This window comes from Salvelinus alpinus, chromosome 30, assembly GCF_045679555.1.
Source record: "Salvelinus alpinus chromosome 30, SLU_Salpinus.1, whole genome shotgun sequence".
In the NCBI taxonomy this organism is placed as follows: Eukaryota; Metazoa; Chordata; class Actinopteri; order Salmoniformes; family Salmonidae; genus Salvelinus; species Salvelinus alpinus.
In genome coordinates, this window is record NC_092115.1 from 1,867,420 (window position 1) to 1,939,508 (window position 72,089).

Below are 72,089 nucleotides of genomic sequence, written 5' to 3' on the forward strand. Positions count from 1 at the left end.
AGTAGCCTGTAACTTTAAACTGTCTAACCAGGAAGTAGCCTGTAACTTTAAACTGTCTAACCAGGAAGTAGCCTGTAAATTTAAACAGTCTAACCAGGAAGTAGCCTGTAAATTTAAACAATCTAACCAGGAAGTAGCCTGTAACTTTAAACCGTCTAACCAGGAAGTAGCCTGTAACTTTAAACTGTCTAACCAGGAAGTAGCCTGTAACTTTAAACTGTCTAACCAGGAAGTAGCCTGTAAATTTAAACTGTCTAACCAGGAAGTAGCCTGTAACTTTAAACCATCTAACCAGGTCTAGTCAGGAAGTAGCCTGTAACTTTAAACCGTCTAACCAGGAAGTAGCCTGTAACTTTAAACCGTCTAACCAGGAAGTAGCCTGTAACTTTAAACTGTCTAACCAGGAAGTAGCCTGTAACTTTAACCTCACTAGGGTACGTGGGACGCTACCTCGTCAACAGCCAGTGAAACTGCAGGGCGCCAAATTCAAAACAACAGAAATCCCATAATTCAAATTCCTCAAACATACATGTATTTCACACCATTTTAAAGATACACTTGTTGTAAATCCAGCCACAGTGTCCGATTTCAAATAGGCTTTACGACAAAAGCAAACCAAATGATTATGTTAGGTGAGTGCCTATTCACAGAATAACACAGCCATTTTTCCAGCCAAAGAGGAGTCACAAAAAGAAGAAATATAGATCAAATGAATCATTAACCTTTGATGATCTTCATCAGATGACACTCATAGGACTTCATGTTACACAATACATGTATGTTTTGTTCAGTAAAGTTCATATTTATATCCAAAAATATCAGTTTACATTGGCGCGTTATGTTCAGTAGTTCCAAAACATCTGGTGATTTTGCAGAGAGCCACAACAATGTACAGAAATACTCATCATAAATGTTGATGAAAATACAAGTGTTATACATAGAATTTTAGATTCACTTCTCCTTAATGCAACCGCTGTCAGATTTTTTTTTAAACTTTACGAAAAAAGCAAACCATACAATAATCTGAGTACGGCGCTCAGACGACAAATCAAGGGAGAGAGGGAGGGGGAGAGGGGGCCTTTGATGCATGGGATATCACTTAGTCCTCTTCTCTCTGTGTGTTCAGGTGGAGTGTCCTGACTCAGTCCTATTCTCGCTGTGTGTTCAGGTGGAGTGTCCTGACTCAGTCCTATTCTCTCTGTGTGTTCAGGTGGAGTGTCCTGACTCAGTCCTATTCTCTCTGTGTGTTCAGGTGGAGTGTCCCGACTCAGTCCTCTTCTCTCTGTGTGTTCAGGTGGAGTGTCCTCAGGTGGAGTGTCCTGACTCAGGGATGAGAAGGGGGGGGGGGGGGTGAGAGGGAGGGGGAGAGGGGGCCTTTGATGCATGGGATATCACTCAGTCCTCTTCTCTCTGTGTGTTCAGGTGGAGTGTCCCGACTCAGTTCTCTTCTCTCTGTGTGTTCAGGTGGAGTGTCCCGACTCAGTCCTCTTCTCTCTGTGTGTTCAGGTGGAGTGTCCTGACTCAGGGATGAGAAGGGGGGGTGAGAGGGAGGGGGAGAGGGGGCCTTTGATGCATGGGATATCACTCAGTCCTCTTCTCTCTGTGTGTTCAGGTGGAGTGTCCCGACTCAGTTCTCTTCTCTCTGTGTGTTCAGGTGGAGTGTCCCGACTCAGTCCTCTTCTCTCTGTGTGTTCAGGTGGAGTGTCCCGACTCAGTCCTCTTCTCTCTGTGTGTTCAGGTGGAGTGTCCCGACTCAGTCCTCTTCTCTCTGTGTGTTCAGGTGGAGTGTCCCGACTCAGTCCTCTTCTCTCTGTGTGTTCAGGTGGAGTGTCCCGACTCAGTCCTCTTCTCTCTGTGTGTTCAGGTGGAGTGTCCCGACTACCCTGAGGATCTGCAGCATTGGATCAGCTTCATCTCAGCCAGCAGCCAGGCCCTGAGAGCCCAGAGTGGACTAGAGGACAAGACTGGAGCACAGGAAGACAAAGACAAGTGATTGAGTGGTATGCTGTGGTCGACGATATGGGAGCATGAAGGCTCTCTCTGACAGATCTGGGGTGTATTCATTAGTGTCAACTGTAGGAAAACCTTTCCCATTTGAAAATCTGAGTTACTATTGGACAAATGTAGGTAGGTTTGTTCTGTTTGGTTCCTAGTGAATACACCCCAGCTTCATACTGCTGGACGCTCCATCTCTTCCACTCTGACCTCCTGCTGACTACGGCTGCGTTTACACAGGCAGCCCAATTCTGATTTTTTTTTTGCCACTAATTGGTATTTTGACCAGCTGATCTGATTCGTCAAAAAGATCAGATTTGAGCTGCCTGTGTAAACACAGCCTATGAGACTTCACTGGTGTCTTCTCTCTTCTAGGCCCAGTCCCAAATGGATTCTACACCATATGCACTTGTGGAGATCTGAGAGAATTTGATTGGTATAAGCAATACGGTGAAACTTCTACCGAGCCTATCAAAAGGGCAAGTTGGATCCATTTCCATATTGATTGCATCTGACCAATCATCTCACATCTGTGCTAGGACATAGGGTCCATTGTGGGACTGGGCCTAGAGTCAAATAGGACAGACCTGTCCATCGACCCTCTGCTGTCTCCTGGATACTCCTTGTGGCGGGTGGCATGCACACCGGTCTGTTACTACTGCCCATTCAATATAGGAATTGTTTATGTATAGGAAAGAGGTTCATCTATATTTTCTATGTTGTAAAATAAAAATCAATTGATTTGAGTTTTTGTTTGTTTGTTATAGGCCTACTTAATAAAGATCTCCTGATAAAATGGTAACTAAGGTTGATTGTGAAATATAGGGAATAGAAACCTGGTTAAAATGTATTATAGTTTAAGATCTAATCGGGAGAATTTAAAGATTCTCTTAATGCAGACAGTGGGGTCTTTTCTCAACTCCTTGTGTCCTCTCACTTCCTTCTGTGGGAGAGAGAAGGCCAGACTCTCCTCGACCACTCATCGGTTTCTGGGTCACGGAGGAGAGGAGGAGGCAGATGGGACTTTTCCCCAAATGAGAAAAGGTCAGAGTTTTTGTTGTGGTTAAAAATCAGCCAAGCATGTGACATTATTTGGTTCGTGGAGTTCCTCCCAACCTAGTTCAGCTGGGATGTGTACTACCTTGTCAGAGCTTTTGTATCCAGGCCATTGCAGTCATTGTTTTCTCATGTAGACAGAGTCTGCAGACGGGAGCTGAGCTGTAGGATGTCTGGGGAAGATCACTGATTGTATAGCAGAAGAGAATTACAAAGGAATAAAGTGTAGTAACTGTGGAGGAGAACATGACAGGACATCCTTGGAATGCCAAAATCAGGGCAGTGGTATAACCAGTGGTATAACCAGTGGTATAACCAGTGGTATAACGGGAGCCAGTGCTTGACTTGGGCAGGAGTTCATCGGAGCTGAGTACCGGCACCTCAAATGTCCGATTGCTTGAGCTCCTGTTCCTCTTATAGATGTAGCTGCTGTGCCTCTTATAGAGTAGATGTAGCTCCTGTTCCTCTTATAGAATAGATCCTGTTCCTCTTATAGAATAGATCCTGTTCCTCTTTATAGAATAGATCCTGTTCCTCTTTATAGAATAGATCCTGTTCCTCTTATAGAATAGATCCTGTTCCTCTTATAGAATAGATCCTGTTCCTCTTTATAGAATAGATCCTGTTCCTCTTTATAGAATAGATCCTGTTCCTCTTTATAGAATAGATCCTGTTCCTCTTATAGAATAGATCCTGTTCCTCTTATAGAATAGATCCTGTTCCTCTTATAGAATAGATCCTGTTCCTCTTATAGAATAGATCCTGTTCCTCTTATAGAATAGATGTAGCTCCTGCACCTAAATATCAACTCTACCGGCACTGAAAATGATTACTGGAACTCTTTCAGTCCAAGTCAAGCACGTGGAGGAGCTTAAACAGCAACATGCACCGAGGCCTGCGTGTCACCAGCAGGATCCAGACCGAGGCCTGCGTGTCACCAGCAGGATCCAGACCGAGGCCTGCGTGTCACCAGCAGGATCCAGACCGAGGCCTGCGTGTCACCAGCAGGATCCAGACCGAGGCCTGCGTGTCACCAGCAGGATCCAGACCGAGGCCTGCGTGTCACCAGCAGGATCCAGACCGAGGCCTGCGTGTCACCAGCAGGATCCAGACCGAGGCCTGCGTGTCACCAGCAGGATCCAGACCGAGGCCTGCGTGTCACCAGCAGGATCCAGACCGAGGCCTGCGTGTCACCAGCAGGATCCAGACAGGCTTCAAGTGAAAAACGTGGCCTTTGCTGCTTTTATAGCAATGATCAAGTTGGAGGAAAAAAGTCAGCTGAGTTGTTTCTGGGATTAAAAGACGACATGCATTACTGACTTGTGCAGTCCCACCCTCACAGGCCCCAGAGCCTTGTGCAGTCCCACCCTCACAGGCCCCAGAGCCTTGTGCAGTCCCACCCTCACAGGCCCCAGAGCCTTGTGCAGTCCCACCCTCACAGGCCCCAGAGCCTTGTGCAGTCCCACCCTCACAGGCCCCAGAGCCTTGTGCAGTCCCACCCTCACAGGCCCCAGAGCCTTGTGCAGTCCCACCCTCACAGGCCCCAGAGCCTTGTGCAGTCCCACCCTCACAGGCCCCAGAGCCTTGTGCAGTCCCACCCTCACAGGCCCCAGAGCCTGAACAGTGGATTTGAAGTTTAGAATGACTAAAGGAGTGGGACTATATATATTTTAGTAAATTGTTTTGTGTAGATTAATGTTAATTTTCTCGTACCTGTAGTAGAATTTACTTTTCTTTAGTGTTTATTTTTTTCACCCCCGACCAGTTGGTGGCGATAATATACATTTTGCGTGTAGTTCGCCAGCAAACCCGAAGAAGACATTGTTTGGGGCAGGGTGACCGGTTCGAAAGTAAGCACACCGTATATTACCGTTCTCCTAGCAGCAGGATATTATGCTGACAGCACGATAGCGGATTTTTAAAATTCCTCTTCTAAATAAAAGTCCCTGTGGAAAAGAAGCTACATTTGAGAATATCGATATTTTTTTTTCAGTCCAGTGCAGTACAACGTTTTATCACAACATTGCAACCACCTCTGAAAAAGACAGTGGGAAATTTGAAGTATTTTATTATTGTATTATTTATGTTAAGTTTACACAAATACTCATATGTTGAAAGCTATTGGGTAGGCTATATTTAAAGAAATACACTGTTATTAGAATTACTCAATAGTCGGCAAAACTTAAATGGGTCTCTTGTGCTGACAGAGTACTGGTGAGTCCACCCACTCCTTTCACTGCAACGCAGGACGGGGTTTAAGGGATACCTATTGGCTTGTAGAGACAGAACCTTTCCTCAGCTAAAGTGGTCTGGGAAATACTCAGTAGGATCTCTACTAAACAAATATGTATAGTTTTGAAGGGGGGCTGTGCTGCACTATGGTGGGAACCAGAAGCATACAGGAAGTCTGGTAAGACTGAAAGATGCAATGTAATTCATATGATTTTTTCACCTACATATCACTAGAACACAATTTGCCAAGTGACGACTGAAGGTGATTCCTCATGAAACTAAAACAGAACAGGACCGTGATTTGTATTTATTGTTATGAAAATACATTTATGAAATGTAGTTCTGTACACTTAGTTTCTTTTGTTGTTAGTCATTCTAACTATTGATAACTATGTACTTGAACTGTAAATTAACGTGTAAAAACAAAAAGCTGTGAAGTATCTGTAGGTTCAATATATCAGATCACCGGTGAAGTGGAGCAGAGCATGCTGGGCGATCTCCAGCTCAGAGATCAGTGAGAGAAAGCTCCAGCCATCCTTGTGTTTTCCCACCAGTTAGACACGACCAGTGGGCATCCTTGTGTTTTCACCAGTTAGACACGACCAGTGGGCATCCCTTGTGTTTTCACCAGTTAGACACGACCAGTGGGCATCCCTTGTGTTTTCACTAGTTAGACACGGCCAGTGGGCATCCTTGTGTTTTCACCAGTTAGCATTCATTGTGTTAGCCAAGGCCAGTGTGCATCCTTGTGTTTTCCAACCAGTTAGCGTTCATTGTGTTAGCCAAGGCCAGTGGGCGTCCTTGTGTTTTCCCACCAGTTAGCGTTCATTGTGTTAGCCAAGGCCAGTGGGCGTCCTTGTGTTTTCACCAGTTAGACACGGCCAGTGGGCATCCTTGTGTTTTCACCAGTTAGACACGACCAGTGTGCATCCTTGTGTTTTCCCACCAGTTAGCTTTCATTGTGTTAGCCAAGGCCAGTGGGCGTCCTTGTGTTTTCCCACCAGTTAGCATTCATTGTGTTAGCCAAGGCCAGTGGGCGTCCTTGTGTTTTCCCACCAGTTAGCGTTCATTGTGTTAGCCAAGGCCAGTGGGCGTCCTTGTGTTTTCCCACCAGTTAGCGTTCATTGTGTTAGCCAAGGCCAGTGGGCGTCCTTGTGTGTTCCCACCAGTTAGCGTTCATTGTGTTAGCCAAGGCCAGTGGGCGTCCTTGTGTTTTCCCACCAGTTAGCGTTCATTGTGTTAGCCAAGGCCAGTGGGCGTCCTTGTGTTTTCCCACCAGTTAGCTTTCATTGTGTTAGCCAAGGCCAGTGGGCGTCCTTGTGTTTTCCCACCAGTTAGCATTCATTGTGTTAGCCAAGGCCAGTGGACGTCCTTGTGTTTTCCCACCAGTTAGCGTTCATTGTGTTAGCCAAGGCCAGTGGGCGTCCTTGTGTGTTCCCACCAGTTAGCTTTCATTGTGTTAGCCAAGGCCAGTGTGCATCCTTGTGTTTTCACCAGTTAGCTTTCATTGTGTTAGCCAAGGCCAATGTGCATCCTTGTTGATATGTAAGTACATATTTCATATCTTTCAGGTGTTTATGTCTGAAGATGCACTCTGTGAAGATAATGTAATATTTATGGTTATGCTAATTAGTAGTTTATACTGTTCTGGTTTGGACCTGGCTAGCTCTGTTTTGGTTGTCATACCATTTCGGACGTTTAACCCTGTATTTGTACAGGATAATGTCCCCCAGTGCGTTGTGTATATGTCCTGTAATTGTAGAAGTGTATGGTACATCATTATATTGGTATTACATTGTGTTTAACTGTTTAGAGGTATTCCAGTTCGTTGTGCTGTAGTAGCCCTGTACTGAAGATGACGGTGCTTTGTAGTACAGGTGCGACTACACCCCTTCTGATCTGAATTCAGTCACGTTGTATAGCATTACGTCATCAGTCACGTTGTATTGCATTACGTCATCAGTCACGTTGTATTGCATTAAGTCATCAGTCACGTTGTATTGCATTAAGTCATCAGTCACGTTGTATAGCATTAAGTCATCAGTCACGTTGTATAGCATTAAGTCATCAGTCACGTTGTATAGCATTAAGTCATCAGTCACGTTGTATAGCATTAAGTCATCAGTCACGTTGTATAGCATTAAGTCATCAGTCACGTTGTATAGCATTAAGTCATCAGTCACGTTGTATAGCATTAAGTCATCAGTCACGTTGTATAGCATTAAGTCATCAGTCACGTTGTATAGCATTAAGTCATCAGTCACGTTGTATTGCATTAAGTCATCAGTCACGTTGTATTGAGCTGAACGGTCCTGTATAGCATTAAGTCATCAGTCACGTTGTATTGCATTAAGTCATCAGTCACGTTGTATTGCATTAAGTCATCAGTCACGTTGTATTGTGCTGAACGGTCCTGTATAGCATTAAGTCATCAGTCACGTTGTATAGCATTAAGTCATCAGTCACGTTGTATTGCATTAAGTCATCAGTCACGTTGTATTGCATTAAGTCATCAGTCACGTTGTATAGCATTAAGTCATCAGTCACGTTGTATAGCATTAAGTCATCAGTCACGTTGTATTGCATTAAGTCATCAGTCACGTTGTATTGCATTAAGTCATCAGTCACGTTGTATAGCATTAAGTCATCAGTCACGTTGTATTGCATTAAGTCATCAGTCACGTTGTATAGCATTAAGTCATCAGTCACGTTGTATAGCATTAAGTCATCAGTCACGTTGTATAGCATTAAGTCATCAGTCACGTTGTATTGCATTAAGTCATCAGTCACGTTGTATAGCATTAAGTCATCAGTCACGTTGTATTGCATTAAGTCATCAGTCACGTTGTATTGCATTAAGTCATCAGTCACGTTGTATTGCATTAAGTCATCAGTCACGTTGTATAGCATTAAGTCATCAGTCACGTTGTATTGCATTAAGTCATCAGTCACGTTGTATTGCATTAAGTCATCAGTCACGTTGTATTGCATTAAGTCATCAGTCACGTTGTATAGCATTAAGTCATCAGTCACGTTGTATTGCATTAAGTCATCAGTCACGTTGTATTGCATTAAGTCATCAGTCACGTTGTATTGCATTAAGTCATCAGTCACGTTGTATAGCATTAAGTCATCAGTCACGTTGTATTGCATTAAGTCATCAGTCACGTTGTATAGCATTAAGTCATCAGTCACGTTGTATTGCATTAAGTCATCAGTCACGTTGTAGTCGTGCATGTTTTATAAGATGTGAATTGGAGATGGTATTCTGTCAGTCACTAGTGTCTACTGTGTATCTTCATTTCTCTCTACTTACAGACCACACACACACTTTGGTTGAGGCAAGTTGTCAGACCACTAAGTGTCTCAGACCATCTACACTATATACACTGTACCAGACCATCCACACTATATACACTGTACCAGACCATCCACACTATATACACTGTACCAGACCATCTACACTATATACACTGTACCAGACCATCTACACTATATACACTGTACCAAACCATCCACACTACATACACTGTACCAGACCATCTACACTATATACACTGTACCAGACCATCTACACTACATACACTGTACCAGACCATCTACACTACATACACTGTACCAGACCATCTACACTACATACACTGTACCAGACCATCTACACTACATACACTGTACCAGACCATCTACACTACATACACTGTACCAGACCATCTACACTATATACACTGTACCAGACCATCTACACTATATACACTGTACCAGACCATCTACACTATATACACTGTACCAGACCATCCCCACTATATACACTGTACCAGACCATCTACACTATATACACTGTACCAGACCATCCACACTATATACACTGTACCAGACCATCTACACTATATACACTGTACCAGACCATCTACAGTACATACACTGTTCTGTACCAGACCATCCACACTATATACACTGTACCAGACCATCTACACTATATACACTGTACCAGACCATCTACACTATATACACTGTACCAGACCATCTACACTATATACACTGTACCAGACCATCCACACTATATACACTGTACCAGACCATCTACACTATATACACTGTACCAGACCATCTACAGTACATACACTGTTCTGTACCAGACCATCCACACTATATACACTGTACCAGACCATCTACACTATATACACTGTACCAGACCATCTACACTATATACACTGTACCAGACCATCTACACTATACCAGACCATCCACACTATATACACTGTACCAGACCATCCACACTATATACACTGTACCAGACCATCTACACTATATACACTGTACCAGACCATCTACACTATATACACTGTACCAGACCATCCACACTATATACACTGTACCAGACCATCCACACTATATACAATGTACCAGACCATCTACACTATATACACTGTACCAGACCATCTACACTACATACACTGTACCAGACCATCTACACTATATACACTGTACCAGACCATCTACACTATATACACTGTACCAGACCATCTACACTATATACACTGTACCAGACCATCCCCACTACATACACTGTACCAGACCATCTACACTACATACACTGTACCAGACCATCCACACTATATACACTGTACCAGACCATCCCCACTACATACACTGTACCAGACCATCTACACTATATACACTGTACCAGACCATCTACACTATATACACTGTACCAGACCATCCACACTATATACACTGTACCAGACCATCTACACTATATACACTGTACCAGACCATCTACACTATATACACTGTACCAGACCATCCACACTATATACACTGTACCAGACCATCCACACTATATACACTGTACCAGACCATCTACACTATATACACTGTACCAGACCATCCACACTATATACACTGTACCAGACCATCCACACTATATACAATGTACCAGACCATCTACACTATATACACTGTACCAGACCATCTACACTATATACACTGTACCAGACCATCTACACTATATACACTGTACCAGACCATCTACACTACATACACTGTACCAGACCATCCACACTATATACACTGTACCAGACCATCCACACTATATACACTGTACCAGACCATCCCCACTACATACACTGTACCAGACCATCTACACTATATACACTGTACCAGACCATCTACACTATATACACTGTACCAGACCATCTACACTATATACACTGTACCAGACCATCCCCACTATATACACTGTACCAGACCATCCACACTATATACATTGTACCAGACCATCTACACTATATACACTGTACCAGACCATCCCCACTACATACACTGTACCAGACCATCTACACTATATACACTGTACCAGACCATCTACACTATATACACTGTACCAGACCATCCCCACTATATACACTGTACCAGACCATCTACACTACATACACTGTACCAGACCATCCCCACTATATACATTGTACCAGACCATCCCCACTATATACACTGTACCAGACCATCTACACTACATACACTGTACCAGACCATCTACACTATATACACTGTACCAGACCATCTACACTATATACACTGTACCAGACCATCCCCACTATATACACTGTACCAGACCATCTACACTATATACACTGTACCAGACCATCCACACTACATACACTGTACCAGACCATCTACACTATATACACTGTACCAGACCATCTACACTATATACACTGTACCAGACCATCCACACTATATACACTGTACCAGACCATCCACACTATATACACTGTACCAGACAATCTACACTATATACACTGTACCAGACCATCTACACTATATACACTGTACCAGACCATCCACACTATATACACTGTACCAGACCATCTACACTATATACACTGTACCAGACCATCTACACTATATACACTGTACCAAACCATCCACACTACATACACTGTACCAGACCATCTACACTACATACACTGTACCAGACAATCTACACTATATACACTGTACCAGACCATCTACACTATATACACTGTACCAGACCATCTACAGTACATACACTGTTCTGTACCAGACCATCCACACTATATACACTGTACCAGACCATCTACACTATATACACTGTACCAGACCATCCACACTATATACACTGTACCAGACCATCCACACTATATACACTGTACCAGACAATCTACACTATATACACTGTACCAGACCATCTACACTATATACACTGTACCAGACCATCCACACTATATACACTGTACCAGACCATCTACACTATATACACTGTACCAGACCATCTACACTATATACACTGTACCAAACCATCTACACTATATACACTGTACCAGACCATCCCCACTATATACACTGTACCAGACCATCTACACTATATACACTGTACCAAACCATCCACACTACATACACTGTACCAGACCATCTACACTACATACACTGTACCAGACAATCTACACTATATACACTGTACCAGACCATCTACACTATATACACTGTACCAGACCATCTACACTATATACACTGTACCAGACCATCTACACTATATACACTGTACCAGACCATCTACACTATATACACTGTACCAGACCATCCACACTATATACACTGTACCAGACCATCCACACTATATACACTGTACCAGACCATCTACACTATATACACTGTACCAGACCATCCACACTATATACACTGTACCAGACCATCCACACTATATACACTGTACCAGACCATCTACACTATATACACTGTACCAGACCATCTACACTATATACACTGTACCAGACCATCTACACTATATACACTGTACCAGACCATCCACACTATATACACTGTACCAGACCATCCACACTATATACACTGTACCAGACCATCTACACTATATACACTGTACCAGACCATCCACACTATATACACTGTACCAGACCATCTACACTATATACACTGTACCAGACCATCCCCACTATATACACTGTACCAGACCATCTACACTATATACACTGTACCAGACCATCTACACTACATACACTGTACCAGACCATCCCCACTATATACACTGTACCAGACCATCTACACTATATACACTGTACCAGACCATCTACACTACATACACTGTACCAGACCATCTACACTATATACACTGTACCAGACCATCCACACTACATACACTGTACCAGACCATCTACACTATATACACTGTACCAGACCATCTACACTATATACACTGTACCAGACCATCCACACTATATACACTGTACCAGACCATCCACACTATATACACTGTACCAGACAATCTACACTATATACACTGTACCAGACCATCTACACTATATACACTGTACCAGACCATCCACACTATATACACTGTACCAGACCATCTACACTATATACACTGTACCAGACCATCTACACTATATACACTGTACCAAACCATCCACACTACATACACTGTACCAGACCATCTACACTACATACACTGTACCAGACCATCTACACTATATACACTGTACCAGACCATCTACACGACATACACTGTACCAGACCATCTACACTATATACACTGTACCAGACCATCTACACTATATACACTGTACCAGACCATCTACACTATATACACTGTACCAGACCATCTACACTATATACACTGTACCAGACCATCTACACTATATACACTGTACCAGACCATCTACACTATATACACTGTACCAGACCATCTACACTATATACACTGTACCAGACCATCTACACTATATACACTGTACCAGACCATCTACACTATATACACTGTACCAGACCATCTACACTATATACACTGTACCAGACCATCTACACTATATACACTGTACCAGACCATCCACACTATATACACTGTACCAGACCATCTACACTATATACACTGTACCAGACCATCTACACTACATACACTGTACCAGACCATCCACACTATATACACTGTACCAGACCATCTACACTATATACACTGTACCAGACCATCTACACTACATACACTGTTCCAGACCATCTACACTATATACACTGTACCAGACCATCTACACTATATACACTGTACCAGACCATCTACACTACATACACTGTACCAGACCATCTACACTACATACACTGTACCAGACCATCCCCACTATATACACTGTACCAGACCATCTACACTATATACACTGTACCAGACCATCTACACTATATACACTGTACCAGACCATCTACACTATATACACTGTACCAGACCATCTACACTACATACACTGTACCAGACCATCCACACTATATACACTGTACCAGACCATCTACACTACATACATTGTACCAGACCATCTACACTATATACACTGTACCAGACCATCCACACTATATACACTGTACCAGACCATCCACACTATATACACTGTACCAGACCATCTACACTATATACACTGTACCAGACCATCTACACTATATACACTGTACCAGACCCTCCACTGTGCATATTCAGCGTTATTAAAGCACCTCAACTGGAATCCTACCTGTCTGTCACCTGTGCCTCTACCGGCACACGGAAGCGAACACATATAGTAAAACCTGACCTAAAGAATATACAGGCCACCAAGTCCTCCTGTACAGTGATTTGGATAGCCTATGGCACCATAATGCATTGAGTGCAGCTATAGAAGGGGCGGAGAACAAAGTGCTGCTGGTTATGTACGACACAGTCCCCCTCCAAAACTACACATAAGAGAAACCTTACTGATTATTCCCCACCCCATTTTAGCTGAGACAGGTAGAACATTTCTCTACAGCCCACTATTCTCAACATAACGGTGTCAACATTTCCATATTGGTATAAAAAAAGTAAAAAATAAAAAAAATAGTGTATATATATATATATATACTAATTATATTTCATTGTCACAACACAAGTGGCCATAGATTTAAAAAAAAACAATTTTGAATTAGATATACAATGTTTTGAAATGCGGGCTTTTATTTTGTAACATTTCCGCATTACTATACAACCTGACGACATCGTGTGTGCTGCTGGTAGATTACTAGCTCGTCATTTACGGCTTCTTCCACTTCGCAGCACATCCAGATAAACGCTGTAAGTTTACCGGCTTTTCATTATGAAAATTAAAAACATTCTGGTACATGTTAACATCTGTCTAGAAATATATAATACAACTTCATGATAAGATAGGGGAACACAATCCCGACACCACATTTGAGCTAGCTAATTTAGCTAGCTACTGTACGCGTTAGCTACCACAGTTAGCCAGCAGATTACCTGAGGTAGCACGCTAACGTTGTTGGTCTGTACTTGAACGTTATTGAACAAGCTAACGCTAGTAAGCTAGTAATTCAATTACATTTGCTCAGTGTTTGATTTCAAGTTGAATTTGTAGTTTACGCTGCTGATGATTTACAGTGGTTGCCAAAGGAAAGACATGCTTCGCCAAATAATGTTATAAAAAACAAAACATATATAATAATTTCGGGAATCTCTGTTTCATAAATGTCTATCCATTCGAAAGAGGCTGAATGTATCTCACCGGAGAAAGCGAACGAAACAGCGCCCCTCTGTCTCAGTATGTGTAGTGTATCTATCTGATGCTGTCTGGTCAGAAAGAGTATGACATTGAAGACACCCGTAGCATTAAATGCAAGGGAAGCCAGTGAGCATTTTGCCTCCCTTGATGATAAAAAAAACATATAAAATAATAGCCAATCAGCGTTGAGCTAAACTGAGTGAGCTGTGAGTGGTCCTGGCACACCCCAAAAAATGTCAAGGGAAACCGGTTTAGATTTGGACCAATCACAAGCTAAAACTTGAATTGTTGCATCTTGTTGTTTTGTCCTCATGTGGCTGGCTGGATAGCTAGCTAAAAGCCCCTTCCTAAATTAACCATGGATGGAGATGGGGGCTGTGGTTCAAACTCATAAAAGACACACCCTCGCCTTATGCCCTTGGGGGAATCCCTGTCACCATCTTGGAGGGCGGTCCAAATGATTAGCCAAGCAAGGGGAGTTTGCAACGTTAAGCCCCTCAGCCCTGGTTTTTAGTTGAGTTTGCGAGTGTACATTTATGTTCACTTTGCGGCCTGAAACTCACCATAATTCAATTTGTGACGATTGTACATCCGCTAAGAAAAGTCAGCCAAAAATGTAAGCGTTAATATGGAGTCAACATACAAGTATAAGTAAAAACGAATGGAAATAAGTTAGAAATTGTGCTACTAATGCACATGACGGCACAAACACGTTTCGTAAAAGTTATGATTTTGTTTGGTTAGCTTTTGGAAATTGTAGAAATAAAACATTTTCCTTCAGAAGTTCCAGCTATTCGGGCTAATGTTATTTAGCTAATTCATTTGCTAGCTATCATATTGTAGGCGTATATTAATAATGATATATTTAAAGTAGACATGCACTCATAATTGACTGTAGCACATATAAAGCACCCATAAGCTACCTACCGGTGGCTGAAAACAATCATTGCGGGATGAACGAGTGATGAATTTCTGTGCAAGGCGGTGGTCCATTTATAAATAATTAGTTCCTCTCTCGCCCCTTGCCCTGCAAGTGTATACTCGTCAGACGTCACGATACGTCATTAGAAGTGTCCACTTCATTTGAGGGCTGAGGAGATAGGGTGTGTCTTAAGTGTTTGAGCTACAGCCAGGGATTTGTACTTGCCGTTTTACTTAATTCTCTGTACTGGCCAATGATGATAACAGTGATTCTGATCCAACCATTAATTCATACATTATGCCCCTGGCCTGAGAGGAAGGAAGGTCAATATGTAGCTAGATGTAGTATGCTAATGTTAACTAGCTGGCTAATTGTTTCCCATGAAAGAAAGTTAGGTTAGTGAGCAAGCATTTTAGACAGGTAGCTTAGGACAACAAAACTGAAAGGTTGTACTGTATGACAGAGTCGTAGACCGTTTAGACAACATGAAAGATGAGGAGGATGGCATTGGTGTTTCTCTGCAAGTAGGGTCAATGTGTTTTTTGTTTTTTTCTACGCGCACACACAGACACGCAAAAATCAATACCATGGACAGCCACATTATATTTAGCTTACTTTGATTGGACTAAATCATTTTTGGTATCTTTTAGTTGTCACTGTATTAGACTAAGCGGAGGTGATTAGATGTTGAAATGGTGTGGGTTTGTCATGCAATAGAATCCAACTGATGCGTTCTGCCTACAACAAAATCTGTTGCATAGTTTGTTTTGGTGTGTTGCACTGAAAGTAGCTAATATTGCTTTGATTCGATCACAATTCCCACAGTAGAGGGGAATGTTGATAGTGTTAACTAAGGGGGAAAACGAGAAAGTCGAGTGAAGTTCAATTTCGTGCTTCTCTGCGTGGGCTGATGCTTCTCTGTGCAGCAGTACCAGGGAGCTGCGCACCTGCGCACTCGCCACTTACATGCTGACCAGACCGGACACGTCGCGTGCGCGAGCGCCGCAAAATAAATGTAGAAATCCATGTTATTCAATTATTGCACCCACACTGCTCGCGCGCGCCAATGAGCGTCTGCGTTGCCAAGGGCTAAAATAGAACTCCTTTCTATTTGTGACGCAGATCGCGCTGCAAGTCCTGCCTCTCCCATCTCCTCATTGGTTTATAGAAGCAGGTACCCACGTGCCATCTCCTCATTGGTTATACCCACGTGGGTGATTGAAAGATTAACTGTTGCCGGTCGTCGTGGTAATCCTATGAAAGTTTAGATGCCGATCACCATATAAATCCAAAGATGAAAAAGCCTGAAAGGAGGAGAGATGACTAGAAACGATTCGGTTGGCCGTTTTTATGTGTGGATTAATTGTCGGAGTAGAGGTCCTTGTGCATTTCAGGTAAAATAACAACTCAATGTTTATATCCCAGAACAAATTAGCTAGCAACAGCAAGCTAGCTAAATAGGACAAATTAGCTAGCAGGTGCAAGCTAACTAGCTAAATTGCAATACATGTTTAATGCTTTTCGACCTGTCCCAAAATTAATGTAATTGTTTCAGAGTTTGTTTTGATATTTTAACCTGTGTGTCGTGATCGCGTTTGGTGTGGGGGGACAAAATACATTTATGCACGATGGCGCACGCGCGCAGCCGGTTTGGGTTCCGTGTTAGAGGGAACATTCATCGCAACACGTTGTAATATGGCATTATCTTCTGGATTGGCTTTCCCGGTGATTTAACACAGGCTAATGTTGATTTAGCAAATGACCTAGCTAGCTAGCGAGTAGCCCTAATCCCAATAGACGTCATTACATTCTCTCTACTGTTGATTTAGCAAATGACCTAGCTAGCTAGCGAGTAGCCATAATCCCAATAGACGTTCATTACCTCTCTACTGTTGATTTAGCAAATGACCTAGCTAGCTAGCGTGTAGCCATAATCCCAATAGACGTTCATTACCTCTCTACTGTTGATTTAGCAAATGACCTAGCTAGCTAGCGAGTAGCCATAATCCCAATAGACGTTCATTACCTTCTCTCTACTGTTGATTTAGCAAATGACCTAGCTAGCTAGCGAGATGCCCTAATCCCAATAGACGTTCATTACCTTCTCTCTACTGTTGATTTAGCAAATGACCTAGCTAGCTAGCGAGTAGCCATAATCCCAATAGACGTTCATTACCTTCTCTCTACTGTTGATTTAGCAAATGACCTAGCTAGCTAGCGAGTAGCCATAATCCCAATAGACGTTCATTACCTTCTCTCTACTGTTGATTTAGCAAATGACCTAGCTAGCTAGCGAGTAGCCATAATCCCAATAGACGTCATTACCTTCTCTCTACTGTTGATTTAGCAAATGACCTATCTAGCTAGCGTGTAGCCATAATCCCAATAGACGTTCATTACCTCTCTACTGTTGATTTAGCAAATGACCTAGCTAGCTAGCGTGTAGCCATAATCCCAATAGACGTTCATTACCTCTCTACTGTTGATTTAGCAAATGACCTAGCTAGCTAGCGAGTAGCCATAATCCCAATAGACGTTCATTACCTTCTCTCTACTGTTGATTTAGCAAATGACCTAGCTAGCTAGCGAGATGCCCTAATCCCAATAGACGTTCATTACATTCTCTCTACTGTTGATTTAGCAAATGACCTATCTAGCTAGCGAGATGCCCTAATCCCAATAGACGTCATTACATTCTCTCTACTGTTGATTTAGCAAATGAACTAGCTAGCTAGCGAGATGCCCTAATCCCAATAGACGTCATTACCTTCTCTCTACTGTTGATTTAGCAAATGACCTATCTAGCTAGCGAGTAGCCATAATCCCAATAGACGTTCATTACCTCTCTACTGTTGATTTAGCAAATGACCTAGCTAGCTAGCGTGTAGCCATAATCCCAATAGACGTTCATTACCGTCTTTCTACTGTTGATTTAGCAAATGACATGGAGTACCAGTACCTAGTCAATGATAGCTTGGCTATATACACGGGTTACCAGTACCTAGTCAATGATAGCTTGGCTATATACACAGGCTGCACTCTATATGTAAATAATCCACTCTATACATGCCTACCCTTGAAAACATGTTCCCCTCTTTTCCCACTTTCATTTAAACCCCCTGCAAAAACGTAGGTTTCATACATTGTAACATACAGTGCCTTCAGAAAGTATTCAGACCCCTTGACTTTTCTCATTTTGTTATGATACAGCCTTATTTTAAAATGGATTAAAAACAAACAAATCCTCAGCAATCTACACACAATACCCCGTAATGACAAAGTGAAAACAGGTTTTCAGAAGTGTTTGCAAATGTATTAAAAACAAATAACAGATAGCTTGTTTACGTAAGTATTCAGACCCTTTGCTATGAAACTCGAAATTGAGCTCAGGTGCTTCCTGTTTCCATGGATCATCCTTGAGATGTTTCTACAACTTGATTGGAGTCCACCTGTGGTAAATTCAATTGATTGGACATGATTTGGAAAGGCACACACCTGTCTATATAAGGTCCCACAATTGACAGTGCATGTCAGAGCCAAAACCAAGCCATGAGGTCAAATGAATTGTCTGCTGAGCTCCGAGACAGGATTATGTCAAGGCACAGATCTGGGGAAGGGTACCAAAAAGTTTCTGCAACAATGAAGGTCCCCAAGAACACAGTGGCCTCCATCATTCTTAAATGGAATACGTTTGGAACCACCAAGACTCTTCCTAGAGCTGGCTGAACCGACCAAACTGAGCAATCGGGGAGAAGGGCCTTGACCAAGTTAACCAAGAACCCGATGGTTACTCTGACAGAGCTCTAGAGTTCCTTTGTGGAGATGGGAGAACCTTCCAGAAGGACAACCATCTCTGCAGCACTCCACCAATCAGGCATTTATTGTAGAGTGGCCAGACAGAAACCACTCCTCAGTAAAAGGCACATGACAGCCCGCTTGGAGTTTGCCAAAAGGCACCTAAAGACTCAGACCATGAGAAACAAGATTCTCTGGTCTGATGAAACCAAGATTTAACTCTTTGGCCTGAATGCCAAGTGTCACGTCTGGAGGAAACCTGTCACCATCCCTACGGTGAAGCGTGGTGGTGGCAGTATCATGCTGTGGAGATGTTTTTCAGCGGCAGGGACTGGGAGACTAGTCAGGATCGAGACAGAGATGAACTGAGCAAAGTACAGAGAGATCATTGATGAAAACCTGCTCCAGAGCGCTCAGTACCTCAGACTAGGGCGAAGGTTCACCTTCCAACAGGACATCGACTCTAAGCACACAGACAAGACAAAGTAGGAGTGGCTTCAGTACAAGTCTCTGAATGTCCTTCAGTGGTCCAGCCAGAGCCCGGACTTGAACCTGATCAAACATCTCTGGAGAGACCTGAAAATAGCTGTGCAGCGACGCTCCCCATCCAACCTGACAGCTTGAGAAGAATTGGAGAAACTCTCCAAATACAGGTGTGCCAAGCTTGTAGCATCATAACCAACAAGACTCAATGCTGTAATCGCTGCCAAAGGTGCTTCAACAAAGTATTGAGTAAAGGGTCTGAATACTTATGTAGATGTGATATTTCAGTGTTTTATTTTTAATAAATTAGCCAATATGTCTAAACCTGTTTTAGCTTTAACATTATGGGATATTGTTTGTAGATTGAGGGAGAGAGAACTAATCAATTTTAGAATAAGGCTGTAACGTAACAATGTGGGAAAAATCGGGATACTTTCCAATTGCACTGTTTTCAACAGTACAAATACAACATTTCACTGTATTCAACAGTACAAATACAACATTTCACTGTATTCAACAGTACAAATACAACATTTCACTGTATTCAACAGTACAAATACAACATTTCACTGTATTCAACAGTACAAATACAACATTTCACTGTATTCAACAGTACAAATACAACATTTCACTGTATTCAACAGTACAAATACAACATTTCACTGTATTCAACAGTACAAATACAACATTTCACTGTATTCAACAGTACAAATACAACATTTTACTGTATTTGTTCAACAGTGCAAATACAACATTTTACTGTATTTGTTCAACAGTGCAAATACAACATTTTACTGTATTTGTTCAACAGTGCAAATACAACATTTTACTGTATTCGTTCAACAGTGCAAATACAACATTTTACTGTATTTGTTCAACAGTGCAAATACAACATTTTACTGTATTTGTTCAACAGTGCAAATACAACATTTTACTGTATTTGTTCAACAGTGCAAATACAACATTTTACTGTATTTGTTCAACAGTGCAAATACAACATGTCACTGTATTTGTTCAACAGTGCAAATTAAAAATTTCACGACTCTACCTGCAAATTTGGTGATATAAAGACGGCCTCACTTCTACATGTGACCAAATGTACAGTTTAAGCTCTTAAATTATTAATTTGCCACGACCGGCTCCTGCCAGCTCCTCACCAGTCATCTCAAATCTCTCTCCATTTAGGTCATGGAGGCAAGCATTTGTTGAATTAGTTGCCATGACACCCATACCTACGGAAGCCAACGAGGATCAAATTAAGAAATTCGTTTTCCTGCTGGTAGACAGAGATCCTTAGCGGAATGAGAAAATATATTTCTCAGATGGCGGATTTGGAATCATACGTAGATATTGTGATGCGATTCAAGATAAATACATGCTGACACATTAAACCAATAGAAATTACCTGGTATGAGATGCTGCCACCCTCAGTATTGATCTGGTATGAGAAGCTGTCACCCTCAGTATTGATCTGGTATGAGAAGCTGTCACCCTCAGTATTGATCTGGTATGAGAAGCTGTCACCCTCAGTATCGATCTGGTATGAGAAGCTGTCACCCTCAGTATTGATCTGGTATGAGAAGCTGTCACCCTCAGTATCGATCTGGTATGATCCACTATATATACAGCAGTATGAGGACACCCCTTCATACACTATATATACAGCAGTATGTGGACACCCCTTCAACTTAGTGGGTTCGGCTATTTCTGCTACAATCAGATCAGCTAAAATCAAGCACACCACCATGCAATCTCCTGGGACAAACATTGTCAGTAGAATGGCCCGTACTGAAGAGCTCAGTGACTTTCAACGTGGCACCGTCATAGGATACCACCTTTGCAACAAGTCAGTTTGTCAAATTTATGCCCTGCTAGAGCTGCCCCGGTCAACTGAGATTGTCAAGTGGAAATGTCTTGGAGTAACAATGGCTCAGCTGCAAAGTGGTAGGCCACACAAGCTCACAGAACGGAACTTCTTGGGGATCTTACGGCCCATGCCAAATCTTTACAGACTCCTGAGGCTAGCTCCTTAGCGATGTGGACACCAAGGAACTGGAAGCTCTCGACCTGCTCCACTACATCCCCGTCGATGTGAATGGGGGCGTGTTCGGCCTTCCGTTTCCTGTAGTCTACGATAAGCTCCTTTTGACTTGCTGACGTTGAGGGAAATGGTGTTTTCCTGGCACCACACTGCCAGATCTCTGACCATTTCCCTATAGGCTGTCTCGTCTTCATTGGTGATCAGGCCTACCACCGTTGATGGTGTTGGAGTCGTGAGTGACCGCGTGAGTTATGGCGCAGAAAACGTGCCACAATCCAGGGATGGGAGATGGTAGTGTACTCCTAATTATCTTAAAAGAAAAACTCCATTTGTTTAGTTCGGATAATTAGGAGTACACTACCATCCCTGGATTGAGGTACGTTTTCCCTGCTATATCTCGCGCCGCGCCGTTTCTGATCGTGATGTAATGAACGTCTCGTCGGATTCTGGCTAGCTATCTACTTTTACAGGGTAGTGTGTCTGGAAGCTCTTCAACCATCTAGCTGCATTCAGAAGGAAATGCAGAAACAATCGTACTAAGAAATATATTGTTCATTTCATGAAGGGACATTATAACAAGACCAGTGAAACCAGAGGCCTTGTCTTTCCTGCCCTAAAGTGAAACCTGACATGTGAGAGAGAGATACTCCAGAACTGGTCTAGTGTAACACCTGTCTGTCTCTCCCCTCTCTCTCTCCTTCTATTTAACTATTTAAAATCTAAGATCACTAAAGTTCATATTTAATTTAGAGCGATCAACACAATGTTTCGCATATTTGGAGTTTCCGTACAATTTCCAGTGTTCTGTTTCTGACACTTAAGGTGCTGATGGTCACTAGAATTTTATCGTTGTTTCACCCCAATGCTCAATGTTTACAGAACATTTGGTACTGTCTGATTAGGATATAGAGGGCCTGGCTGGTGTCTACAGAACATTTGGTACTGTCTGATTAGGATATAGAGGGCCTGGCTGGTGTCTACAGAACATTTGGTACTGTCTGATTAGGATATAGAGGGCCTGGCTGGTGTCTACAGAACATTTGGTACTGTCTGATTAGGATATAGAGGGCCTGGCTGGTGTCTACAGAACATTTGGTACTGTCTGATTAGGATATAGAGGGCCTGGCTGGTGTCTACAGAACATTTGGTACTGTCTGATTAGGATATAGAGGGCCTGGCTGGTGTTTACAGAACATTTGGTACTGTCTGATTAGGATATAGAGGGCCTGGCTGGTGTTTACAGAACATTTGGTACTGTCTGATTAGGATATAGAGGGCCTGGCTGGTGTTTACAGAACATTTGGTACTGTCTGATTAGGATATAGAGGGCCTGGCTGGTGTTTACAGAACATTTGGTACTGTCTGATTGGGATATATAGGGCCTGGCTGGTGTTTACAGAACATTTGGTACTGTCTGATTAGGATATAGAGGGCCTGGCTGGTGTTTACAGAACATTTGGTACTGTCTGATTGGGATATAGAGGGCCTGGCTGGTGTTTACAGAACATTTGGTACTGTCTGATTAGGATATAGAGGGCCTGGCTGGTGTTTACAGAACATTTGGTACTGTCTGATTAGGATATAGAGGGCCTGGCTGGTGTTTACAGAACATTTGGTACTGTCTGATTAGGATATAGAGGGCCTGGCTGGTGTTTACAGAACATTTGGTACTGTCTGATTAGGATATAAGGGCCTGGCTGGTGTTTACAGAACATTTGGTACTGTCTGATTGGGATATAGAGGGCCTGGCTGGTGTTTACAGAACATTTGGTACTGTCTGATTAGGATATAGAGGGCCTGGCTGGTGTTTACAGAACATTTGGTACTGTCTGATTAGGATATAGAGGGCCTGGCTGGTGTTTACAGAACATTTGGTACTGTCTGATTAGGATATAGAGGGCCTGGCTGGTGTTTACAGAACATTTGGTACTGTCTGATTAGGATATAGAGGGCCTGGCTGGTGTTTACAGAACATTTGGTACTGTCTGATTAGGATATAAGGGCCTGGCTGGTGTTTACAGAACATTTGGTACTGTCTGATTAGGATATAAGGGCCTGGCTGGTGTTTACAGAACATTTGGTACTGTCTGATTAGGATATAGAGGGCCTGGCTGGTGTTTACAGAACATTTGGTACTGTCTGATTAGGATATAAGGGCCTGGCTGGTGTTTACAGAACATTTGGTACTGTCTGATTAGGATATAAGGGCCTGGCTGGTGTTTACAGAACATTTGGTACTGTCTGATTAGGATATAAGGGCCTGGCTGGTGTTTACAGAACATTTGGTACTGTCTGATTAGGATATAAGGGCCTGGCTGGTGTTTACAGAACATTTGGTACTGTCTGATTAGGATATAAGGGCCTGGCTGGTGTTTACAGAACATTTGGTACTGTCTGATTAGGATATAGAGGGCCTGGCTGGTGTTTACAGAACATTTGGTACTGTCTGATTAGGATATAGAGGGCCTGTCTCAAAAAAGCCAGTTAGTGTATTTTCTCTGTTTCCGTGCTGGCGGTGTCTCCCTGTTGCAACTTGTCATAAACCAGTTAGATTTTTTTGTTGACTTTATCTGTGACTTCTCCTCTGTTCACCCTGGAAATTCAAACCCTTTGTCGCTCTCTCTCTCCTCCAGAGAGATGTTGCTGTGTGCTCTCGGGGGCCTGCTGCTGCTCTTCTCCTGTCTGGATGTGTGGTACTTCCTGCGGGGTGTGGTGGTGGTGGTGCAGGCCTGGTTCCAACCCCCGGTCTGGGACGTCCTGGCAGAGCAGAGTGTTGCTGGGAGGGTCCTACCTCATGACCTGGACTATATGGGTCACATGAATAACGCCAGATACCTGCGGGAGTGTGACTTCGCCAGGTTAGACGAACACACTCACATAGGCCTGTTTTACTGTGATACTTTTCTTTAAAAACATATATTTAAGTGTTTTGTATGTTTTATAGAGAGAGCGGTGAAAGGCACATTACCAGTCGACAGTTTGGACACACCTACTCATTCAAGGGTTTTTCTATATTTTTACTATTTTCTACATTGTAGAATAATATTGAAGACATCAAAACTATGAAATAACACACATGGAATCATGTAATAACAAAAAAAAGTGTTAAACAAATTAAAATATGTTTTATTCTTCAAAGTAGCCACCCTTTGCCTTGATGACAGCTTTACACACTCTTGGCATTCTCTCAACCAGCATCATAAGGAATGCTTTTCCAACAGTCTTGAAGGAGTTCCCACATATGCTGAGCACTTGTTGGCTGCTTTTCCTTCACTCTGCAGTCCAACTCATCCAAAACCATCTCAACTGGGTTGAGGTCTGGTGATTGTGGAGGCCAGGTCATCTAATGCAGCACTCCATCACTCTCCTTCTTGGTCAAGTAGCCCTTACACAGGCTGGAGGTGTGTTGGGTCATTGTCCTGTTGAAAAACAAATGATAGTCCCACTAAACCCAAACCAGATGGGATGGCGTATTGCTGCAGAATGCTGTAGTAGCCATGCTGATTAAGTGTGCCTTGAATCCCAAATAAATCACTGACTGTGTCACCAGCAAAGCACCATCACACCTCCTCCTCCATGCTTCACGGTGAGAACCACACATGCGTAGATCATCCGTTCACCTACTCTGCGTCTCACAAAGACACGGCGGTTGGAACCAGAAATCTCAAATTTGGACTCATCAGACCAAAGGACAGATTTCCACCGGTCTAATGTCCATTGCCCGTGTTTCTTGGCCCAAGCAAGTCTCTTCTTCTTATTGGTGTCCTTTAGTATCTGGACCCTCTCTTTCAAAAATTATCCGCCGCCATTGTTGCAACCCCATATAACTAGCCTATTCGACCCCTTTTGTATCAGCCGAGATTTCTAAAGATTGGAAAGCTGCCATGGTCATCCCCCTCTTCAAAGGGGGAGACACTCTAGACCCACTGTTACAGACCTATATCCATCCTGCCCTGCCTTTCTAAAGTCTTCGAAAGCCAAGTCAACAAACAGATCACTGACCATTTCGAATCCCACCGTACCTTCTCCGCTGTGCAATCCGGTTTCCGAGCTGGTCACAGGTGCACCTCAGTTTTGCTCAACTTACTAAACGATATCATAACCGCCATCGATAAAAGACAGTACTGTGCAGCCGGCTTCATCGACCTGGCCAAGGCTTTCAACTTTGTCAATCGCCGCTTTCTTATCGGCAGGCTCAACAGCCTTGGTTTCTCAAATGACTGCCTCGCCTGGTTCACCAACTACTTCTCAGACAGAGTTCAGTGTGTCAAATCGGAGGGCCTGTTGTCCGGACCTCTGGCAGTCTCTATGGGGGTGCCACAGGGTTAAATTCTCGGGCCGACTCTTTTCTCTGTATATGTCAATGATGTCGCTCTTGCTGCTGGTGATTCTCTGATCCACCTCTACGCAGACGACACCATTCTGTATACATCTGGACTTCTTTGGACACTGTGTTAACAAACCTCCAAACAAGCTTCAATGCCATACAACACTCCTTCCGTGGCCTCCAACTGCTCTTAAATGCAAGTAAAACTAAGTGCATGCTCTTCAACCGACCGCTACCAGCACCCTCCCACCCGTCCAGCATCACTACTCTGGACGGTTCTGACTTAGAATATGTGGATAACTACAAATAACGAGGTTTCTGGCTAGACTGTAAACTCTCCTTCCAGAATCACATTAAGCATCTCCAATCCAAAATTAAATCTAGAATTGGCTTCCTATTTCGCAACAATGCCTCCTTCACTCATGCTGCCAAACATACCCGTGTAAAACGGACTATCCCAAAGATCCTCGACTTCGGCAATGTCATTTACAAAATGGCCTCCAACACTCTACTTAGCAAACTGGATGCAGTCTATCACAGTGACATCCTTTTTGTCACCAAAGCCCCATATACTACCCACCACTGCGACCTGTATGCTCTCGTCGGCTGGCCCTTGCTACATATTCGTCGCCAGACCCACTGGCTCCAGGTCATCTATAAGTCTTTGCTAGGTAAAGCTCCGCCTTATCTTAGCTCACTGGTCATCCCTAAAGCCAACACCTACTTTGGCCTCCTTTCCTTCCAGTTCTTTGCTGCCAATGACTGGAACGAATTGCAAAAATCGCTGAAGTTGAAGACTTATATTTCCTTCACTAACTTTAAACATCAGCTGTTTGACCAGCTAACCGATCGCTGCAGCTGTACACAGCCCATCTGTAAATAGCCCATCCAATCTACCTACCTCATCCCCATATTGTTTTTATTTACTTTGCTGCTCTTTTGCACCCCAGTATTTCTACTTGGACATCATCTGCACATCTATCATTCCGGTGTTCATTTGCTAAATTGTAATTACTTTGTTACTATTGGCCTATTTATTGCCTTTCCTCCGTACTCCATTTGCACATGCTGTATATAGATTTTTCTACAATATTATTGACTGTATGTTTGTTTATTCCGTGTAACTCTGTGTTGTTGTTTTTGTCGCACTGCTTTGCTTTATCTTGGCCAGGTCGCAAGTTGTAAATGAGAACTTGTTCTCAACTGGTTAAATAAATGTGAAATAAATAAAAATGAATAGTAGTGGTTTCTTTGTAGTAATTTGACCATGAAGGATTCACACAGTTCTGAACAGTTGGTGTTGAGAGATGTCTGTTACTTGAACTCTGAAGCATTTATTTGGGCTGAAATCTGAAGTGCATTAACTGTAATGAACTTATCCTCTGCAGCAGAGGTAACTCTGGGTCTTCCTTTCCTGTGGTGGTCCTCATGAAAGCCAGTTTCATCATAGCGCTTCGTGGTTTTTGTGACGGCACTTGAAGAAACTTAAAAAGTTCTTGAAATGTTCCAATTGACTGACCTTCATGTCTTAAAGTAATGATGGACTGTCGTTTCTCTTTGCTTATTTGAGCTGTTCTTGCCATAATATGAACTTGGTATTTTACCAAAGAGGGCTATCTTCTGTATAACACCACCAACCTTGTCACAACACATCTGATTGGCTCAAACACATTAAGAAGGAAAGAAATTCCACAAATTAACTTTTAACAAGGCACACCTGTTAATTGAAATGCATTCCAGGTGACTACCTCGTGATGCTGGTTGAGAGAATGCCAAAAGTGTTTAAAGCTGTCATCAAGGCAAAGGGTGGCTACTTGGAAGAATAAAATATATTTTAATTTGTTTACACTTTTTTGGTTACTACATGATTCCATATGTGTTATTTCATAGTTTTGATGTCTTCACTATTATTCTACAAAGTAGAAAATATTAACAATAAAGAAAAACCCTTGAATGAGTAGATGTGTCCAAACTTTTGACTGGTACTGTATATATACAGAACGTATTCAGACCCCTTGACTTTTTCACATTTTGTTACGTTACAGCCTTATTCTATAATGGATTCAATTAATTGTTTTCCTCATCAATTTACACACAATACCCCATAATGACAAAGTTAAAACAGGTTTATAGACATTTTTGCAGGATTGACTATACAGTGCATTCGGAAAGTGTTTTGACCCCTTGGCTTTTTCAAAAACAAAGTACGTTACAGCCTTATTCTAAAATTGATTAAATTGTTATTTTCCCTCATCAATCTACACACAATATCCCATAATGGCAAAGCAAAAACAGGTCTTTAGACATTTTTGCAAATGTATAATAATAAATAAAAAAACGGAAATATCACATTTACATAAGTACTCAGTACTTTGTTGAAGTACCTTTGGCAGAGTTTACAGCCTCAAGTCTTACTGGGTATGACGCTACAAGCTTGGCACACCTGTATTTGGGGAGTTTCTCCCATTCTTCTCTGCAGATCCTCTCAAGCTCTGTCAGGTTGGATGGGGTTGGATGGGGAGCATCGCTGCACAGCTATTTTAATGTCTCTCCAGAGATGTTCGATCGGGTTCAAGTTCGGGCTCTGGCTGGGCCACTCAAGGACATTCAGAGACTTGTCCCAAAGCCACTCCTGCGTTGTCTTGTCTGTGTGCTTAGGGTTGTTGTCCTGTTGGAAGGTGAACCTTCACCCCAGTCTGAGGTCCTGAGCGCTCTAGGGCAGGTTTTCATCAAGGATCTCTCTGTACTTTGCTCCGTTCATCTTTCCCTCGATCCTGACTAGTTTCCCAGTCCCTGCCTCTGAAAAACATCCCCACAGCATGATGCTGCCACCACCATGCTTCACCGGAGGGATGGTGCCAGGTGTCTTCCAGACGTGACGCTTGGCATTCAGGCCAAAGCGTTAAGTCTTGGTTTCATCAGACCAGAGAATCTTGTTTCTCATGGTCTGAGAGTCCTTTATGTGACTCCTGGTAAACTCCAAGCGGGCTGTCGTGCTTTTTACTGAGGAGTGGCTTCCGTCTGGCCACTACCATAAAGGCCTGATTGGTGAAGTGCTGCAGAGATGGTTGTTCTTCTGGAAGATTCTCCCATCTCCACAGAGGAACTCTGGAGCTCAGTTTGCCCAGGCGGCCAGCTCTAGTAAGAGTCTTGGTGGTTCGAAACTTCTTCCATTTGAGAATGATGGAGACCACTGTGCTCATGGGGACCTTCAATGCTGCAGATATTTTTTGGTACCCTTCCCCAGATCTGTGCCTCGACACAATCCTGTCTCGGAGCTCTACGGACAATTCCAATTCCTCATGGCTTGGTTTTTGCTCTGACATGTACTGTCAACTGTGGGACCTTTATATAGACAGGTGTGTGCCTTTCCAAATCATGTCCAATCAACTGAATTTACCACAGGTGGACTCCAATCAAGTTGTAGAAACATCTCAAGGATGATCAATGGAAACAGGATGCACCTGAGCTCAATTTAGAGTCTCAAAGCAAAGGGTCTGAATACTTATGTAAATAAGATATTTCTGTGTATTTTTTATAAAATATATATCTTTCCTTGGTGTTTACAGTTAATATTGGTGAGTTAGGATGCGGATATTTGGTATTTTAAGGTATTTGAGATATTTCTGGATTGAATGGGATCCTATGGGCAAACGGCATGACACACTATATCTATACGTTTCAAAATAGGTGAGATACGGACCAAAAACTGCCTTAGGATATTATTAACAACAGTATAGGTAAGATTGAAAATGAGGGATATCCTCCTTTCAGTGGTAACACTGCTCTTTGCTGAAACACAAACTGACAATTGTGACTTAAAGTAAAATAACTGTTTATTACATGCCATATTTGTTGACAAACCCTACTTAATCAAAAAACTGTTTTATTTTAAAGAAATCTATCCAGTATGTTTTAAGACGTGGTCTTAGTAAATACATAAAGTTACTAGCACTGCATACCGATTGACTATACATTAGAATGAGCTTATTTTCATTACTGAAACGGACCTAAAAAGGACGTGGTAATGCAAAATGTGTGTTTCTTTTAATGAGGCTCATTCAGTCAAATAAAAGGAGACCTGCCAATAGGAAATCAGTAAACAGTTGACCACATCACTGAAGCCCATTCAAGCCTCCATGTTGGTAAGGTAATAGTTCTCTGGCTTTTTCCCCATTCATGCCTCCATGTTGGTAAGGTAATAGTTCTCTGGCTTTTTCCCAATTTAGCTTTTTTCCCATTTCGGTAATGAGATGGCCAAGTGAGTTAAAGGGGGTGTTTTGAGAATAAGCTCCTCATTTGGAAAGGTTAACTTGACCTGAGGGACCTACTCTAGACCAGGTTTCCCAGAGTGACCCTGGGCAGGTGAGTCCTGAGAATACATCTAGAATCACACACTTTCTTCTTTGGGTTCATGGAGGACGGTCAATGTCTCATTTGGGTCACGGGAGGACGGTCAATGTCTCATTTGGGTCACGGGAGGACGGTCAATGTCTCATTTGGGTCACGGGAGGACGGTCAATGTCTCATTTGGGTCACGGGAGGACGGTCAATGTCTCATTTCACGGGAGGACGGTCAATGTCTCATTTCACGGGAGGACGGTCAATGTCTCATTTCACGGGAGGATGGTCAATGTCTCATTTGGGTCACGGGAGGATGGTCAATGTCTCATTTGGGTCACGGGAGGACGGTCAATGTTTCGGGTCTGGAGCTGAAATAGTTTAAGATCCCCTGCTGTAGATGATGCATCCTGGGTGTGTTTTTATGTAATAAACGTATTTTAATGTCAACTTAACCTAGTATACCATTTTTATAATTTATGGACAAACTAAAGCAACATATTTTGTGTTGTATTCAAGTAAGTTAGGTTTTTTGTAAAGTCAAATTGTATAAAATAGCTCCTTTTGAATCCGGATACATTTCGGGAAAGGAGAATTTGTGGTGAAAAATGTAAAAACAAAAAAATCATCTGGCAAATGTATTTAAATGACTCTTCCCCTACACCTAGACATCTTAGTTCTCAGAATGACAGTTGATTTTTGCAGATGCATCATGGTTTTGTAACTCAATTTGCTACAGACATTTTAAAACTGGGTTTGGTGAGAATCACTCAGATGGACGTAAGGCATTAGGTAATGTCTGTACTGGTTCCCTATCCTCCTCCAGGTTCCACTACTACATGCGGAACGGGATCTTTAAGGCCCTACGGACCCTGAAGGCCACCATGGTGGTGGGGGCCTCCACTATTCGCTACCGACGCTCGCTGGCCTTCGGGGAAGCATTTGACTTGCGCACTCGCATCGTGGCATGGGACGACAAGTCGTTCTTCGTGGAGCAGCGGTTTGTCTCCCAGGGCGACGGGTTCATCTCCGCGGTGATGCTATGCAGACAGAACGTTCTCCGTAGCAACCCTGAGAGCATCCTACAGCTGCTCTGCAAGAGGAAGGTAGGAGAGGAATGGATGAGAGGAGGGAAGAGAGGGTGTGGAGAGGAGGGGGGGCATGAGAGGAAGGGGGGAGAGGGAGTGGAACAGAGGGGGGAGGGATGAGGGAGTGGAGAGGGGGCCTTTGATGCATGGGATATCACTCAGTCTTCTTCTCTCTGTGTGTTCAGGTGGAGTGTCCCGACTACCCTGAGGATCTGCAGCATTGGATCAGCTTCATCTCAGCCAGCAGCCAGGCCCTGAGAGCCCAGAGTGGACTAGAGGACAAGACTGGAGCACAGGAAGACAAAGACAAGTGATTGACACATTCCCTGAGTAGCTCTAACGTTACACATCGTTGTAGCCCAGCCCCAAGCACACCTGATTCAACTCATCTGCTTATCATTCAGCTGTTGATTAGTTGAATCAGGTGAGGGCCTAGAACTGACATGACTGACAGCTCCCTGCGAATACAGGAACTAAACTGACATGACTGACAGCTCCCTGCGAATACAGGGCCTAGAACTGACATGACTGACGGCTCCCTGCGAATACAGGAACTAAACTGACATGACTGACAGCTCCCTGCGAATACAGGGCCTAGAACTGACATGACTGACAGCTCCCTCAGAATACAGGAACTAAACTGACATGACTGACAGCTCCCTGCGAATACAGGAACTAAACTGACATGACTGACAGCTCCCTGCGAATACAGGGCCTAGAACTGACATGACTGACGGCTCCCTGCGAATACAGGAACTAAACTGACATGACTGACTGCTCCCTCCGAATACAGGAACTAAACTGACATGACTGACAGCTCCCTGCGAATACAGGAACTAAACTGACATGACTGACAGCTCCCTCCGAATACAGGAACTAAACTGACATGACTGACAGCTCCCTGCGAATACAGGAACTAAACTGACATGACTGACAGCTCCCTCAGAATACAGGAACTAAACTGACATGACTGACAGCTCCCTGCGAATACAGGAACTAAACTGACATGACTGACAGCTCCCTGCGAATACAGGGCCTAGAACTGACATGACTGACGGCTCCCTGCGAATACAGGAACTAAACTGACATGACTGACGGCTCCCTCCGAATACAGGAACTAAACTGACATGACTGACGGCTCCCTGCGAATACAGGAACTAAACTGACATGACTGACAGCTCCCTCCGAATACAGGAACTAAACTGACATGACTGACAGCTCCCTGCGAATACAGGAACTAAACTGACATGACTGACGGCTCCCTCCGAATACAGGAACTAAACTGACATGACTGACGGCTCCCTCAGAATACAGGAACTAAACTGACATGACTGACAGCTCCCTGCGAATACAGGAACTAAACTGACATGACTGACAGCTCCCTGCGAATACAGGAACTAAACTGACATGACTGACAGCTCCCTGCGAATACAGGAACTAAACTGACATGACTGACAGCTCCCTGCGAATACAGGAACTAAACTGACATGACTGACAGCTCCCTGCGAATACAGGAACTAAACTGACATGACTGACAGCTCCCTGCGAATACAGGAACTAAACTGACATGACTGACAGCTCCCTGCGAATACAGGAACTAAACTGACATGACTGACAGCTCCCTGCGAATACAGGAACTAAACTGACATGACTGACAGCTCCCTGCGAATACAGGAACTAAACTGACATGACTGACAGCTCCCTGCGAATACAGGAACTAAACTGACATGACTGACAGCTCCCTGCGAATACAGGAACTAAACTGACATGACTGACAGCTCCCTGCGAATACAGGAACTAAACTGACATGACTGACAGCTCCCTCCGAATACAGGAACTAAACTGACATGACTGACAGCTCCCTCCGAATACAGGAACTAAACTGACATGACTGACAGCTCCCTCTGAATACAGGAACTAAACTGACATGACTGACAGCTCCCTCAGAATACAGGAACTAAACTGACATGACTGACAGCTCCCTCCGAATACAGGAACTAAACTGACATGACTGACAGCTCCCTCTGAATACAGGAACTAAACTGACATGACTGACAGCTCCCTCAGAATACAGGAACTAAACTGACATGACTGACAGCTCCCTCAGAATACAGGAACTAAACTGACATGACTGACAGCTCCCTCAGAATACAGGAACTAAACTGACATGACTGACAGCTCCCTCTGAATACAGGAACTAAACTGACATGACTGACAGCTCCCTCAGAATACAGGAACTAAACTGACATGACTGACAGCTCCCTCAAAATGCAGGAACAAAACTGACATGACTGACAGCTCCCTCTGAATACAGGAACTAAACTGACATGACTGACAGCTCCCTGCGAATACAGGAACTAAACTGACATGACTGACAGCTCCCTGCGAATACAGGAACTAAACTGACATGACTGACAGCTCCCTCAGAATACAGGAACTAAACTGACATGACTGACAGCTCCCTCAGAATACAGGAACTAAACTGACATGACTGACAGCTCCCTCAGAATACAGGAACTAAACTGACATGACTGACAGCTCCCTCCGAATACAGGAACTAAACTGACATGACTGACAGCTCCCTGCGAATACAGGAACTAAACTGACATGACTGACAGCTCCCTCAGAATACAGGAACTAAACTGACATGACTGACAGCTCCCTCAGAATACAGGAACTAAACTGACATGACTGACAGCTCCCTGCGAATACAGGAACTAAACTGACATGACTGACAGCTCCCTCCGAATACAGGAACTAAACTGACATGACTGACTGCTCCCTCCGAATACAGGAACTAAACTGACATGACTGACAGCTCCCTGCGAATACAGGAACTAAACTGACATGACTGACAGCTCCCTCAGAATACAGGAACTAAACTGACATGACTGACAGCTCCCTCCGAATACAGGAAATAAACTGACATGACTGACAGCTCCCTCCGAATACAGGAACTAAACTGACATGACTGACAGCTCCCTCAGAATACAGGAACTAAACTGACATGACTGACAGCTCACTCCGAATACAGGAACTTAATTTTAAAATACAAAACTGATCCCAGATCAGAACGACTACGGGCCAAGTGTCTTTAACCTTTTACTGCAGTGGGCTAAATCAGGGTCACACAGAGGGATTCTGGGTAGTCTTAAACAAATCTACTTTGAAACAAAAGTATCCATCTGACACACATGGTTCTGGGCCTAAAGAAAGAAGACACCTGTACCATGTCAGATATGGAGTTGAAATGTATCAAATGTTTAGTTTGCATCCCAATATTACACTTTATATACATCACAGAAGACTGAAATATAACAAAACCGCTTGACATAGAAACACCAGATTTTCTGCATAAAAAACCCAGAATGTTTCTTAATTATGAAAATCCCATTCCACCCATGAGGCCACTAGAAATGCACTTTGGTCATTCGCCTGCAGGATAGAGGACTGTCGTGTTAAGGGATTCATCCTAACCTGAGATGCAAAACCTTTTTCCACTGACATGAAACTCTTACCAAAATAGTTTTAGTTGTGTGCATGTATCTCAAGATAGTCTCTTTCAATTATTCATTTCGACATCTGTGGGATTCACCAGAATTTCCTAAGTAGCTCGAAGGACCAATCGTAAACGTCTGTCGGAGACTGACAGGTCGAGTGGCGAATGAGGGAGCCCCTCCCCTGCCCTCTCTGATCATTCTCACCTCTCTTCCACACAGAGGAGTTCTACTTAGCTCTCCTTTGCACCACTTGGTCTGTTTTCCTATTCACAGGTTTGACGGTGAGGTTACGCAGGTTATAGGTCTTCTGTGTTGGGTGACCTCGGTGACCTTGAGCAAGGCACTTAACCCTAATTGCTCTTGTAAGTCGAGGGTTGCTATTGAGACTAAATTACTAAAATGCAAAATTAAAGTTTTCGCTTCTAAGGTAACGAAGGAGACATGGCTAGCTTAGCTGCAAGGCCAGCTCTCCTACTGACTAGCTCTTCTACCTGGAAGGGTAGAATTACTAGTTCGCTCTCTAGTTCAGTTCAACCCACTACCGATGTTGACCAGACCGACCATCCTAGCGTCACTGCTTATCGGTCGAGAAGCACACTTTTGTTCATCGCAAGACCAACATAGCGCTAGCTTCCAATTGGCTAGCCATGCTACTAGCCCTTGTGGCGAACACTAGCTGTGTTCACATTGTTAAAGGATTAGCTTCTCCGGCCAGCACTGTGCTAACTCGCTAGCCTACCACCCCAACTGGCGAATGGTAGTTACGTTTCACTTTGTTCTCGAATTACCTGTTTTTTTTGGAGCCATGGAGCCTGCTAGCTTGGCCCAAGGTTTACCGATCAAGGCCTCTACCGGCGCACCTGTGCCCATGCTGGGCTACCTTTACTCCGCATACAAGTAACGTGGTAGCCCCTTGGTGGCAAGGCAAGCTGTGGATAGTGGAGCTCATTCTCCTGCTGTACAACAAGCCTTGGCAACTCCTGTTACGCAGAGATCTGCTGACCAACACGAACTGAGAGACTGTCCACCCTCACCCGGAAGCCATGGCTCTCTGGCCCGTGAGAGGTTAAATCTGGAGTATTGACTCTATCCAGAGGGCTCCTTCTACACGCTCACTGTACGGAAACAAGTGGTGTTTTTAAAAAATGGTGACCGAAAAACAGATCATTCCTTACCAATGTTCTGTATCTGAGGTTTTACGCTTCCTGCAGGACCTTTTGGACAGACGGAAGGCTTTCTCTACTGTTAAGGTCTATTTAGTTGCTGTCTCTGTCTGTCATATAACCTTTGACGATAACACGGTGGGAAAACACCTATTTTATGTTGTTTGTCACTTACGTCCAGTTCCCAAGCCTTCAGTCCCGTCATGGGATTTGTCTATTGTGCTCGAGGTTATTTCACAGCAGCCTTTTGAGCCGTTGCAAAGCATGGACATCTAATATCTCTCCTTTCAGACCTAGTCTGACCTAGTCTGACTAGTCCCCTTAAGTCTGTAGAGTCAGGGAGATACATCCCCTGTTAGTTCACCGTTCCTGTCTGTAGAGTCAGGGAGATACATCCCCTGTTAGTTCACCGTTCCTGTCTGTAGAGTCAGGGAAATACATCCCCTGTCAGGTCACCGTTCCTGTCTGTAGAGTCAGGGAGATACATCCCCTGTCAGGTCACCGTTCCTGTCTGTAGAGTCAGGGAGATACATCCCCTGTCAGGTCACCGTTCCTGTCTGTAGAGTCAGGGAGATACATCCCCTGTCAGGTCACCGTTCCTGTCTGTAGAGTCAGGGAGATACATCCCCTGTCAGGTCACCGTTCCTGTTTGCAGTTTGCCTTGGGCTTTTCCAAGATCACCTTGTTGCCCAACCCCACCTTTATGCCCAAGGTTGACTGCAATTACAATGGTCTGTCCTTGGAGGCTTTCCACATGCCGGCTTTCCCTTCTATGGAAGAGGACGGGCTACCCCGTTTCTGTCCAGTACTCGCGTTGCGCATATAAATGGATTGGACGACAGCTTTGCGCTAGCGCAACCAACTCTTTGTCCTGGGTGCCTCTCTGCAAGGGCTCAATTGGATCCATTGGATGGGGAAGCTCTTTATATTGGCCTTCAATAGCAAGGGGTTACAGCCTCCGGAGGGCCAGAGGGCTCACTACCTCTTGGGCACTGTTGAAGGGCATCTCCTTACAGGAGATCGGCCATGTGGCTAGTTGGGCATCCCCTCATATATTAATGAGGTTCTACCAACCAGATGTCACTGTGCTTTCATTGGCACGTACTGTCCTCGTTGGTGGGGCATCTGAGGGATGATATTGAAGACTGTCTGGCTTCAGAGAGCATCTGAGGGATGATATTGAAGACTGTCTGGCTTCAGAGAGCATCTGAGGGTTGATATTGAAGACTGTCTGGCTTCAGAGAGCATCTGAGGGATGATATTGAAGACTGTCTGGCTTCAGAGAGCATCTGAGGGATGATATTGAAGACTGCCTGGCTTCAGAGAGCATCTGAGGGATGATATTGAAGACTGCCTGGCTTCAGAGAGCATCTGAGGGATGATATTGAAGACTGTCTGGCTTCAGAGAGCATCTGAGGGATGATATTGAAGACTGCCTGGCTTCAGAGAGCATCTGAGGGATGATATTGAAGACTGTCTCTGACATGTGTATGACTGGTTCCCCCGAGCTATTTAGGAGATTCTGGTGAATCCCACGGTGAGATGTCTCACTCGTAATATCAGAGAACCAGGGTTACGCAGGTAACCTTACGTTAGGGAACTCTATCTTGTGTGTACTGCGTCTATATAATGCACCAGAGCTTCTCCATTCTGTGTTTTTATTACAATCAGTGTTTCTATAATTTATTGATGATGATGTTCATTGTCTATTTATTTTTTTACATTTTATTTATGTTGCTGTCTGTAGATTTTAAATATTGAATTGGATGCAGAGTATATCACGATTGGAAATGAATGTCAATTATTTTGAATGCATTTTAAATAAAAGATATATGTAACCTCCTGGTTACTTTTAGCCCTGACTGCTTTGAATTACTGTGTTCAACACGAGATGACAGTCCGACGCAAAAGGCTGACTAGAAACACGAGCGCACTCCGAGCTAGCCATGTTGCTAATTTGTTGTTTTGAGTATTTAAGTTGGTAACTCACTGTTCATTAACTAAATAGCTATACAAAAATAGTTAATACAACGATAGTCGCGAGGACAGTGAGAGGTTTTAATCCGTCCCCCAAACTGTCATTGAAAGACCAGGCGCATCTCTCTGCCGCTGTCTCTTCCCGTCCAGAGGTTTAACTGTTGGGGTGCTGCTAGAGAGACTGAGCTGGGGGTGATACTGCTCGTGAGTAACCACTGGACGGTATAAAAGTGGTCTGTTTTCAGATTTATTTTCAGACAATTGAGACATAGATTGTGTATGTGTGCCATTCAGAGGGTGAATGGGCAAGACAAAATATTTAGGTGCCTTTGAACGGGGTATGGTGTCAAGAACTGCAACGCTGCTGGGTTTTTCACGCTCAACAGTTTCTTGCGTGTTTTTAGAAGGGGTCCACCACCCAAAGGACATCCAGCCACCTGGACACAACTGTGGGAAGTATTGGAGTCAACATGGTCCACCACCCAAAGGACATCCAGCCACCTGGACACAACTGTGGGAAGTATTGGAGTCAACATGGTCCACCACCCAAAGGACATCCAGCCACCTGGACACAACTGTGGGAAGTATTGGAGTCAACATGGTCCACCACCCAAAGGACATCCAGCCACCTGGACACAACTGTGGGAAGTATTGGAGTCAACATGGTCCACCACCCAAAGGACATCCAGCCACCTGGACACAACTGTGGGAAGTATTGGAGTCAACATGGTCCACCACCCAAAGGACATCCAGCCACCTGGACACAACTGTGGGAAGTATTGGAGTCAACATGGTCCACCACCCAAAGGACATCCAGCCACCTGGACACAACTGTGGGAAGTATTGGAGTCAACATGGTCCACCACCCAAAGGACATCCAGCCACCTGGACACAACTGTGGGAAGTATTGGAGTCAACATGGTCCACCACCCAAAGGACATCCAGCCACCTGGACACAACTGTGGGAAGTATTGGAGTCAACATGGGCCACCACCCAAAGGACATCCAGCCACCTGGACACAACTGTGGGAAGTATTGGAGTCAACATGGTCCACCACCCAAAGGACATCCAGCCACCTGGACACAACTGTGGGAAGTATTGGAGTCAACATGGTCCACCACCCAAAGGACATCCAGCCACCTGGACACAACTGTGGGAAGTATTGGAGTCAACATGGTCCACCACCCAAAGGACATCCAGCCACCTGGACACAACTGTGGGAAGTATTGGAGTCAACCTGGTCCACCACCCAAAGGACATCCAGCCACCTGGACACAACTGTGGGAAGTATTGGAGTCAACATGGTCCACCACCCAAAGGACATCCAGCCACCTGGACACAACTGTGGGAAGTATTGGAGTCAACATGGTCCACCACCCAAAGGACATCCAGCCACCTGGACACAACTGTGGGAAGTATTGGAGTCAACATGGTCCACCACCCAAAGGACATCCAGCCACCTGGACACAACTGTGGGAAGTATTGGAGTCAACATGGTCCACCACCCAAAGGACATCCAGCCACCTGGACACAACTGTGGGAAGTATTGGAGTCAACATGGTCCACCACCCAAAGGACATCCAGCCACCTGGACACAACTGTGGGAAGTATTGGAGTCAACATGGTCCACCACCCAAAGGACATCCAGCCACCTGGACACAACTGTGGGAAGTATTGGAGTCAACATGGTCCACCACCCAAAGGACATCCAGCCACCTGGACACAACTGTGGGAAGTATTGGAGTCAACATGGTCCACCACCCAAAGGACATCCAGCCACCTGGACACAACTGTGGGAAGTATTGGAGTCAACATGGTCCACCACCCAAAGGACATCCAGCCACCTGGACACAACTGTGGGAAGTATTGGAGTCAACATGGTCCACCACCCAAAGGACATCCAGCCACCTGGACACAACTGTGGGAAGTATTGGAGTCAACATGGTCCACCACCCAAAGGACATCCAGCCACCTGGACACAACTGTGGGAAGTATTGGAGTCAACATGGTCCACCACCCAAAGGACATCCAGCCACCTGGACACAACTGTGGGAAGTATTGGAGTCAACATGGTCCACCACCCAAAGGACATCCAGCCACCTGGACACAACTGTGGGAAGTATTGGAGTCAACATGGGCCACCACCCAAAGGACATCCAGCCACCTGGACACAACTGTGAGAAGTATTGGAGTCAACATGGTCCACCACCCAAAGGACATCCAGCCACCTGGACACAACTGTGGGAAGTATTGGAGTCAACATGGTCCACCACCCAAAGGACATCCAGCCACCTGGACACAACTGTGGGAAGTATTGGAGTCAACATGGTCCACCACCCAAAGGACATCCAGCCACCTGGACACAACTGTGGGAAGTATTGGAGTCAACATGGTCCACCACCCAAAGGACATCCAGCCACCTGGACACAACTGTGGGAAGTATTGGAGTCAACATGGTCCACCACCCAAAGGACATCCAGCCACCTGGACACAACTGTGGGAAGTATTGGAGTCAACATGGTCCACCACCCAAAGGACATCCAGCCACCTGGACACAACTGTGGGAAGTATTGGAGTCAACATGGTCCACCACCCAAAGGACATCCAGCCACCTGGACACAACTGTGGGAAGTATTGGAGTCAACATGGTCCACCACCCAAAGGACATCCAGCCACCTGGACACAACTGTGGGAAGTATTGGAGTCAACATGGTCCACCACCCAAAGGACATCCAGCCACCTGGACACAACTGTGGGAAGTATTGGAGTCAACATGGTCCACCACCCAAAGGACATCCAGCCACCTGGACACAACTGTGGGAAGTATTGGAGTCAACATGGTCCACCACCCAAAGGACATCCAGCCACCTGGACACAACTGTGGGAAGTATTGGAGTCAACATGGTCCACCACCCAAAGGACATCCAGCCACCTGGACACAACTGTGGGAAGTATTGGAGTCAACATGGTCCACCACCCAAAGGACATCCAGCCACCTGGACACAACTGTGGGAAGTATTGGAGTCAACATGGTCCACCACCCAAAGGACATCCAGCCACCTGGACACAACTGTGGGAAGTATTGGAGTCAACATGGGCCAGCATCCCTGTGGAACACTTTCAACACCTTGTAATTGCTGAATGTATGTTGATATTCTAAACTAGGTGTTTTGGTAACAGGTCCATGCAGAATAACCCATTTACATAATACCATAGAAGAAGTGTTCTGCTAATATAACTGTGACAGATACCGTGCCTATATGCATTCTTCCTGTCTGGTGGTAATGGGGTTACCTTGGTAACGTCAGAGTGATCATACGTTCCTGTCTGGTGGTAATGGGGTTACCTTGGTAACGTGTCAGAGTGGTCGAATCTTTCCGTTGTGGTGGTAATGGGGTTACCTTGGTAACGTGTCAGAGTGGTCGAATCTTTCCGTTGTGGTGTCCCGTATAGAACAGGAGTTCCCTGATCCTGGTTCAGAATACACAGGGTTTCTCCCTCCTCATATTGACTGATACCTGATCCTGGTCCAGAATACACACGGTTTCTCCCTCCCCATATTGACTGATACCTGATCCTGGTTCAGAATACACAGGGTTTCTCCCTCCTCATATTGACTGATACCTGATCCTGGTCCAGAATACACAGGGTTTCTCCCTCCTCATATTGACTGATACCTGATCCTGGTCCAGAATACACAGGGTTTCTCCCTCCCCATATTGACTGATACCTGATCCTGGTTCAGAATACACAGGGTTTCTCCCTCCCCATATTGACTGATACCTGATCCTGGTCCAGAATACACAGGGTTTCTCCCTCCTCATATTGACTGATACCTGATCCTGGTCCAGAATACACAGGGTTTCTCCCTCCCCATATTGACTGATACCTGATCCTGGTTCAGAATACACAGGGTTTCTCCCTCATATTGACTGATACCTGATCCTGGTCCAGAATACACAGGGTTTCTCCCTCCTCATATTGACTGATACCTGATCCTGGTCCAGAATACACAGGGTTTCTCCCTCCCCATATTGACTGATACCTGATCCTGGTCCAGAATACACAGGGTTTCTCCCTCTTCATATTGACTGATACCTGATCCTGGTCCAGAATACACAGGGTTTCTCCCTCCCCATATTGACTGATACCTGATCCTGGTCCAGAATACACAGGGTTTCTCCCTCCTCATATTGACTGATACCTGATCCTGGTTCAGAATACACAGGGTTTCTCCCTCCCCATATTGACTGATACCTGATCCTGGTTCAGAATACACAGGGTTTCTCCCTCCCCATATTGACTGATACCTGATCCTGGTTCAGAATACACAGGGTTTCTCCCTCCCCATATTGACTGATACCTGATCCTGGTCCAGAATACACAGGGTTTCTCCCTCCTCATATTGACTGATACCTGATCCTGGTCCAGAATACACAGGGTTTCTCCCTCCCCATATTGACTGATACCTGATCCTGGTCCAGAATACACAGGGTTTCTCCCTCCCCATATTGACTGATACCTGATCCTGATCCAGAATAAACAGGGTTTCTCCCTCCTCATATTGACTGATACCTGATCCTGGTCCAGAATACACAGGGTTTCTCCCTCCCCATATTGACTGATACCTGATCCTGGTCCAGAATACACAGGGTTTCTCCCTCCCCATATTGACTGATACCTGATCCTGGTCCAGAATACACAGGGTTTCTCCCTCCCCATATTGACTGATACCTGATCCTGGTCCAGAATACACAGGGTTTCTCCCTCCCCATATTGACTGGTCCTGGTCCAGAATACACAGGGTTTCTCCCTCCTCATATTGACTGGTCCTGGTCCAGAATACACAGGGTTTCCCCCGTCCCATATTGACTGATCCTGGTCCAGAATACACAGGGTTTCTCCCTCCCCATATTGACTGATACCTGATCCTGGTTCAGAATACACAGGGTTTCTCCCTCCCCATATTGACTGATCCTGGTTCAGAATACACAGGGTTTCTCCCTCCTCATATTGACTGATCCTGGTCCAGAATACACAGGGTTTCTCCCTCATATTGACTGATCCTGGTCCAGAATACACAGGGTTTCTCCCTCCCCATATTGACTGATACCTGATTCTGGTCCAGAATACACAGGGTTTCTCCCTCCCCATATTGACTGATACCTGATCCTGGTCCAGAATACACAGGGTTTCTCCCTCCCCATATTGACTGATACCTGATCCTGGTCCAGAATACACAGGGTTTCTCCCTCCCCATATTGACTGATACCTGATCCTGGTCCAGAATACACAGGGTTTCTCCCTCCCCATATTGACTGATCCTGGTCCAGAATACACAGGGTTTCTCCCTCCCCATATTGACTGATACCTGATCCTGGTCCAGAATACACAGGGTTTCTCCCTCCCCATATTGACTGATACCTGATCCTGGTTCAGAATACACAGGGTTTCTCCCTCCTCATATTAACTGATCCTGGTTCAGAATACACAGGGTTTCTCCCTCCCGATATTAACTGATCCTGGTTCAGAATACACAGGGTTTCTCCCTCCCCATATTACTGATCCTGGTCCAGAATAAACAGGGTTTCTCCCTCCCCATATTGACTGATACCTTATCCTAGTCCAGAATACACAGGGTTTCTCCCTCCTCATATTGACTGATCCTGGTCCAGAATACACAGGGTTTCTCCCTCCCCATATTGACTGATTCTGGTCCAGAATACACAGGGTTTCTCCCTCATATTGACTGATCCTGGTCCAGAATATACAGGGTTTCTCCCTCCCCATATTGACTGATCCTGGTCCAGAATACACAGGGTTTCTCCCTCCTCATTGACTGAACCTGGTTCAGAATACACAGGTATCTAGCCTGTCTGTCAGTGTCAGGTCTCTCTCCATTCAGAGACATCAGTATCAAGCCTGCAAGTCTTCATGTGCTGGCTCCATGTTTCTGTGAACACATAGTCACTGTTCTATTACTAATGGCAGTAAGTGATGGGTGATATCTGACACACAAACATATACTATGTTGAAATTTGAACAGGTCCGACCTAAACCTACAGTGCCAGTCAAAAGTTTGGACACACCTACTCATTCAAGGGTTTTTCTTTATTTTTACTATTTTCTACATTGTCGTGAAGACATCAAAACTATGACATAACACATATGGAATCATGTAGTAACACAAAAAGTGTTATATTTGAGATTCTTCAAAGTAGCCACCCTTTGCCTTGATGACAGCTTTGCACAGTCTTGGCGTTCTCTCAACCAGCTTCATGAGGTAGTCACCTGGAATGCATTTCAATTAACAGGTGTGCCTTGTCAAAAGTTCATTTGTGGAATGCGTTTGAGCCAATCAGTTGTTGGGACAAGGTAGGGGTGGTGTACAGAAGATAGCCCTACTTGGTAAAAGACCAAGTCCATATTATGGCAAGAACACTTGAAAAATGATAGGAGAGGCGCACACTCTAGGAGCTCAGATGAAATAATTTAATAACCTAATATCCAACGTTTCGACAGACAAGCTGTCTGTCGAAATAGATTGTATTGTATCATAGATACAATTTGGCTACATCGTCCTACAAACATTTACAACAGCAAAATCACAAGAATGGCTTCAGATCAAAGTCTACGTTGAGACCGAAGGGAGCAAGGATCTTTAAATGAAACGTGATAACACCTTTGATTGGGATCTGTTTCCCTGTTTGGGGGAGTTTGAAAGATCTACATGTATAAGTGCCATTGTATTGAGCGCAGCCATTACACTTGTAGTTTCCATCCAGTAGGGGCGCAAATAGACGTTGTGCAGGGATATCTTGGGGTGGTAAATCAGTGAACCAGTTGGTCTCTGAGTTTTCTCCCCCGTGAGAATACGACCAAGGGAAGGTCTGAAAACACATTACTGATACTGTCATCAGATTTGAGAATGTGCCAATGTTTGTGAACTGATTCCCTTAATTTGTTCAGAGCGCTTTGAATAGCGGGTAGTTAGAACGCAAGAACGCGTCTTTTTACGAGACTGTCGTTGAAAAAGATCATGTCTCGTTTTGAATTTCCCAATGGCCGTATTAATCTGACCATTTTTGAACCCCCTCTCCTTGAACTTTCTTTGGGTCTCAGCCATATTTCTGTCGAAATCTGATTTGTTTTTTGCAAATTCTTTTGATTTGACAGAATTGGCTGTAGGGCAAACTGTTTTTCAAAGGAAGCGGGTGACAGCTATCAGCCTTCGACAAACTGTTACGATCAGTAGGTTTCCTGTAAAGATCAGTGTATAGAACATTATCCTCACACAAGATCAGAAGATCAAGGAAGCTGATTTGACGTGTATCAGATTGCATAGTAAATCTCAAATGTTCAGAACAGGAGTTAAGAAAAGCAGGGAACACCTGGAGCTGTTCTGCATCACCCCTTCATGGAACAAAAATATCATCAACGTACCGTTTCCAAATCATGATGTTAGGCAATATCTTTTTTTGAGAGGATTGAAAATAGACTGTTTCTCCATGTAACCCACATACCTATTAGCATAGTTAGGAGCCTTGGGGGATCCCATAGCAGTACCCTTCGTCTGAATAAAGAAATCATTTAGAAACATGAAGTAGTTGTGTGTGAGTACTATTTCAGCTAATGTTATAATGCAGGCACTGGAAGGTAGTTCATTAGCGTCACGTTGCAGAAGAAAATGTTCCATAGCTTCAATACCGCCCTCGTGTGGAATATTAGTGTATAACGACTCAACATCAAAAATAACAAACGTGTTATCAGGGAGAGGATCAAGAGATTCAATGATAGAGATCATACTGCTGGTGTCCTTTAGGAGGGGAGCTGTTCTGAGATCATACTGCTGGTGTCCTTTAGGAGGGGAGCTGTTCTGAGACCATACTGCTGGTGTCCTTTAGGAGGGGAGCTGTTCTGAGACCATACTGCTGGTGTCCTTTAGGAGGGGAGCTGTTCTGAGACCATACTGCTGGTGTCCTTTAGGAGGGGAGCTGTTCTGAGACCATACTGCTGGTGTCCTTTAGGAGGGGAGCTGTTCTGAGACCATACTGCTGGTGTCCTTTAGGAGGGGAGCTGTTCTGAGACCATACTGCTGGTGTCCTTTAGGAGGGGAGCTGTTCTGAGACCATACTGCTGGTGTCCTTTAGGAGGGGAGCTGTTCTGAGACCATACTGCTGGTGTCCTTTAGGAGGGGAGCTGTTCTGAGACCATACTGCTGGTGTCCTTTAGGAGGGGAGCTGTTCTGAGACCATACTGCTGGTGTCCTTTAGGAGGGGAGCTGTTCTGAGACCATACTGCTGGTGTCCTTTAGGAGGGGAGCTGTTCTGAGATCATACTGCTGGTGTCCTTTACAAAGGAGGAGAGCTGTTCTGAGACCATACTGCTGGTGTCCTTTAGGAGGGGAGCTGTTCTGAGACCATACTGCTGGTGTCCTTTAGGAGGGGAGCTGTTCTGAGATCATACTGCTGGTGTCCTTTAGAAGGGGAGCTGTTCTGAGATCATACTGCTGGTGTCCTTTAGGAGGGGAGCTGTTCTGAGACCATACTGCTGGTGTCCTTTAGGAGGGGAGCTGTTCTGAGATCATACTGCTGGTGTCCTTTACAAAGGAGGAGAGCTGTTCTGAGACCATACTGCTGGTGTCCTTTAGGAGGGGAGCTGTTCTGAGACCATACTGCTGGTGTCCTTTAGGAGGGGAGCTGTTCTGAGACCATACTGCTGGTGTCCTTTAGGAGGGGAGCTGTTCTAAGATCATACTGCTGGTGTCCTTTACAAAGGAGGGGAGCTGTTCTGAGACCATACTGCTGGTGTCCTTTAGGAGGGGAGCTGTTCTGAGACCATACTGCTGGTGTCCTTTAGGAGGGGAGCTGTTCTGAGACCATACTGCTGGTGTCCTTTAGGAGGGGAGCTGTTCTGAGACCATACTGCTGGTGTCCTTTACAAAGGAGGGGAGCTGTTCTGAGACCATACTGCTGGTGTCCTTTAGGAGGAGAGCTGTTCTGAGATCATACTGCTGGTGTCCTTTAGGAGGGGAGCTGTTCTGAGATCATACTGCTGGTGTCCTTTAGGAGGGGAGCTGTTCTGAGATCATACTGCTGGTGTCCTTTAGGAGGGGAGCTGTTCTGAGACCATACTGCTGGTGTCCTTTAGGAGGGGAGCTGTTCTGAGATCATACTGCTGGTGTCCTTTAGGAGGGGAGCTGTTCTGAGACCATACTGCTGGTGTCCTTTAGGAGGGGAGCTGTTCTGAGACCATACTGCTGGTGTCCTTTACAAAGGAGGGGAGCTGTTCTGAGATCATACTGCTGGTGTCCTTTAGGAGGGGAGCTGTTCTGAGACCATACTGCTGGTGTCCTTTAGGAGGGGAGCTGTTCTGAGACCATACTGCTGGTGTCCTTTACAAAGGAGGGGAGCTGTTCTGAGACCATACTGCTGGTGTCCTTTAGGAGGGGAGCTGTTCTGAGATCATACTGCTGGTGTCCTTTATGAGGGGAGCTGTTCTGAGATCATACTGCTGGTGTCCTTTAGGAGGAGAGCTGTTCTGAGACCATACTGCTGGTGTCCTTTAGGAGGGGAGCTGTTCTGAGACCATACTGCTGGTGTCCTTTAGGAGGGGAGCTGTTCTGAGACCATACTGCTGGTGTCCTTTAGGAGGGGAGCTGTTCTGAGATCATACTGCTGGTGTCCTTTAGGAGGGGAGCTGTTCTGAGATCATACTGCTGGTGTCCTTTACAAAGGAGGGGAGCTGTTCTGAGACCATACTGCTGGTGTCCTTTAGGAGGGGAGCTGTTCTGAGACCATACTGCTGGTGTCCTTTAGAAGGGGAGCTGTTCTGAGACCATACTGCTGGTGTCCTTTAGGAGGGGAGCTGTTCTGAGATCATACTGCTGGTGTCCTTTAGGAGGGGAGCTGTTCTGAGATCATACTGCTGGTGTCCTTTAGGAGGGGAGCTGTTCTGAGATCATACTGCTGGTGTCCTTTAGGAGGGGAGCTGTTCTGAGATCATACTGCTGGTGTCCTTTAGGAGGGGAGCTGTTCTGAGATCATACTGCTGGTGTCCTTTAGGAGGGGAGCTGTTCTGAGATCATACTGCTGGTGTCCTTTAGGAGGGGAGCTGTTCTGAGACCATACTGCTGGTGTCCTTTAGGAGGCGAGCTGTTCTGAGACCATACTGCTGGTGTCCTTTAGGAGGGGAGCTGTTCTGAGATCATACTGCTGGTGTCCTTTAGGAGGGGAGCTGTTCTGAGACCATACTGCTGGTGTCCTTTAGGAGGCGAGCTGTTCTGAGACCATACTGCTGGTGTCCTTTAGGAGGGGAGCTGTTCTGAGATCATACTGCTGGTGTCCTTTACAAAGGAGGGGAGCTGTTCTGAGATCATACTGCTGGTGTCCTTTAGGAGGGGAGCTGTTCTGAGACCATACTGCTGGTGTCCTTTACAAAGGAGGGGAGCTGTTCTGAGATCATACTGCTGGTGTCCTTTACAAAGGAGGGGAGCTGTTCTGAGATCATACTGCTGGTGTCCTTTAGGAGGGGAACTGTTCTGAGACCATACTGCTGGTGTCCTTTAGGAGGGGAGCTGTTCTGAGACCATACTGCTGGTGTCCTTTAGGAGGGGAGCTGTTCTGAGACCATACTGCTGGTGTCCTTTAGGAGGGGAGCTGTTCTGAGATCATACTGCTGGTGTCCTTTACAAAGGAGGGGAGCTGTTCTGAGACCATACTGCTGGTGTCCTTTAGGAGGGGAGCTGTTCTGAGACCATACTGCTGGTGTCCTTTAGGAGGAGAGCTGTTCTGAGACCATACTGCTGGTGTCCTTTAGGAGGGGAGCTGTTCTGAGATCATACTGTTGGTGTCCTTTAGGAGGGGAGCTGTTCTGAGACCATACTGCTGGTGTCCTTTAGGAGGGGAGCTGTTCTGAGATCATACTGCTGGTGTCCTTTAGAAGGGGAGCTGTTCTGAGATCATACTGCTGGTGTCCTTTAGGAGGGGAGCTGTTCTGAGATCATACTGCTGGTGTCCTTTAGGAGGGGAGCTGTTCTGAGATCATACTGCTGGTGTCCTTTAGGAGGGGAGCTGTTCTGAGACCATACTGCTGGTGTCCTTTACGAAGGAGGGGAGCTGTTCTGAGATCCTACTGCTGGTGTCCTTTAGGAGGGGAGCTGTTCTGAGACCATACTGCTGGTGTCCTTTAGGAGGGGAGCTGTTCTGAGATCATACTGCTGGTGTCCTTTAGAAGGGGAGCTGTTCTGAGATCATACTGCTGGTGTCCTTTAGGAGGGGAGCTGTTCTGAGATCATACTGCTGGTGTCCTTTAGGAGGGGAGCTGTTCTGAGACCATACTGCTGGTGTCCTTTACAAAGGAGGGGAGCTGTTCTGAGATCATACTGCTGGTGTCCTTTAGGAGGGGAGCTGTTCTGAGATCATACTGCTGGTGTCCTTTAGGAGGGGAGCTGTTCTGAGACCATACTGCTGGTGTCCTTTAGGAGGGGAGCTGTTCTGAGACCATACTGCTGGTGTCCTTTAGGAGGGGAGCTGTTCTGAGACCATACTGCTGGTGTCCTTTACAAAGGAGGGGAGCTGTTCTGAGACCATACTGCTGGTGTCCTTTAGGAGGGGAGCTGTTCTGAGACCATACTGCGGGTGTCCTTTAGGAGGGGAGCTGTTCTGAGACCATACTGCTGGTGTCCTTTAGGAGGGGAGCTGTTCTGAGATCATACTGCTGGTGTCCTTTAGGAGGGGAGCTGTTCTGAGACCATACTGCTGGTGTCCTTTAGGAGGGGAGCTGTTCTGAGACCATACTGCTGGTGTCCTTTAGGAGGGGAGCTGTTCTGAGACCATACTGCTGGTGTCCTTTAGGAGGGGAGCTGTTCTGAGACCATACTGCTGGTGTCCTTTAGGAGGGGAGCTGTTCTGAGACCATACTGCATGTGTCCTTTAGGAGGGGAGCTGTTCTGAGACCATACTGCTGGTGTCCTTTAGGAGGGGAGCTGTTCTGAGACCATACTGCTGGTGTCCTTTACAAAGGAGGGGAGCTGTTCTGAGACCATACTGCTGGTGTCCTTTAGGAGGGGAGCTGTTCTGAGACCATACTGCTGGTGTCCTTTACAAAGGAGAGGAGCTGTTCTGAGACCATACTGCTGGTGTCCTTTACAAAGGAGGGGAGCTGTTCTGAGATCATACTGCTGGTGTCCTTTAGGAGGGGAGCTGTTCTGAGACCATACTGCTGGTGTCCTTTAGGAGGGGAGCTGTTCTGAGACCATACTGCTGGTGTCCTTTAGGAGGGGAGCTGTTCTGAGATCATACTGCTGGTATCCTTTAGGAGGGGAGCTGTTCTGAGACCATACTGCTGGTGTCCTTTACAAAGGAGGGGAGCTGTTCTGAGATCATACTGCTGGTGTCCTTTAGGAGGGGAGCTGTTCTGAGATCATACTGCTGGTGTCCTTTAGGAGGAGAGCTGTTCTGAGACCATACTGTTGGTGTCCTTTACAAAGGAGGGGAGCTGTTCTGAGATCATATTGCTGGTGTCCTTTAGGAGGGGAGCTGTTCTGAGACCATACTGCTGGTGTCCTTTAGGAGGGGAGCTGTTCTGAGACCATACTGCTGGTGTCCTTTAGGAGGGGAGCTGTTCTGAGACCATACTGCTGGTGTCCTTTACAAAGGAGAGGAGCTGTTCTGAGACCATACTGCTGGTGTCCTTTACAAAGGAGGGGAGCTGTTCTGAGATCATACTGCTGGTGTCCTTTAGGAGGGGAGCTGTTCTGAGACCATACTGCTGGTGTCCTTTACAAAGGACGGGAGCTGTTCTGAGATCATACTGCTGGTGTCCTTTAGGAGGGGAGCTGTTCTGAGATCATACTGCTGGTGTCCTTTAGGAGGAGAGCTGTTCTGAGACCATACTGTTGGTGTCCTTTACAAAGGAGGGGAGCTGTTCTGAGATCATACTGCTGGTGTCCTTTAGGAGGGGAGCTGTTCTGAGATCATACTGCTGGTGTCCTTTAGGAGGGGAGCTGTTCTGAGACCATACTGCTGGTGTCCTTTAGGAGGGGAGCTGTTCTGAGATCATGCTGCTGGTGTCCTTTAGGAGGGGAGCTGTTCTGAGATCATACTGCTGGTGTCCTTTAGGAGGGGAGCTGTTCTGAGATCATACTGCTGGTGTCCTTTAGGAGGAGAGCTGTTCTGAGACCATACTGCTGGTGTCCTTTAGGAGGGGAGCTGTTCTTAGATCATACTGCTGGTGTCCTTTACAAAGGAGGGGAGCTGTTCTGAGACCATACTGCTGGTGTCCTTTACAAAGGAGGGGAGCTGTTCTGAGATCATACTGCTGGTGTCCTTTAGGAGGGGAGCTGTTCTGAGACCATACTGCTGGTGTCCTTTAGGAGGGGAGCTGTTCTGAGACCATACTGCTGGTGTCCTTTAGGAGGGGAGCTGTTCTGAGATCATACTGCTGGTGTCCTTTAGGAGGGGAGCTGTTCTGAGATCATACTGCTGGTGTCCTTTAGGATGGGAGCTGTTCTGAGACCATACTGCTGGTGTCCTTTAGGAGGGGAGCTGTTCTGAGATCATACTGCTGGTGTCCTTTAGGAGGGGAGCTGTTCTGAGACCATACTGCTGGTGTCCTTTAGGAGGGGAGCTGTTCTGAGATCATACTGCTGGTGTCCTTTAGGAGGGGAGCTGTTCTGAGACCATACTGCTGGTGTCCTTTAGGAGGGGAGCTGTTCTGAGATCATACTGCTGGTGTCCTTTAGGAGGGGAGCTGTTCTGAGACCATACTGCTGGTGTCCTTTAGGAGGGGAGCTGTTCTGAGATCATACTGCTGGTGTCCTTTAGGAGGGGAGCTGTTCTGAGATCATACTGCTGGTGTCCTTTAGGAGGGGAGCTGTTCTGAGACCATACTGCTGGTGTCCTTTAGGAGGGGAGCTGTTCTGAGATCATACTGCTGGTGTCCTTTAGGAGGGGAGCTGTTCTGAGATCATACTGCTGGTGTCCTTTAGGAGGGGAGCTGTTCTGAGATCATACTGCTGGTGTCCTTTAGGAGGGGAGCTGTTCTGAGACCATACTGCTGGTGTCCTTTAGGAGGGGAGCTGTTCTGAGATCATACTGCTGGTGTCCTTTACAAAGGAGGGGAGCTGTTCTGAGACCATACTGCTGGTGTCCTTTAGGAGGGGAGCTGTTCTGAGATCATACTGCTGGTGTCCTTTACAAAGGAGGGGAGCTGTTCTGAGACCATACTGCTGGTGTCCTTTAGGAGGGGAGCTGTTCTGAGATCATACTGCTGGTGTCCTTTAGGAGGGGAGCTGTACTGAGACCATACTGCTGGTGTCCTTTAGGAGGGGAGCTGTTCTGAGACCATACTGCTGGTGTCCTTTAGGAGGGGAGCTGTTCTGAGACCATACTGCTGGTGTCCTTTAGGAGGGGAGCTGTTCTGAGACCATACTGCTGGTGTCCTTTAGGAGGGGAGCTGTTCTGAGACCATACTGCTGGTGTCCTTTAGGAGGGGAGCTGTTCTGAGATCATACTGCTGGTGTCCTTTAGGAGGGGAGCTGTTCTGAGACCATACTGCTGGTGTCCTTTAGGAGGGGAGCTGTTCTGAGACCATACTGCTGGTGTCCTTTAGGAGGGGAGCTGTTCTGAGATCATACTGCTGGTGTCCTTTACAAAGGAGGGGAGCTGTTCTGAGATCATACTGCTGGTGTCCTTTAGGAGGGGAGCTGTTCTGAGACCATACTGCTGGTGTCCTTTAGGAGGGGAGCTGTTCTGAGACCATACTGCTGGTGTCCTTTAGGAGGGGAGCTGTTCTGAGACCATACTGCTGGTGTCCTTTAGGAGGGGAGCTGTTCTGAGACCATACTGCTGGTGTCCTTTAGGAGGGGAGCTGTTCTGAGACCATACTGCTGGTGTCCTTTAGGAGGGGAGCTGTTCTGAGACCATACTGCTGGTGTCCTTTAGGAGGGGAGCTGTTCTGAGACCATACTGCTGGTGTCCTTTAGGAGGGGAGCTGTTCTGAGACCATACTGCTGGTGTCCTTTAGGAGGGGAGCTGTTCTGAGACCATACTGCTGGTGTCCTTTAGGAGGGGAGCTGTTCTGAGACCATACTGCTGGTGTCCTTTAGGAGGGGATCTGTTCTGAGATCATACTGCTGGTGTCCTTTAGGAGGGGAGCTGTTCTGAGACCATACTGCTGGTGTCCTTTAGGAGGGGAGCTGTTCTGAGATCATACTGCTGGTGTCCTTTAGGAGGGGAGCTGTTCTGAGACCATACTGCTGGTGTCCTTTAGGAGGGGAGCTGTTCTGAGATCATACTGCTGGTGTCCTTTAGGAGGGGAGCTGTTCTGAGACCATACTGCTGGTGTCCTTTAGGAGGGGAGCTGTTCTGAGACCATACTGCTGGTGTCCTTTAGGAGGGGAGCTGTTCTGAGATCATACTGCTGGTGTCCTTTAGGAGGGGAGCTGTTCTGAGACCATACTGCTGGTGTCCTTTAGGAGGGGAGCTGTTCTGAGACCATACTGCTGGTGTCCTTTAGGAGGGGAGCTGTTCTGAGATCATACTGCTGGTGTCCTTTAGGAGGGGAGCTGTTCTGAGACCATACTGCTGGTGTCCTTTAGGAGGGGAGCTGTTCTGAGACCATACTGCTGGTGTCCTTTAGGAGGGGAGCTGTTCTGAGATCATACTGCTGGTGTCCTTTACAAAGGAGGGGGGCTGTTCTGAGACCATACTGCTGGTGTCCTTTAGGAGGGGAGCTGTTCTGAGACCATACTGCTGGTGTCCTTTAGGAGGGGAGCTGTTCTGAGACCATACTGCTGGTGTCCTTTAGGAGGGGAGCTGTTCTGAGATCATACTGCTGGTGTCCTTTAGGAGGGGAGCTGTTCTGAGATCATACTGCTGGTGTCCTTTAGGAGGGGAGCTGTTCTGTGAGTGGTCTAATAATAAATTAAACAGAAGTAGATAGAGGGGTCGTTACTGCATCAATGCCCACTACAATAGGGCGCCCTGGAGGCTTTGTAACATTCTTGTGTAATTTTGGCAAAGTATAGAAAGTGGCAATTTTAGGGTGTTGAATAGCCAAAAAGTCATGTTCTTTTTTGGTTATCTGACCACACCCTAAATACCCATCTAGGACAGTTAAGATAGTGTTCTGAAATTGGGAAGTGGGGTCACCTCTGAGTTTCTGGTAAAAGGTGTTGTCAAGCAGTTGTATATGACACTCATTTACATAAACTGTCCTATCCATGAGTACAACCGACCCACCCTTATCAGCAGGGCGGGTAAGGACTGACGTATCGGATTGTACAACAGACCCACCCTTATCAGCAGGGCGGGTAAGGGCTGACCTATCGGATTGTACAACCAACCCACCCTTATCAGCAGGGAGGGTAAGGACTGATGTATCGGATTGTACAACCGACCCACCCTTATCAGCAGGGCGGGTAAGGACTGACGTATCGGATTGTACAACCGACCCACCCTTATCAGCAGGGCGGGTAAGGACTGACGTATCGGATTGTACAACCGACCCACCCTTATCAGCAGGGCGGGTAAGGACTGGCGTATCGGATTGTACAACCGACCCACCCTTATCAGCAGGGCGGGTAAGGACTGACGTATCGGATTGTACAACCGACCCACCCTTTTCAGCAGGGCGGGTAAGGACTTATGTATCGTATAGTACAACCGACCCACCCTTATCAGCAGGGCGGGTAAGGACTTATGTATCGTATAGTACAACCGACCCACCCTTATCAGCAGGTCGGGTAAGGACTGACCTATCGGATTGTACAACCGACCAGACCCCATGACTTGTTCCACATGTTGTTATGTTACAGCCTCATTCTAAAATGGATTAAACAAAACAATTTCCTCAGACATCTACACACAATACCCCATAATGACAAAGCGAAAACAGGTTTATTCTAAACAAAAATATCTTATTTACATAAGTATTCAGACCCTTTGCTATGTGACCTCGAATTTGAGCTCAGGTCCATCCTGTTTCCATTGATCATCCTTGAGATGTTTCTACAACTTGGAGTCCACCTGTGGTAAATTCAATTGATTGGACATGATTTGGAAAGGCACACACCTGTCTATATAAGGTCCCACAGTTGACAGTGCATGTCAGAGCCAAAACCAAGACATGAGGTCGAAGGAATTGTCCGTTGAGCTCCGAGACAGGATTGTGTCGAGGCACAGATCTGGGGAAGGGTACCAAAACATTTCTGCATCATTGAATGACACCCCTTCAAATTAGTGGATTCGGCTATTTCAGCCACACCTGTTGCTGACATGTGTATAAACTCGAGCACACCGCCATGCAATCTCCATAGACAAACATTGGCAGTAGAATGGCTTTACTGAAGAGCTCAGTGACTTTCAACGTGGCACCGTCATAGGATACCACCTTTCCGTTAAGTCAGTTTGTCAAATTTCTGCCCTGCTAGAGCTGCCCCGGTCAACTGTAAGTGCTGTTATTGTGAAGTGGAAAAATCTAGGAGCAACAACGGCTCAGCCGTGAAGTGGTAGGCCACAGAACGGGACCGCCGAGTGCTGTAGCACGTAGAAATCATCTGTCCTCGTCTGCAACACTCACTACCGAGTTCCAACCTGCCTCTGGAAGCAACGTCAGCACAATAACTGTTTGTTGGGAGCTTCATGAAATGGGTTTCCATGGCCGAGCAGCCGCACACAAGCCTAAGATCACCATGCGCAATGCCAATCGCCGCCTGGAGTCACTCTTCACCATCTCGCAGTCGGACTAATCTGGGTCGGACTAATCTGGGTTTGGTGGATGCCAGGAGAACGTTACCTGTTCCAATGCATAGTGCCAACTTTGTTTAGTATAGTGCTGACTGTAAAGTTAGGTGGAGGAGGAATAATGGTCTGGGGCTGTTTTCATGGCCCCTTAATTCCAGTGAAGGGAAATCTTAACGCTACAACATACAATGACATTCTAGACGATTCTGTGCTTACAACTTTATGGCAACAGTTTGGGGAAAGCCCTTTCCTGTTTCAGCATAACGATGCCCCCGTGCACAAAGCGAGGTCCATACAGAAACGGTTTATCGAGATCGGTTTGATACTGATGTCTCTAAATAATTATTAAATATTTTCTTGACTATATTTATTGAACTGCATTGTTGGTTAAGGGCTTGTAAGTAAGCATTTCACAGTAAGGTCTACACCTCTTGTATTTGTCACGTGACAAATAACATTTGATTAAAGCCTTTGTGGTTATTGACATAGCAGTAAATCACCTCTAGTCCTTCACCAATAATGGTACTTTTTTAAAGCAGGATGTTACACTCTGATTTCTTTAATTGCAATATACAGAATATTATTTTTACTTTCCAGGAGGTACTCCGAGATAGACCATCTTCTTTAAAACCTTTTTGTGTGGGCCCACTTGAACTGGCCCCATGGCTGTGACAATGTCAATCACCCACTGCTCATTATTCTTCCTGGTCTGCTTGCCCATTAGTAGGATGGTTCATGCAACTGCTGCACCTGGAACACAAACATTAACACACTACATGTCTGCTCTGTACAGAGAATTACAACGTAAACCAGTGTGTTTGGATGAATTGGCTCTAGAACAATATGCTCCAACGGTATGCCTATACAAGCATCCGTCTGTCCAATGACACCGTTCGTTTAAAGCTGTCCGTCTGCCCTTAGTTGAATTCATTTCATATTGCCCTGGTGCATCTGTATTAGATGCTGTATCAGATAATCACCACTTCTTATTATGAATTCAATGGATGGTGGTCAATAACCCCATATGAGGTTATTGTGTAGGTAGGCCTACTGTTAAAATAATATTTAAAATAATCTGCCAGCAAATAGCCTAGCCTACAATTATAAGAAAATAAATGCAGTAAATCAATGAAGCCAGTAGTGGTTTCAGCTATATTGTTATTGAAACGATGTAGGCCTTCGCTGAGCAGCTCAAGCCCCTGGTTCACCTGGAGAATACCCAACAGACAGATGTACGAAGGGGTGTGTTAGGATCATCCTCTGATCCTGGTTCACCTGGAGAATACCCAACAGACAGATGTATGAAGGGGTGTGTTAGGATCATCCTCTGATCCTGGTTCACCTGGAGAATACCCAACAGACAGATGTATGAAGGGGTGTGTTAGGATCATCCTCTGATCCTGGTTGAGTGTATTTGTATGCAGATCACAGACCTGTTATTAGAGCTAGCCACATTGTTAGCTTGTTCTTGCTAGCTAGGTAGACGCTAATCCTGATACCAGCCATAAAGGTACAATCTGGGATTTAAGAACCCGTAAAGGTACAATCTGGGATTTGAGAACCCGTAAAGGTACAATCTGGGATTTGGGAACCCGTAAAGTTACAATCTGGGATTTGAGAACCCGTAAAGGTGCAATCTGGGATTTGGGAACCCGTAAAGGTACAATCTGGGATTTGAGAACCCGTAAAGGTACAATCTGGGATTTGGGGACCCATAAAGGTACAATCTGAGATTTGGGAACCCGTAAAGGTACAATTTGGGAACCTGTAAAGGTACAATCTGGGATTTGAGAACCCGTAAAGGTACAATCTGGGATTTGAGAACCCGTAAAGGTACAATCTGGGATTTGGGGACCCATAAAGGTACAATCTGAGATTTGGGAACCCGTAAAGGTACAATTTGGGAACCCATAAAGGTACAATCTGTGATTTCCTGGTTGGTCTGTGCTGGCACAGCTACAACTCACCTCTCTCGTGCAAAGCTCCCTTCAACCTTCAGCGCGTGCGCAGTGTGATGTTCCTGTACAAATAGAGCTGGGTGGACTCTGATGCCTCAAAAAGACGATAAACAACGAACCCCCCTATTCATCAATACCATATACCCCTCAAATTCAACTCTGGACCTCTAAAACAGTTCCACTGATTTATTTTACCATGTTTCCCCCTCAAATCAGGGACTGATTTTAACCTGTGACACCAGCTGGGTGTAATTCATTATCAGGTAGAACATTTACATTTACATTTAAGTCATTTAGCAGACGCTCTTATCCAGAGCGACTTACAAATTGGTGCATTCACCTTATGATATCCAGTGGAACAACCACTTGATTTTAACCTGTGACACCAGCTGGGTGTAATTCATTATCAGGTAGAACATTTACATTTACATTTAAGTCATTTAGCAGACGCTCTTATCCAGAGCGACTTACAAATTGGTGCATTCACCTTATGATATCCAGTGGAACAACCACTTTACAATAGGAAACCAGCCGTAATCTGGACCTCGTAGGGTAAGATTTGAATTCCCTTGCTATATAATTGTATCTACTATCAGTCAGGGATGACATGACATGAATAGGAATGCTGACAGTGTTTATTTAGGACGTAATAGATGAAATATAGTCTATTCTATTGCATCCAGGGATGATGCTGTATCTGCTCCAGGGTTGGCCGGTCGTCTGGACTGACAGCGAGGCACCGGCGAATCAGGTGACGGCAATCTGCAACACAAAATAGTGACGTCATGTCAGTCTCGTAACACATGCAGGTGAAGTGTTTTTAGCCCGTTAAACTAAAGCCTGGGCATTGGGTCGGCATTGAGTCTCAGGCGAGTTTCACACGTGAGTACGGTTCGCAAACTTACCTTCGTTACACAGAGGCACACAAAAAAATCTAATAACATTTTATTTGTCACACAGTACACAGTATGCATAAAAGGTGAAACGCTTGCGTGCTAGCTCTCGCAACATCGCAGTACAATATTCAATATTATTTTTTTATTTTTTTTTGTAAAATATGAAGTAATTAGAAGGAAGCATAGCAATAAACTGACATGTATACAATATAATATACTGTATAGATTATGAACGTGCTATGTCAAATATGACTGTATTTACCTACATAAAGTGGAGGGTGTCTTGGTCAGACAGTTTAATCAATAGTAAAAAATAGAACAGCAGCGTTTACTGTGTGTGTGTGTGTGTGTGTGTGTTTGTAAGGGTTGGATATGTGTGTGTGTGTGTGTTTGTAAGGGTTGGATATGTGTGTGTGTGTGTGTGTGTTTATTGTGTGTGTGTGCTTGTTTTGTAAGGGTTGGATATGTGTGTGTGTGTGTGTGTGCTTGTTTGTAAGGGTTGGATGTGTGTGTGTGTGTTTATTGTGTGTGTGTGCTTGTTTTGTAAGGGTTGGATGTGTGTAGGGTCAGTGCAAGTAGTCTCCAGGTGTAGATAGTCTTTAAAGTCTCTACACACACACTCACCTCTGGATATTCCACGTGGAAAGTAGAGGGTTGCTTTGACGATGCTTGCGTCACTGTAGAAAGGAACATCCCCCCACACCATCTAGACCAAAACAGTTCCACAGCAAAGCCTTATTACAGCAATCTGCTACCTCTTTATTATAGCAGTGGTAGTACTATTATTATATTAGTAGTAGTAGTAGTGGTAGTAGTAGTAGTGGTAGTAGTATTATTAAAGAGTGGGAGAGTGGTATTGTACCATCAGCAGTAGTAGTAGTAGTATTATTAAAGAGTGGGAGAGTGGTATTGTACCATCAGCAGTAGTAGTAGTAGTATTATTAAAGAGTGGGAGAGTGGTATTGTACCATCAGCAGTAGTAGTAGTAGTAGTAGTATTATTAAAGAGTGGGAGAGTGGTATTGTACCATCAGCAGTAGTAGTAGTAGTATTATTAAAGAGTGGGAGAGTGGTATTGTACCATCAGCAGTAGTAGTAGTAGTATTATTAAAGAGTGGGAGAGTGGTATTGTACCATCAGCAGTAGTAGTAGTAGTATTATTAAAGAGTGGGAGAGTGGTATTGTACCATCAGCAGTAGTAGTAGTAGTATTATTAAAGAGTGGGAGAGTGGTATTGTACCATCAGCAGTAGTAGTAGTAGTATTATTAAAGAGTGGGAGAGTGGTATTGTACCATCAGCAGTAGTAGTAGTAGTATTATTAAAGAGTGGGAGAGTGGTATTGTACCATCAGCAGTAGTAGTAGTAGTAGTAGTAGTATTATTAAAGAGTGGGAGAGTGGTATTGTACCATCAGCAGTAGTAGTAGTAGTATTATTAAAGAGTGGGAGAGTGGTATTGTACCATCAGCAGTAGTAGTAGTAGTATTATTAAAGAGTGGGAGAGTGGTATTGTACCATCAGCAGTAGTAGTAGTAGTATTATTAAAGAGTGGGAGAGTGGTATTGTACCATCAGCAGTAGTAGTAGTAGTATTATTAAAGAGTGGGAGAGTGGTATTGTACCATCAGCAGTAGTAGTAGTAGTATTATTAAAGAGTGGGAGAGTGGTATTGTACCATCAGCAGTAGTAGTAGTAGTATTATTAAAGAGTGGGAGAGTGGTATTGTACCATCAGCAGTAGTAGTAGTAGTATTATTAAAGAGTGGGAGAGTGGTATTGTACCATCAGCAGTAGTAGTAGTAGTATTATTAAAGAGTGGGAGAGTGGTATTGTACCATCAGCAGTAGTAGTAGTAGTATTATTAAAGAGTGGGAGAGTGGTATTGTACCATCAGCAGTAGTAGTAGTAGTAGTAGTAGTATTATTAAAGAGTGGGAGAGTGGTATTGTACCATCAGCAGTAGTAGTAGTAGTATTATTAAAGAGTGGGAGAGTGGTATTGTACCATCAGCAGTAGTAGTAGTAGTATTATTAAAGAGTGGGAGAGTGGTATTGTACCATCAGCAGTAGTAGTAGTAGTATTATTAAAGAGTGGGAGAGTGGTATTGTACCATCAGCAGTAGTAGTAGTAGTATTATTAAAGAGTGGGAGAGTGGTATTGTACCATCAGCAGTAGTAGTAGTAGTATTATTAAAGAGTGGGAGAGTGGTATTGTACCATCAGCAGTAGTAGTAGTAGTATTATTAAAGAGTGGGAGAGTGGTATTGTACCATCAGCAGTAGTAGTAGTAGTAGTAGTATTATTAAAGAGTGGGAGAGTGGTATTGTACCATCAGCAGTAGTAGTAGTAGTATTATTAAAGAGTGGGAGAGTGGTATTGTACCATCAGCAGTAGTAGTAGTAGTATTATTAAAGAGTGGGAGAGTGGTATTGTACCATCAGCAGTAGTAGTAGTAGTATTATTAAAGAGTGGGAGAGTGGTATTGTACCATCAGCAGTAGTAGTAGTAGTATTATTAAAGAGTGGGAGAGTGGTATTGTACCATCAGCAGTAGTAGTAGTAGTATTATTAAAGAGTGGGAGAGTGGTATTGTACCATCAGCAGTAGTAGTAGTAGTATTATTAAAGAGTGGGAGAGTGGTATTGTACCATCAGCAGTAGTAGTAGTAGTAGTAGTATTATTAAAGAGTGGGAGAGTGGTATTGTACCATCAGCAGTAGTAGTGGTAATAGTAGTATTATTAAAGAGTGGGAGAGTGGTATTGTAGCACCAGCAAAAGTTTAGTAGTAAAGTTATAGTATAGTAATACTAGCAGCAGAATCAGTACTAGTAGTAGCAGCAGTAGTAGTGGTAGTAGTAGTAGTACTAGTAGTAGCATCAGCAGTAGTAGTAGTACTAGTAGTAGCATCAGCAGTAGTAGTAGTACTACTACTAGTAGTAGCAGTAGTAGTAGTAGCAGTAGTAGTAATACTAGTAGTAGTGGTAGTGTCGGTACTAGTAGTAGTAGTGTAGTAGTAGTAGTAGTACTAGTAGTAGTATCAGCAGTAGTAGTAGTAGTACTAGTAGTAGCAGCATCAGCAGTAGTAGTACTACTAGTAGTAGCAGAATCAGCAGTAGTAGTAGTAATACTAGTAGTAGCAGCATCAGCAGTAGTAGTAGTAATACTAGTAGTAGCAGCATCAGCAGTAGTAGTAGTAATACTAGTAGTAGCAGCATCAGCAGTAGTAGTAGTGGTGGTGATGGTAGTAGTGGTAGTAGTACAAGTAGTAGCAGTAGTAGTAGTAGTAGTAGTAGTGGTAGTAGTTGTGGTGGTAGTAGTAGCAGTAGTAGTAGCTGTAGTATTAGCAGTAGTAGATGTACATAGGAGGTACCGTACACATAGAGGTACCGTACACATAGAGGTACCGTACACATAGAGGTACCGTACACATAGGAGGTACCGTACACATAGAGGTACCGTACACATAGAGGTACCGTACACATAGAGGTACCGTACACATAGGAGGTACCGTACACATAGAGGTACCGTACACATAGGAGGTACCGTACACACATAGAGGTACCGTACACACATAGGAGGTACCGTACACACATAGGAGGTACCGTACACACATAGGAGGTACCGTACACACATAGGAGGTACCGTACACACATAGGAGGTACCGTACACACATAGAGGTACCGTACACACATAGGAGGTACCGTACACACATAGGAGGTACCGTACACACATAGAGGTACCGTACACACATAGGAGGTACCGTACACACATAGAGGTACCGTACACATAGAGGTACCGTACACACATAGAGGTACCGTACACATAGAGGTACCGTACACATAGAGGTACCGTACACACATAGAGGTACCGTACACATAGAGGTACCGTACACACATAGAAGTACCGTACACATAGAGGTACCGTACACATAGAGGTACCGTACACACATAGAGGTACCGTACACACATAGAGGTACCGTACAAATAGAGGTACCGTACACATAGAGGTACCGTACACATAGAGGTACCGTACACATAGAGGTACCGTACACACATAGAGGTACCGTACACATAGAGGTACCGTACACATAGAGGTACTGTACACACATAGAGGTACCGTACACACATAGAGGTACCGTACACACATAGAGGTACCGTACACACATAGAGGTACCGTACACATAGAGGTACCGTACACATAGAGGTACCGTACACATAGAGGTACCGTACACACATAGAGGTACCGTACACATAGAGGTACCGTACACACATAGAGGTACCGTACACATATAGGAGGTACCGTACACACATAGAGGTACCGTACACACATAGGAGGTACCGTACACACATAGAGGTACCGTACACACATAGGAGGTACCGTACACACATAGAGGTACCGTACACATAGAGGTACCGTACACACATAGGAGGTACCGTACACACATAGAGGTACCGTACACATAGAGGTACCGTACACACATAGAGGTACGGTACACATAGAGGTACCGTACACATAGAGGTACCGTACACATAGAGGTACCGTACACACATAGAGGTACCGTACACACATAGAGGTACCGTACACACATAGAGGTACCGTACACATAGAGGTACCGTACACATAGAGGTACCGTACACATAGAGGTACCGTACACATAGAGGTACCGTACACACATAGAGGTACCGTACACATAGATGTACCGTACACACATAGAGGTACCGTACACACATAGAGGTACCGTACACACATAGAGGTACCGTACACATAGAGGTACCGTACACATAGAGGTACCGTACACATAGAGGTACCGTACACATAGAGGTACCGTACACATAGAGGTACCGTACACATAGAGGTACCATACACATAGAGCAGGGGTGTCAAAGTCAAATGGACGGAGGGCCAAATAAAAATTTTAGCTACAAGCCGAGGGCCGGACTGTTCGAATGTTCATTGAAAATTTTTTAAATGACGCATATAGTCTAGTGAACCTAATTGAACCTACTGAAAACCTAACAAATATATTCCAATATGATCAGATAAATAAAGCAATATTTTCTTATGGCTCTGTCAGTAATCTTTAATTTTCAACAGACACAAAAGACAAATTTCCTTTATATAAAAATCCCCATAACATGAACATTAAATGAAAGAAACCGGTATTCAAGGCACCATCAGTAGCCTATATTTTCTATTTTAGCAAAAGTGGGCTAAATTTACTTCAAAGAAAAAAACAATAATAGCAATTTTCTATCATCCACTCAACTGAAATATTTTTAAAATATAATTGGATTGAAATACAATAAAATAAAGTGCAAAAATCTATTAATCAAAAACAACACTTTGTTTAAGGAGAAGTAACATGCAGTGAAAACAAATATTAAACTTTAACTTTTAAACTTGAACTGAGTAAAAACTCTAAATATGTGATTGCACAGTAATGTTCACTTGTTTGAGGTTGAGGGTGATACTTGGTGGTGTCCCATCTTTTCCACAAGTTCATCAATGTTCGGGGTAAGGCTCTGAGCTGAGGAAATCCTCAGAATTGAGTGGAGGTGTTCAGCAGTAAGTCGACTTCTGTGTGATGTTTTGTTCAGGTTCATCAAAGAAAACAGTTGTTCACACAGGTATGTGCTGCCAAACATAGACAACGTTTGAGCAGCCTGGATGCGCAGCTGGGGCATTGTGTCGGGGAGGAAACGGGCGAACTCCGCAGCACCCACTGCCGCATATTTTGCCCTCAGTGCATCATTGCATTGGAGGTCAATCAACTCCATTTGGAGGTTTGGTGGTGAGCTTTCCACGTCAACAGCAAATGGGTTACCGAGCAGTTCCAACCTGCTTTTTTGTGCTTCAAAGTCAGCAAATCGGCGTCGAAAGTCAGCGGCAAGCATACCTATTTTATCAGCCAACTGTGCGCTCGGGAACGCACTGGTAGAGAGCTTCTCTTTCATGGTCTGGCAGCTGGGAAAGTGGCTCAAATTTTCTTTCCGCATCTGCGTCTCCCACAGAGTCAGTTTGGTTTTAAATGCCTTCACTGTACTGTACATATCAGAGATGACATGATCCCGACCCTGCAGCTGCAAGTTCATTGCATTCAGATGACTCGTAATGTCACACAGAAAAGCCATTTCACACAGAAACATTTCGTCTCGGAGTTGTGTTGTGTCTTTCCCTTTGCTGTCCAAGAACAGACAAATCTCCTCACGAAGCTCGAAACATCTTTGAAGCACCTTTCCCTGGCTTAGCCATCGCACCTCTGTGTGATAAGGCAAATCACCATGCTCCGTTTCTAACTCCGTCAGAAATGCCTTGAACTGGCGGTGATTCAAACCTTTGGCTCTGATAAAGTTAACTGTGCGCGTGATGATGCTCATTACATGCTCCATTTTCAAGGCTTTACCGCACAACGCTTCCTGGTGTATGATACAATGATAAGCTGTCAGCTCACCTGTCGCGTTTTCCTCTTGCATCTTTTCCCGTATCTTCGCCACCAGTCCGCTCCTGTGTCCACACATCGCAGGTGCTCCGTCGGTTGTCAAACCCACGAGTTTTTCCCAAGGCAGCTCCATCTCATTTACACAGCAGCCTACTGCTCGGTGCGTCACCGTTGCATTGTGGGAAATGTAGTATTGGTGCGTGTAAAAGATCTGCGGGCTGCCGGCTTGCTGCGGTCTGCGGGCCGGTTCTAATAATAAATCAAGATCATCCCAGGGGCCGTAAAAAACCTTCTCGCGGGCCGGATGTGGCCCGCGGGCCTTGACTCTGACATATATGACATAGAGGTACCGTACACACATAGAGGTACCGTACACACATAGAGGTACCGTACACATATAGGAGGTACCGTACACATAGAGGTACCGTACACACATAGAGGTACCGTACACACATAGAGGTACCGTACACACATAGAGGTACCGTACACACATAGAGGTACCGTACACACATAGAGGTACCGTACACACATAGAGGTACCGTACACACATAGAGGTACCGTACACACATAGAGGTACCGTACACATAGAGGTACCGTACACACATAGAGGTACCGTACACACATAGAGGTACCGTACACATAGAGGTACCGTACACACATAGAGGTACCGTACACATAGAGGTACCGTACACATAGAGGTACCGTACACATAGAGGTACCGTACACACATAGAGGTACCGTACACATAGAGGTACCGTACACATAGAGGTACCGTACACATAGAGGTACCGTACACATAGAGGTACCGTACACACATAGAGGTACCGTACACATAGAGGTACCGTACACACATAGAGGTACCGTACACATAGAGGTACCGTACACATAGAGGTACCGTACACATAGAGGTACCGTACACACATAGGAGGTACCGTACACATAGAGGTACCGTACACATAGAGGTACCGTACACATAGAGGTACCGTACACATAGAGGTACCGTACACATAGAGGTACCGTACACATAGAGGTACCGTACACATAGGAGGTACCGTACACACATAGAGGTACCGTACACATAGAGGAGGTACCGTACACATAGAGGTACCGTACACACATAGAGGTACCGTACACACATAGAGGTACCGTACACATAGAGGTACCGTACACATAGAGGAGGTACCGTACACATAGAGGTACCGTACACATAGAGGAGGTACCGTACACATAGAGGTACCGTACACATAGAGGAGGTACCGTACACACATAGAGGTACCGTACACATAGAGGAGGTACCGTACACACATAGAGGTACCGTACACACATAGAGGAGGTACCGTACACATAGAGGAGGTACCGTACACATAGAGGAGGTACCGTACACACATAGAGGTACCGTACACATAGAGGAGGTACCGTACACACATAGAGGAGGTACCGTACACACATAGAGGTACCGTACACACATAGAGGTACCGTACACACATAGAGGTACCGTACACACATAGAGGTACCGTACACATAGAGGAGGTACCGTACACATAGAGGAGGTACCGTACACACATAGAGGAGGTACCGTACACATAGAGGTACCGTACTGGGAATACATTTACTTTCACCACTGAGTAGTACTAGTTGCAGTATCATAGTATTAGTAGTAGGTTTAGTAGTAGATCTTGGTAGCATAGTATTAGTTGTGTATAGTAATAGCACTAGTATATTTGTATAGTACTAGTTATAGTAATAGTATAATTGTAGTAATGTACCTGGAAAAGCAGTATTCCCAGCGACCACACGGTGGCCGGAACAGCAAAGTACTCCCCTCTCAGTACTGTCTCTGGAGGAAGATACTCAGGTGTACCTGGAGGGGAGAGAGACAGGAAGAGAGAGAGGGGGAGAGACAGGGGGGTGAGAGGTGGAGAGGATGAGAGGGACAGGGGGAGAGAGAGAGAGAGAGAGAGACAGAGGGAGAGATAGGCGGGGAGAGAAGATGAGAGGGAGAGAGAGAGAGAGAGGGGGAGAGACAGGAGGGAGAGATAGGCGGGGAGAGAGGGACAGGGAGAGAGAGAGAGAGAGGGGAAGAGACAGGAGGGAGAGATAGAGAGGATGAGAGGGACAGGGAGAGAGAGACAGAGACGGAGGGAGAGAGACGGAGGGAGAGAGACGGAGGGAGAGAGACGGAGGGAGAGAGACGGAGGGTGAGAGACGGAGGGTGAGAGACGGGGAGAGAGAGACGGGGAGAGAGACAGGGATAGAGACAGGGAGAGAAAGACAGGGGGAGAGAGTGTGTTTACTTGTGTTTTACGTGTGTGTGTGTGTGTGCCTGCGTGCGTTTTAGGTGCATGCAAGTGTGTCTCACCTGCCACATCGGTGTATTCTCCCTCCTTGAGTACTGAGGCGGAGCCGAAGTCAAGCAGTAGGACGTTGTGATTGGTCAGTTGGACAAGGATGTTCTCAGGTTTCAGGTCTCTGTGGACCACGCCCCTGGAGTGGCAGTGGAGCAGAGCAGACACCACCTACACACACACACGCACACACACGCACACACACACATTCACAGAAAAGTGTGTATGGCAGATCAGTATCAGGTGTGTGTGTGTCGTCATTTCCGGTCACAACTTGTGGACTTGTTCACGTGCTGCTGAGCGGTTTGTTGCTACTTGGTTGCTAACTTTATTTTGCTACCCGCCAACTTTACGGTTTTAACTTTTAAAATGTTAATTACCGTTTTATATTCTTATTTTTTCCTCGCTCAATTTTTTTCATTCAACTTTTTCCCTCCGGACGCTTTATCTGGACGTGGTTCGTCAGGACCTCCACCAGCCGAAGCTAAGTAGTAACATCGACATGATGCCTTCTATTTCAGACGCAATCGGTAGGGTCATTTCAGTGTAGGAATAGATGAAACAGCTTCTGTGCCACCAGTAAGTACAGATAGTAACGTTAGTATAAATCCCCCGCACAGTCCCCGCAGCCGGACAACTTTCTCATGGCTTCTGGAGGCACGGTCCCTGCAGCCGGACAACTTTCTCATGGCTTCTGGAGGCACGGTCTCTGCAGCCGGACAACTTTCTCATGGCTTCTGGAGGCACGGTCCCTGCAGCCGGACAACTTTCTCATGGCTTCTGGAGGCACGGTCCCTGCAGCCGGACAACTTTCTCATGGCTTCTGGAGGCACGGTCCCTGCAGCCGGACAACTTTCTCATGGCTTCTGGAGGCACGGTCTCTGCAGCCGGACAACTTTCTCATGGCTTCTGGAGGCACGGTCCCTGCAGCCGGACAACTTTCTCATGGCTTCTGGAGGCACGGTCCCTGCAGCCGGACAACTTTCTCATGGCTTCTGGAGGCACGGTCCCTGTAGCCGGACAACTTTCTCATGGCTTCTGGAGGCACGGTCCCTGCAGCCGGACAACTTTCTCATGGCTTCTGGAGGCACGGTCCCTGCAGCCGGACAACTTTCTCATGGCTTCTGGAGGCACGGTCCCCGCAGCCGGACAACTTTCTCATGGCTTCTGGAAGGAAATGCTGTAGGAATGCTCAACCGGTGTCGCTCATTCATCCGACAGAAACTCTCCCCATTAAGCAACGATTCAGAGTCAGAGGCCGAGCCTTCTCTGGTCTCTACTCCTCCCGTTACGGGGTCTGAGACGCCGAAGGCTCCCACCATTAGCTCTGACAAATTGAAAACCATAGTCATTGGCGACTCCATTACCCGCAGTATTAGACTTAAAAATAATCATCCAGCGATCACACACTGTTTACCAGGGGGCAGGGCTACCGACGTTAAGGCTAATCTGAAGATGGTGCTGGCTAAAGCTAAAACTGGCGAGTGTAGAGAGTATAGAGATATTGTTATCCACGTCGGCACCAACGATGTTAGGATGAAACAGTCAGAGGTCACCAAGCGCAACATAGCTTCAGCGTGTAAATCAGCTAGAAAGATGTGTCGGCATCGAGTAATTGTCTCTGGCCCTCTCCCAGTTAGGGGGAGTGACGAGCTCTACAGCAGAGTCTCACAACTAAGTCGCTGGTTGAAAACTGTTTTCTGCCCCTCCCAAAAGATAGAATTTGTAGATAATTGGCCCTCTTTCTGGGACTCACCCACAAACAGGACCAAGCCTGACCTGCTGAGGAGTGACGGACTCCATCCTAGCTGGAGGGGTGCTCTCATCTTATCTACCAACATAGACAGGGCTCTAACTCCTCTAGCTCCACAATGAAAAAGGGTGCAGGCCAGGCAGCAGGCTGTTAGCCAGCCTGACAGCTTAGTGGAGTCTGCCACTAGCATAGCTAGTGTAGTCAGCTCAGCTATCCCCATTGAGACCGTGTCTGTGCCTCGATCTAGGTTGGGCAAAACTAAACATGGCGGTGTTCGCCTTAGCAATCTCACTGGAATAAAGACCTCCTCCATTCCTGCCATTATTGAAAGAAATTGTGATACCTCACATCTCAAAATAGGGCTACTTAATGTTAGATCCCTCACTTCAAAGGCAGTTATATTCAATGAACTAATCACTGATCATAATCTTGATGTGATTGGCCTCACTGAAACATGGCTCAAGCCTGATGAATTTACTGTGTTAAATGAGGCCTCACCTCCTGGTTACACTAGTGACCATACCCCCTTCTTTGAGGAATAGATCATGATCATTAGAAAGCAAATTACGGACTTCTCTTTGAATCTGCGTATTTCTCCAAAGCTCAGTTGTCCTGAGTCTGCACAACTCTGCCAGGACCTAGGATCAAGGGAGACACTAACGTTTTTTAATCCTATATCTCTTGACACATTCATGAAAATAGTAATCGCCTCTAAACCTTCAAGCTGCATACTGGACCCTATTCCAACTAAACTACTGAAAGCGCTGCTTGCTGTGCTTGGCCCTCCTATGTTGAACATAATAAACGGCTCTCTATCCACCGGATGTGTACCAAACTCACTAAAAGTGAGTAATAAATAATAAAGCCTCTCTAGAAAAAGCCAAACCTTGACCCAGAAAAAAATAAAATAAATATCGGTCTATATCGAATCTCCCATTCCTCTCAAACATTTTTGAAAAAGCTGTTGCACGGGAACTCACTGCCTTCCTGAAGACAAACAGTGTATATGAAACGCTTCAGTCTGGTTTTAGACCCCATCATAGCACTGAGACTGCACTTGTGAAGATGGTAAATGACCTTTTAATTGGCGTCAGACCAAGGCTCTGCATCTGTCCTCGTGCTCCTAGACTTTAGTGCTGATTTTTTACCATCGATCACCACATTCTTCTGGAGAGATTAGAAACCAAAATTGGTCTCTGTGGATGGTTTGTCTTCTGACAAATCAATTGTATGTTTCGGTGTTCCTCAAGGTTCCGTTTTAGGACCACTATTGTTTTCACTATATATTTGACCTCTTGGTGATGTCATTCGGAAACATAATGATAACTTTCACTGCTATGCGGACGGTACACAGCTGTACATTTCAATGAAACATGGTGAAGCCCCAAAATGGCCTACCCTGGAAGCCTGTGTTTCAGACATAAGGAAGTGGATGGCGGCAAATGTTTTACTTTTAAGCTCGGACAAAACAGAGATGCTAGTTCTAGGTCCCAAGAAACAAAGAGATCTTCTGTTGAATCTGACAATCAATCTTGATGGTTGTACAGTCGTCTCAAATAAAACTGTGAAGGACCTCGGCGTTACTCTGGACCCTGATCTCTCTTTTGACGAACATATCAAGACTGTTTCAAGGATAACTTTTTTCCATCTACGTAACATTGCATAAATCAGAAACTTTTTGTCCAAAAATTATACAGAAAAAGGTATCCATGCTTTTGTCACTTCTAGATTAGACTACTGCAATGCTCTACTTTCCGACTACCGGATAAAGCACTAAATAAACTTCAGTTAGTGCTGAACACGGCTGCTAGAATCTTGACTAGAACCCCAAAAATGTGATCATATTACTCCAGTGCTAGCCTCCCTAGACTGGCTTCATGTTAAGGCAAGGGCTGATTTCAAGGTTTTACTGCTAACCTACAAAGCATTACATGGGCTTGCTCCTACCTATCTTTCCGATTTGGTCCTGCCGTACATACCTACACGTACGCTACGGTCACAAGACGCAGGGCTCCTAATTGTCCCTAGAATTTCTAAGCAAACAGCTGGAGGCAGGGCTTTCTCCTATAGAGCTACATTTTTATGGAATGGTCTGCCTACCCATGTGGGAGACGCAGACTCGGTCTCGACCTTTAAGTCTTTATTGAAGACTCATCTCTTCAGTAGGTCCTATGATTGAGTGTAGTCTGGCCCAGGGGTGTGAAGGTGAACAGAAAGGCACTGGAGCGATGAACCGCCCTTGCTGTCTCCGCCTGGCCGGTTCCCCTCTCTCCATTGGGATTCTCTGCCTCTGACCCTATTACGGGGGCTGAGTCACTGGCTTACTGGTGCTCTTTCATGCCGTCCCTAGAAGGGGTGCGTCACTTGAGTGGGTTGAGTCACTGACGTGATCCTCCTGTCTGGGTTGGCGCCCCCCCATGGGTTGTGCCGTGGCGGAGATCTTTGTGGGCTATACTCGGCCTTGTGTCAGGGTAGTAAGTTGGTGGTTGAAG

At 45.1% G+C, this 72,089-nt stretch overlaps 2 protein-coding genes across 2 annotated transcripts in view; both read left to right on the plus strand.

The window, feature by feature from the left end:
* LOC139559804 (protein THEM6-like) overlaps window positions 1–2,741 on the plus strand; it is a 19,142-nt gene extending 16,401 nt beyond the window's left edge. Inside the window, exon 5 of the mRNA XM_071376164.1 lies at window positions 1,865–2,741. Coding sequence (XP_071232265.1) covers window positions 1,865–1,993 — 129 coding nt within the window. The 3' untranslated portion in view covers window positions 1,994–2,741. The remainder of the gene's footprint in view (window positions 1–1,864) is intronic.
* Window positions 2,742–14,300: 11,559 nt separating this feature from the next.
* Window positions 14,301–33,264, plus strand: LOC139559805 (protein THEM6-like). The gene is made up of 4 exons (XM_071376166.1): window positions 14,301–14,383; window positions 24,703–24,927; window positions 31,564–31,843; window positions 32,011–33,264. The coding sequence occupies exons 2-4, from the start codon at window positions 24,707–24,709 to the stop codon at window positions 32,137–32,139; spliced, it is 630 nt and encodes a 209-aa protein (XP_071232267.1). The 5' UTR covers window positions 14,301–14,383; window positions 24,703–24,706; the 3' UTR covers window positions 32,140–33,264.
* Window positions 33,265–72,089: the final 38,825 nt, after the last annotated feature.

Excerpts from the sequence above, each read along its gene's own strand:
- LOC139559805 (XM_071376166.1), top strand. The coding sequence starts at position 24,707 with ATGTTGCTGTGTGCTCTCGGGGGCCTGCTGCTGCTCTTCTCCTGTCTG. Across the intron at positions 24,928-31,563 it reads CGGGAGTGTGACTTCGCCAG|GTTCCACTACTACATGCGGA; the intron begins GTTAGACGAACA and ends ATCCTCCTCCAG. Across the intron at positions 31,844-32,010 it reads AGCTGCTCTGCAAGAGGAAG|GTGGAGTGTCCCGACTACCC; the intron begins GTAGGAGAGGAA and ends CTGTGTGTTCAG.